This window comes from Bombina bombina, chromosome 3 (genome assembly GCF_027579735.1).
Source record: "Bombina bombina isolate aBomBom1 chromosome 3, aBomBom1.pri, whole genome shotgun sequence".
Lineage (NCBI taxonomy): Eukaryota > Metazoa > Chordata > Amphibia > Anura > Bombinatoridae > Bombina > Bombina bombina.
In genome coordinates, this window is record NC_069501.1 from 980,386,960 (window position 1) to 980,459,048 (window position 72,089).

The window sequence follows — 72,089 nt, forward strand, 5'->3', positions numbered from 1 at the left end:
ACCACTAGAGGGTGTTAGTTCGTGTATTTCATATAGTTAACACTGTGCTCGTGCACGTGAAGTTATCTGGGAGCAGGCACCGATTGGCTAAACTGCAAGTCTGTCAAAAAAACTGAAATAAAGGGGCAGTTTGCAGAGGCTTAGATACAAGATAATCACAGAGGTTAAAAGTATATTAAATATAACTGTGTTGTGTGGTCTTGCTGATGGTAGACTATTTTTCACAGGAGAGCGCGAGGAGCGGGGAGGGACAGGACATCTTGGACCACGCAGTTATTTCAATTGATGCAGAAAAAGCATTTGATTCGGTACATTATGATCACATAGCCGAGACGCTAAATAAATTTGGTTTTAAAGGTAACTTTTGCCAATTTGTAACAAATCTCTATAACAAACCTTATACCAAACTTTTGGTGAATGGTACCCTTTCCCCAGAGATTATTCTGGAGAGGGGAACACGACAGGGATGTCCTCTATCTCCCCTGCTCTTTGATATGTCAATTGAACCCCTTGCAATTATGGTGAGACATCAGTTAGAAGGTATAAAGGTTAGAAAAAAGGAGCTTAAAATCGCATTATATGCAGATGATATCCTTCTCTATTTATCAAATATTAAAGATAATCTGCCAAAGTTGTTATCAATCATCAAACAATTTGGATCCTTTTCAGGCTACAAAGTCAATACTTCAAAATCAGAACTTCTTTGGTTAAAGAAAAATAAAAACTCTCCTTTGGATACACCGTTTAAGTTAGTCTCGGATGCATTTAAATACTTGGGTGTTTTAATACCATCTAAGATAGAGAAGCTATATGAGCTAAATGTTCCCCCAATACTGGCAGAGATTAAACAAAGTTTATCAAATTGGCAAAGTCTTCCACTATCTATATCAGGTAGGACAGCGGTGTTCAAAATGGTCTTACTTCCGAAATTGTTATATATTTTGCAGAATGTTCCCATATTACTAAAAGCGAAAGACACTCGGCTGCTGAATGTGTTATTGAGAAGATTCATATGGCAGAACAGAAAGCCTAGAATTGCTCTCTCTAAATTACAATTACCACAGAGTCAAGGGGGGTTGGCACTTCCGGATGTGCGGATGTATAACTATGCTTTTTTAGCACGTATAGTGGCAGACTGGTTTTTTACCAAAGATTATGTTACAAATAATGAATTAGAGATTAATATGTGTTACCCATTTTTACCGGTAGCTTTAACACATTGTAAACCGAAACTAATACCTCAGGGTCTGAAGTCATTTAAAACTATTTACATCCCTATTCAGAGCTGGTGGAAAATGGGCAAGATTCTTTCTCTGGACTGTAATGTATCAAAGTATGTGCCACTCCTAAGTAACCCTAAATTCCAGGCGGGAATAGAATCAGCAGTATTTCAAAGATGGCATAACGTAGGACTAGAAAGGGTCATTCAGTTCATTGATAGAGAGAACTATGGTGTAAAAACATATGAATCACTTAGGAATGAATTTGACCTCCCAAACAAGGAATTCTTTGCTTACCTGCAAGCCAGACATTATGTAGTAGAACTTATTAGGGATACAAACTGCCCCTGGTCGTGGGGGGGATTGGAGGGGTGGCTGGCAATGGTGGGAAATGGACTGATGTCTATCTCTCCATGTTACCACCTCCTTGTCTCCCTAGGGGGCACACCAAATCTGGAGAAACTCTCAGCAGACTGGAATAATTTAACTTCAGAAAGCAATATTGATGTACAATTGGTACAAGGCTCTTTCACAAGAATAGCTCAGACCACTCTTTCTTCCACTTGGAGGGAAACACAGGTTAAACATCTATACAAAGCGTATTTTACTCCAGAGAAATGTCTTAAATGTGGGAATACAGAATTTAACAAATGCCCAAAATGCTCCAAGCAAGGTGCCGACCTGGTACACATGATATGGAGCTGTCCTAGAATAGGTCAATTCTGGAGGAAAGTGGAATATTGGTTAAAAAATACTGTCAAGATCAACCCTCTGGATCTATCCCTGAGCTATATGATATTTCTAAGGAAGGATAGAGAGAAGCCACATCCGCAACATAAACTGATCAACATGACAATTATAGCAGCTAGATATTTAATTTAAAAAAAATGGAAATTATCAGCAATTCCTTCGGTTAATGAGGTCAGAAACTGTTTAAAAAAACAATGTATATTAGAACAGATGGATACTAATATGAATGATGATGAGGACATAAAAAAGTTCTTTACAAAATGATCTATATTCATTAATATTTTCTCAGTAGCCGAAATAGAATACATGATTTTTCCCTTTAGAAATTCAGAATTAGTTCTGCTGGGGGTGTGGTAGACTCCCCCGCGATTTTTTTTTCTTCAGGGTTCATCTACCTAGGAAAGGAAGGAGAGGAGAAAGGAAGAGGATACATTTTTTTCCCCTTTTTTTTTTTTTTTTTCTTCAGGAGGGGTGGGGGGGGCGGGGTATAGGCCCAAAATTAAAAAGCGGTTCGATAAATGGATATGTGTTCGCAAATTGAGGGTACCAGAAGGGGATAAAAAGAATTCAGCAGGATAAAATTGTAGTTATGATCATTGATTGCATAACTTGGGTGAGTTAATAGGCCGAATAAATTGACCACACCAATATTGGTCTTTACCTATGTATTTTGGTAGTACCACCCTGTTAATAATTGTTAGTTTATTTATGAACATTTTAAGTTGTATTTTTATGTTAATTAAGCTGGAAGAATTTATGCTGATGTTTATTTTTTGGCCTTGCATGGCTCAATCAAATTGTTGGAAATTTATATGCTGAATAATAAAAAACTTTAAAATAAAAAATAAAAAAATATATATATATAACTGTGTTGGTTATGCAAAACTGGGGAATGGGTAATAAAGGGATTATCTATCTTTTAAAACAATAAAAATTCTTGTGTAGACTGTCCCTTTAATAACAAAAGCTGAGCTACAATAAGCAAGGAAGTAATTGTATATATAAAGTATTTAGTATTAACCTCCTTCCAAATTGATAGAAAATATTTACTAATTGTAAGGAGAGCAAAAGTAAAGTATTTATTTACACTCTGTTTGGCCCAAGATATCCTAGACGGTAATATAACTCTGAAATACCAGTGACCAGTTTGGACAAATAAAAATGAAACCTCATTTTTCATATAGATTCTAAAGTTAAGGCAACTACTAAGTCGGCCGCTCATGGACCTATTGAAACTTTAAAGGGGTGTCAAATGGTAGTTACCATGGGGCAACTCTTGGGCCATTGAAATATTTTAGAGTATAAGAGTTTAGCTGACTGATATAGTAGATAAGATAAAATAATCTGAGACAGATATATCTTCACATGTAAGCTTAAAAGAATTATATACAGGTCAATGGAGCTTAGATATATACTGTACTTAATATTGTATAATGTGCCAACTGGTTACCAGGTTAACAGGGAGGGGGCAAACAGTGTCTAAAGGACCCCTGATTTAAGGTGATTAAATACCACACCAATAGTACTCATGTTACCTTTTAACATTTGCTGAATGCAGAGCCATTCTTGTAGTATGATGGGTGTAGGAAACAGCTTAATATAACTATACCAGGTCATAACAGTGCAAAATATGAAACTAATAACAGGTAGAACTACAAAACTGTTCAGTAAAGTAACACAAATATATATCGGCTGAACTCTGCTAATGTGTAGGCATCAGGAAATTATAGAAATCAGGGTGTCATCTCTCCAAAACCCACAGTGTAGACAGCTTCTAAACATTATGGAATAGTCAGGGATTAATAAGGTGAATGTCATTCACATCTGTGGACTGCCCAGGGGTTATTATATATGGGTTACTCCTAATAGTCATAGTCAACCCTAGTTACTTAAAAGTAGTTATACTTTCAATTGTGTTACAATGGGGCTACAGGGCTAGAATATGATGTATGTAACCTAAATATACATCCAAAACACTCAGCTAGATTACGAGTTTTGCGTTATACTGAAAAAGCAGCGTTATCAGGTTATAACGCTGCTTTTTCACTACTGCTGGTATTACGAGTCTTGCAGATTTAGGGGCACCGCACACTTTTTTGACCTTACCGCAAATCAACTTACGCAATTTGCGTATAGTCTATTTTCAATGGGACTTGCATAGTGCCGGTATTACGAGCTTGTCCTGGGAGGCCAAAAAGTGAGGGGTACACCCTATCCTGCCAAGTTTCCTACCGCATTTTAAAGTCTGTAGTTAGGAGTTTTACACTACAAAGCCGTAGCATAAAACTCATAACTAAAGTGCTAATAAGTACACTAAACACCCATAAACTACCTATTAACCCCTAAACCGAGGCCCTCCCGCATCGCAAACACTAATATAAAATGATTAACCCCTAATCTGCTGCTCCGGACATCGCAGCCACTAGACTAAACATATTAACCCCTAAACCGCTGCACTCCTGCCTCGCAAACATTAGTTAAATATTATTAACCCCTAATCTGCTGTCCCTAACATCGCCGCCACCTATCTACATTTATTAACCCCTAATCTGCCAACCTCAACGTCGCCACCACTATATTAAATTTATTAACCACTAAACCTAAGTCTAACCCTAACCCTAACACCCCCTAACTTAAATATAATTAAAATTAATATAAATAAAACCTACTATTAATAAATAAATCATTCCTATTTAAAACTAAATACTTACCTATAAAATAAACCCTAAGATAGCTACAATATAACTAATAGTTACATTGTAGCTAGCTTAGGATTTATTTTTATTTTACAGGCAAGTTTGTATTTATTTTAACTAGGTAGAATAGTTACTAAATAGTTATTAACTATTTAATAACTACCTAGCTAAAATAAAGACAAATTTACCTGTAAAATAAAACCTAACCTAAGTTACACTAACACCTAACCTAACCCTACAATTAAATAAATTACCTAAATGAAATACAATTAAATAAATTAAATAAAATTAGCTAAATTACAAAAAAAACCCCACTAAATTACAGAAAATAAAAAACAAATTCTGGGGGTCCATCCGATAAAAATCGTCGCCCGCAAAAGCCGGCGACGCCAATATTTGCGCGGGTTTGGTATCACATATACGGCGTAACCTAGAAGTTACGCACGTATATTTCTGCCGTCGCCCGTAGTTTTTTGGGCTATAGGCAGGTATACCAAGCCAGCGCAGTTTGGTATCCAATATGCAGCGTAAGGACTTACGTGGCGAAAATGGAGAAAACTTACTCCATTTTCACCTCGCCACAAAAAGCAGCCGTAAGAAGCCTTACGCTGACTATTGGAGCCCCGTAACTCCCTAAACTGGCTGCTAAAATAAACCTAACACCTAACGCATGCGCAATGTCTATCTACCTGTCAACCGCGATCCCCCCCCCCCCCGAAATCCCTAATAAAGTTATTAACCCCTAAACCGCCACTCCCGGACCCCGCCGCCATCTACATAAACTAACCCCCTACTGTGAGCCCCTAAAACCGCCGCCATCTACCTTATCTATCCCCTAATTAGAACCCCTTACACCGCTGTCATCTACCTTATCTATCCCCTAATCTGACCCCTTACACCGCCGCCACCTATATAAAAATTATTAATCCCTAATCTAATCCCCCTATACCGCCGCCAGCTATATTAATATTATTAACCCCTAATGTAAGCCCCTTACACCGCCGCCATCTCTATTAAAATGATTAACCCCTAATTTAATCTACCTACCCCGCCGCCAGCTATATTATCTATATTAACCCTAAGTATATTATAGTTAATATAGGTATTACATTATATATATTAACTATATTAACCCTAATTATATTAGGGTTAATATAGTTAATATAGTTACTATAGTATTTATATTAACTATATTAACTCTATCTAACCCTAACACCCCTAACTAAATTTATATTAAATTAATCTAATTCATTTATAAACTAAAATATTCCTATTTAAATCTAAATACTTACCTATAAAATAAACCCTAAGATAGCTACAATATAATTAATAATTACATTGTAGCTATGTTAGGGTTAATATTTATTTTACAGGTAAATTGTTAATTATTTTAACTAGGTATAATAGCTATTAAATAGTTATTAACTATTTAATATCTACCTAGTTAAAATAATTACCCAATTACCTGTAAAATAAATCCTAACCTAAGTTACAAATACACCTACACTATCAATAAATTAAATAAACTACAAACATCTATCTAAAAATACAATTAAATTAACTAAACTAAATTACAAAAAAAAAAAAACACTAAATTAGAAAAAATAAAAAAAAAGATTACAAGATTTTTAAGCTAATTACACATATTCTAAGCCCCCTAATAAAATAATAAACCCCCAAAATAAAAAAAATTCCCTGCCCTATTCTAAATTAAAAGAATTTCAAAGCTCTTTACCTTACCAGCCCTTAAAAGGGCCTTTTGTGGGGCATGCCCCAAAGAATTCAGCTCTTTTGCATACAAATACAATACCCCCCCCCATTACAACCCACCACCCACATACCCCTATTCTAAAACCACCCAAACCCCCCTTAAAAAAGCCTAACACTACCCCCCTGAAGATCTCCCTACCTTGTCTTCACCACACCGGGCCGAACTCCTGATCCGATCCGGGCGATGTCTTCCTCCAAGCGGCAAAGAAGAATTCTTCCTCCGGCATTGTCTTCCTCCAAGCGGCAAAGAAGAATTCTTCCTCCGGCGACGTCTTCCTCCAAGCGGCAGCAAAGTCTTCATTCTTCCTGCGGCATCTTCAATCTTCTTTCTTCGCTCCGCCGCCGCGGAGCATCCATCCCGGACGACTACTGAACGACGAATGAGGTACCTTTAAATGACGTCATCCAAGATGGCGTCCGCCGAATTCCGATTGGCTGATAGGATTCTATCAGCCAATCGGAATTAAGTTAGAAAAATCAGATTGGCTGATTGAATCATCCAATCAGATTCAAGTTCAATCCGATTGGCTGATCCAATCAGCCAATCAGATTGAGTTCGCATTCTATTGGCTGATCGGAACAGCGCGGGTGATTTAGACTTTAGTCAGGTTTTATAGGCGCCGGCAGTTTCTAACGTGGCGCAAGTCACTGGCGACTTCAAAAATCTGTACTTACGCAGATTTCTGGACATCGCTGGTTTGTGAGACTTGCGCCACTTTAGCAAGTGACGGCGCCGCATATTGGATGGCTCGAGTTGCGAGCTGAAACTGTGGGCGACGTGGGTTCCCTCGCTTGCGCCGCAAACTGCGATCTATATCGGATCGCGCCCAAGATCTTTAAACTAATTAATAATTTAAACTATTAGTTATATTGTAGCTAGCTTAGGGTTTATTTTATAGGTAAGTATTTAGTTTTAAATAGGAATAATTTAGGTAATAATAGTAGGTTTTATTTAGATTTATTTTAATTATATTTAAGTTAGGGGGTGTTAGGGTTAGACTTAGGTTTAGGGGTTAATACATTTAGTATAGTGGCGGAGATGTTAGGGACTGCAGATTAGGGGTTAATAATATTTAACTAATGTTTGCGAGGCGGGAGTGCGGCGGTTTAGGGGTTAATATGTTTATTATACTGGTGGCGATGTCCGGTGCGGCAGATTAGGGGTTAATAAATATAATGTAGGTGTCGGCGATGTCGGGGTGGCAGATTAGGGGTTAATATAATAAGTGTAAGATTATTTGCAGGTGTTAGACTTTTTCTCAGCCGGCTCTCCCCATTGATGTAAATGGGGAAATCGTGCACAAGCACATACAACCAGCTCACTGCTGACTTAAGCAGCACTGGTATTGGAGTGTGGTATGGAGCTCAATTTTGCTCTACGCTCACTTCTTGCCTGTTAACGCCGGGTTTGTAAAAACCCGTAATACCAGCGCTGCAGGTAAGTGAGCGGTGAGAATAAAGTGCAAGTTAGCAACGCACCCCTCTTACCACAAAATTCGTAATCTAGGCAACTGTTAGCATGGGTAATTAATGTATGTTAATAAAGGCAGTAGTATTATCATATTTATAGGCTGTTTTGTATACACATTTGGTGTGTGTTTATGTGTTATACATATATCTTAGGCGATGTTTGGCGTCAATAGCTATTGCTGTATAATCATTAACCCCTGAATTATCCTCTATGTTGTACAGTAAATACTGATGGGTACGCAAAATCCAAACTTTGTAGTGAGGCGTTAGTAATCTAGCTTTCACCTATTAAAAAAGAAGAAGGGAGTATACATTAAGAGAACTTTGATGGGTTTAGCAAGCATCAGACTTTACAGTTGTCATCTAAATAGCAAGTAAAGGGCAATGTCCCGGGAGTGTATCTCTTTGCAGAGATAAAGTGTCTTAGAAAACATTACCCAATGCCAGTCTTAAGGCAACCCGTGCATAGAGTCCGGGTGAGAAAGCAGCATATCGCTACTAGGAAAAGTCTCCCAGCTGCCAATGAGAAACACAACAGCCAGTGCAGCCATAACAGAGACCATCTCCGGAGCACTTCTTCTGGCCAGGAAGGATCGGATCAGTGTGTCAGAAGGCCGGCCACATCCCCCGACTCATGCTTCCAGATGTGTGCATTTTTTCTGATACGGAGGGTTCTTTCACTGTTAGGTGATCCTCTTTCATCATCTGCATAGCTTGTGAATAGTGAGAAGCTCTCCCTCGATTGAGCCCTAGCAGGTATGTTGACTGGAGGCGGCTGTATTATCCTATGATCGTGGGACTTCGGTTTCATACTCGCCTCCGGAGTCAGCTTACCCATTGGCAGATTAGGTGACCCTTTGTCTTCGGGCCGCGACTCGACCTGGGTGGTGTGGTTATTGCACGTGGATCCTTTTGGAGTGGGTATCCATCAATCAACCCCACTTCTGCCTTTATTAAGGTCCTCAGATCCTCCATTTTTGTGCAGAAATCCGTTTCAAAGACCTTCAACAAAGTGTGTATTAGGCGGTATAACTCCCTCATAGTTGTCAATTTAATAGACCCCTTTCTTCATAAGGTTGGCTCTTATCTGTAGTAGCAGTTTTAGTTATAACAGCAGCAGTTTGAAAGCTGGTCTACCCTGATGTACAGGGGGGGTGCCGAGGACTTGTGTAAAGGCCGCCGCCTAGGTCCTCAGCGGTCTAGATCCGGTCCCAGGAGATATATGTATATTGAGTTTGGTATGGTGCTAACCAGCGTGACAAATAGGTGTTAAATCTAGTATTCTCATAAACTGATGGATTAGTTGACGAGAGATAATTGGCAGATTATCATATTTTTCCTAGGAGCTTCAAAAATTGCGACCTAGTATGGCCGCTGCGCAGACACGCCCCCATGTTTATTATTTTTTAATAATTCATATAATTTTTTGAATATTTTATATGTACTATTTCCACAATGTGCCTTAAAGGGGCATTACGCACTTTGAGATTATAATATAAAATGGTAAATTGTGTCTATAAAAAAAAAAAACTCTGCAATATACTTTCATTATATATTTTCCCCTTTTCCTGTAATTCAATTCTGATATAGTGAGCATTTCAGTTCCTGTTAGAAATGGAAGTGCAGAACACACAGTCATTGGCTGCACACTCTAGTGACCTATTAATAACTGTCCCTAATTGGCCACAGCAGAGAAGGTAACCTAAGTTACAACATGTCAGCTCCCATTGTTTTATAGTCACTAAAACTTTACACTTATTTTGTCACTATTTAAATAGCTAATGAAACTTTAAAATAAACATCTACTTGTTATTCTAAGACTAATTGTTTCTTAGTATGCATCATCCTATCTAACATTTATATAATGTTTAATGTCCCTTTAAGTCTCCTAACTTTTCATGTGCGCTAACGCAACCTTGTTAAGATATAAATTCTGGGGGAGGAGTCAACCACCGGGGTGATAGGACAGACATAGCAAGAGCTCCTGCATTTAATGCTCAATTTTGGATCTTTTTCACATGATTTAACGGAAATTTTTTCTCCAGAAACACCTATCACCCTGGCTAAACTATACCTATAGAAAGTCAATATAAAGAATTGAAGAACTTGCTGAAAATATGGCTCTTATTATGTTCTCCTCCATTGCCACGAGGTAACCAGTATCTTTGGCCTGTATATATACTGTGGAGGCTTCCTTACATCTGTCTTTCCCAGGGGCTGGGGCACGGATATCGGAACTTTACCTTCCGACTGGCAAATTTATCTAACGACAGGTCCCTACTAATAACTGGCATCTACCATGGATCCCCATGCCCTCCTGCAGGAAATCGGCTTTCTATTACGGCAGTACCGGGAGGCCTACACAGTTTCCCTTGACCCTGTTTGTGGCGCCCTTAATTTCAACCCCTTAGACAAGGACTTCGCCAGTGCTACTTTCGTTGCGCTTACCCCTGGAGGCACAGCATTGTCCCCTTGCAGCACCTCACCACCTTCACTCCTAGAACCCCAATTACAGGGGCTTACCAGCTCATTACCGGTTGGGGGGAGCTGCCTTGAGAACACTTTATCCCGCGAGTCCATAGCTGACTGGGGGCCCATTGATATGGGAGCTGCGGCTGACAGTTTGGTTGAGGAGGAACCCCACAATCATAAGAGCCAAATTGCAGAAATAGTGGAGCATGCAATGCTTAAGCTCCCCCTAAAGTTACTAAATCATCTGCCTGCCCGACAAAAGTTAGACTTGGACCTGGGGATTCTAACTGGAAGTGAGGAGTCGGATCCTAAAGTTGTAATGCAATCAAAGGGTGATCACTTGCCTGGGACCCTACCATGCTCATGGGAACTTAAGCCCCGGATAATCGACGCTCGCAACAGCTTGAAAGCTGGGGTAGGATAGAGATATTGTCCCTGTCACCTCCCGGTGGTTTAGCCTATCTACACTAGATGTTGTGCTGGCTTGTCGACCTAGGAGAGACACTGTTAAAAATGTATCTGACCAGATAGTCATTGAACTGTTATAACATTATTAACCAATGTATTTCTATTGTCTTGCTTAGCTGTTAGGCTGCTTGTGCTTCCTCCTCTATCTTTGTATAAGCAGTTTATTCATGAGTAGAGCATGATCTATGTTTTTTCTTTAGTTAACTTGGGAAGTACAATTATCCTTATAAATACCTTGCCTAATCAACTGTTTAGCATGCTTTGTTATAGTTAAGCCCTACTCCTCATGCTGAATATACTTTTGCACCACCCATTTAGATAGCTCTCGTTAACCTAATCTACACACAGCTCTATCATGTTAATATTAATACCACCCTTTATCTACTGCATTATCAAGGTCTTAAGTAGAGGCTCTGGAGTACTACCTTCATACAGAATTTCTGCCTTAGTTATTAAGTTACCTATATCGTAGAGTGTATAGACTTAGACTTATATTAGCTTATCCTGTACTTTATTTATCCATGTGCACTCAAGACTCTTAACTATTAACCTATTGTTATAAACACAATTTTAGGAGTTATAGTTTGCTTAGAGAACCGTTGTTTGCCTAAATGTCATGAGTGCTGCCCTTCAAACTAACGCTCTCGTATTGTTTAGAATAGGCTCCTGTTGTGGGGTATAGGGCCCGTACCCTGCCAGCAGGTCCAATAAACACATATAGAGAATAGAAAATAAGTACTGAATGTTGTGGAGATAAACACCATAGTTTTTTCACACTGACGTAACACTACCCTGTTTTAAGGAAACTCCAGCCCTATAGTATATCTCGAGACTCTACCTGTTATAATTTTATCTATCTGCACACAGATAAAGCACAGCATATTTCTTCCCCTCTAAGCATATGTTACACTGATGGGTTCAATCTCAAGTCAGTCTTACGCTACCTTAGCGGCAGGATTGGTTTGGTTTGTGCTCTTTCTTATCCTTGCAATTCCCCACGACCAATCTATACCTTCCTTCTCCTCCCACGTAATGAGTCCCCTAGTAATAGGAGAACTAACCATGCGGTTTCTCTCGCTTATACCGCACCTTTAACCACTCCCCTAGTTCTCATTCTCTTTTACACAAAGCCGCAGCCTGGGATCCTTCCTTTCTACCCGGATCAGCTGGTCTGATCACCAACGCCTACCATCTAAGCTCCCATTACTAAATTACTTGTGAGGGGCCACCCTTCTGACCACAGAAAACAGAACAAAACCTGGAAGTGCCCCCATTCGTTAGTTAGAAGGCCCTATGGATCACATACATTACTAGGGGAGTTCATATCTCATCCTACTATATGGCACAGAATCCATTACATCCCACACTACATATCATATCCTGTACTTGTTCCTTAGCTTTAGGGATGGTTGAACTTATGTGTTAAAGTTAAGAAAAATTGAGGCTGACTTAGCAATATTTAATTTTTTTATGCACTACCATAATTTGAACGTCTTACACCAATGTAACTCTGACCATTTGTATTTGTATTATTTGTTTTATATTGGCTGTTTATGCAGCAACATTGTAGTGCTTTCATTTTCTTTTTCCTCAATAAAAACATTATATAAAAAAAAAAAGATATAAATTCTGTGTATATATATATATCTATATATATATATATATATATATATATAATACTGTTCATGTAAAATACATATCTATACCTATATATCTATAGGAATAGATATGCAGGCATAAGTATATACAGATATACATAGAAATATGTTTTTAAGAATAAAAAGGACATTATCCTGTAAGTGAAGAACATTGGAATGGGAAATATGTACAATAAATATACAGTAATACACAGAAATATATATGTATACACATAAACGTGTGGGTGTGTATATATATATATATATATATATATATATATATATCTGGAACAGAAGAGGGAAGGACGCACAGCAGAAAATCCTCTCTGGTGTAGTACGTGTAGTAAAGATGAATATACAATAAAGAAAAAGCCAAATGGACACTCATGTTTTTCAACCTTAACTCATATGAGGCATGGAAACAGCACGGGAGGGCATAGAGTCTCTGTGGTATTCAGACAGGGTGTCCTCGCCTCCCCAGCAGCCGCTCTCTATCCAGACTAAATCCGCATCTCTCCAACAGAAGGTGAACCGTTTTCGAGAGGGGTGTATGTACACCAGTATAATGAGGGAAATACTGGGCATATGCTGTGCATAAACTGATATATATGAGATATAAGTTTATTGTCAAAAGTTAAGACATATACTTTTAAAAACACTGTGACCAATATAAAATAAACCGAACACATATATAAAAAAAACTCTCAAACAATCACAGAGTGTGTAAAAATCGTGCCGTAGCACTTCAATGTGTATGAGCTAGTGAGGGGGGCGTGGCCTGGTGCGTTTCCTGACACTATTGGTCACTTCATCAGAGGTAGTGAATGCCCCCCCCCACCCAGCCCTCTTATTTATATCCTGTTAGCGTCCTTATCTTCTGCTCAACCGTTTCATTCAGCTCCATTTTTGTTATGGGCATAAAACGATCTACTTGCTGCTAGATGATTGACTTCTAATGGCAAATAGGGAATTTATTCGTTTTGCCTCATATATTGTTTTATCCATCTGCCCTCACTAACCTATAAAATCTCTAGGTTAAAAAGTATGTGTATAAAAGACGTTGTTTAAAAATATATTGAAGTATTTCATAATTCCATTGCTTCTTATAATAAAAGGTAAGACAATATTTTAAAAACAATTCATTATGAATTCTTCCTGCTCCTGTATACACCAAGTTCTTTCTACAAACTTTCATAAAAATAATACAAATAAATATTCCATTCTTATAAAAACCCAACATTAAGTTGATCTATATGTGCAAATATTAAAACATTTGTTTCAATAAAATTGCAACAAAGAATATTAGTTGAAACATCCATTATCGTTACTACATTATTTTTCTCTTGTAGTTCCAAACACCTCTGTGTACCGAAACTAATCCATATATTATACATATTTTACTGTTTTTGCACATAGAGGTGTTGGACACACACTTATATAGAATATACATCTCATCACAAAAAAGCAATTTTAAAGAATACTCATTCTATCACAAAAAAGCAGCCAAATCAATATCCTTGTTGAGACCAGATGGATCCAGTCAATTTAAGGCATGGATCCAAAAGGTCTCCCTTTTCCTAAGTTCCAGGAGTCTACTCCCACCCCTTGGACCTGTATGTATCTGCTCTATTGCTTTAATGTAAAACTTAGAAGGGTCACTATTGTGAACATTTTTAAAGTGCCTTACTAGTGGATTTTTCAGAACTCCTGCCTCTATATTCTTTATATATTCCAAACATCTTACTTTCAAAATACGTTTGGTCCTGCCTATATATCTCAGGGGAGTCTGACACTTGCATCTCAGCATGTATACCACATAGTCAGATCTACAATTTAATCTTCCTTTTATGTTCATTTGACTACCGTTATCATCCCTCCCAATGTTTCTATTATATTCTTTCAAATGGTATGTGTGACTGCAACACACACAGTTTTTTCCTATAGCATTTGAAGAAACCATGGAGTTGGGGTATCCCTGCCTTCTTGTGACTTTTTTTTTTTCCAGGATAATTCAGGATACAAAATTAGGTTAAACTGCCACCATCCACGATGCCACTAAATTAAGTTATTAACACCTAAATCGCCATCCCCCCACATCACTAACACTACCAAAACCTAATAACCCCTAAACCACACCCCCCACATCGCCAACACTAACTAAACCTATTAACCCCTAAACCGCCGTTCTGAAACATCGCCAACACGAACTAAACCTATTAACCCCTAAACCACACCCCCCACATCGCAACAACCTAAATTAAACTATATTAACCCCTAAACCTAACACCCCCTGACCCTAACCCTATACCTAAACCTAACACCCCTAACTTTAACATAATTGACATATAACTAAATTAAAGTTACAATTATTAACCAATAAATCTAAACACAAAGTAACTTACCTGTGAAATAAAACCTAAGCTAGCTACAATATAACTAATAGTAATTTTTATTTCACAGGTAAGTTTCTTTTTAAAGACACAATCGGCGAGATTACGAGTTTGGCATCAGCCTTAAAAAGCAGCGTTGAGTATTACGAGTCTGACAGGTAAAGGTTCACCGCTCACTTTTCTTCCGTGACTCGAGGCTACCGCAAATCCCCTTACGTCAATTGCGTATCCTATCTTTTTAATGGGATTTGCCTAACGCTGGTATTACAAGTCTTGGAAGAAGTGAGTGGTAGACCCTCTCCTGTGAAGACTTCGACCGCATTTAAAAGTCAGTAGTTAAGAGTTTTATGGGCTAACGCCGGAACATAAAACTCTTAACTAAAGTGATAAAAAGTACACTAACACCCATAAACTACCTATTAACCCCTAAACCAAGCCCCCCCCACATCGCAAACACTATAATAAAAAAATGTAACCCCTAATCTGCCACCTACATTATACTTATGAACCCCTAATCTGCTGCCCCTAACATCGCCGACACCTACATTATATTTATTAACCCCTAATCTGCCGTCCCCAACGTCGCCGCCACCTACCTACAATTATTAACCCCTAATCTGCGGCCCGGACATCGCCGCCACTTTAATAAATGTATTAACCCCTAAACCGCCGCACTCCCGCCTCGCAAACACTAGTTAAATTTTATTAACCCCTAATCTGCCGTCCCTAACATCGCCGACACCTACTTACATTTATTAACCCCTAATCTGCCACCCCCAACGTCGCCGCTACTATATTAAAGTTATTAACCCCTAAACCTAAGTCTAAACCTAAGTCTAACCCCCAACTTAAATATAATTTAAATTAAACTAAATTAATTTAACATAATTAAATAAATTATTCCTATTTAAAACTAAATACTTACCTATAAAATAAACCATAAGATAGCTACAATATAACTAATAGTTACATTGTAGCTAGCTTAGGATTTATATTTATTTTTCAGGCAACTTTGTATTTATTTTAACTAGGTACAATAGTTATTAAATAGTTATTAACTATTTAATAACTACGTAGCTAAAATAAGTACAAAATTACCTGTAAAATAAATCCTAACCTAAATTACAATTACACCTAACCCTACACTATCATTAAATAAATTACCTAAACTAACTACAATTAAATACAATTAAATTCAATAAACTAAAATACAAAAAACCCCCCACTAAATTACAGAAAATAAAAAAAGAATTACAATAATTTTAAACTAATTACACCTAATCTAATCCCCCTAATAAAATAAAAAAGGCCCCCAAAATTAAAAAAAATCCCTACCCTATACTAAATTACAAATAGCCCTTAAAAGGGCCTTTTGCGGGGCATTGCCCCAAAGTAATCAACTCTTTTACCTGAAAAAGAAAAATACAATACCCCCCAACATTAAAACCCACCACCCACACACCCCTACTCTAAAACCCACCCAATCCCCCCTTAAAAAAACCTAACTCTAACCCCCTGAAGATCTCCCTACCTTGAGCCGTCTTCACCCAGCCGGGCACAAGTGGTCCTCCATACGGCAGAAGTATTGTATTTTTCTTTTTCAGGTAAAAGAGCTGATTACTTTGGGGCAATGTCCCGCAAAAGGCCCTTTTAAGGGCTATTTGTAATTTAGTATAGGGTAGGTAAATTTTATTATTAGGGGGATTAGATTAGGTGTAATTAGTTTAAAATTCTTGTAATTCTTTTTTTCCCCTGTAATTTAGTGTTTGTTTTTTTCGTAATTTAGTTTATTGAATTTAATTGTAATTAATTGTAGGTAGTTTAAGTAATTTATTTAATGATAGTGTAGTGTTAGGTGTAATTGTAATTTAGATTAGGATTTATTTTATAGGTAATTTTGTACTTATTTTAGCTAGGTAATTATTAAATAGTTAATAACTATTTAATAACTATTGTACCTAGTTAAAATAAATACAAAGTTGCCTGTAAAATAAAAATAAATCCTAAGCTAGCTGCAATGTAACTATTAGTTATATTGTAGCCATCTTAGGGTTTATTTTATCGGTAAGTATTTAGTTTTAAATAGGATTAATTTATTTAATTATGTTAAATTAATTTCGTTTAATTTAAATTATATTTAAGTTAGGGGGGTTAGACTTAGGGTTAGACTTAGGTTTACGGGTTAATAAATTTATTATAGTAGCTGCGACGTTGGGGGTGGTAGATTAGGGGTTAATAAATGTAAGTAGGTTCGGCGATGTTAGGGACGGCAGATTAGGGGTTAATAAAATTTAACTAGTGTTTGAGAGGCGGGAGTGCGGCGGTTTAGGGGTTAATACATTTATTAAAGTGGCGGCGATGTCCGGTCGGCAGATTAGGGGTTAATAATTGTAGGTAGGTTTATAACTATAATATAGGTGGCGGCGATGTTGGGGGCAGTATTTTAGGGGTTCAGGGATAATGTAGGTGGCGGCGGTGTCCGGAGCGGCAGATTAGGGGTTAATAATATAATCTAGGTGTCAGCAATGTCGGGGGCGGTAGATTAGAGGTTAATAAGTGTAAGATTAGGGGTGTTTAGACTCGGGGTTCATGTTAGGGTGTTAGGTGCAGACATATTTTTTATTTTCCCGTAGGAAACAATGGGGCTGCGTTAGAAGCTGGACGCTGCTTTTTTGCAGGTGTTAGGTTTTTTTCCAGCCAGCTCAGCCCCATTGTTTCCTATGGGGAAATCGTGCACAAGCACGTTTAGCCAGCTTACCGCTACCGTAAGCAACACTGGTATTGAGGTGAGATGTGGCTAAATTCTGCTCTACGATCACCTTTTTGTCGCTAACACCGGATTTAAAAAAACCTGTAATACCAGCGTTGGCTTAAGGTAGCATTAGAAAAAAAGCCTTGTTAGCCTCGCACCCCTGTTAACGTCAAACTCGTAATCTCGGCGAATGAGTAAAGTGAGGTGTTAGTTTTAGATTCTTCAATCAAGAGTTTGTTATTTTAAAGTAGTGCAAGAGAGTGCTACTTTGTTCTGGGGTGTAGCCTGGTTCCATTTCAGTCTCTACAGTAGAGCTTTGGTGGCTTTAGAGCAATGGGAACTTGTGGGACATAATTCTCACTGCGCCTCCCATATTTGTGCTGCCCTATCTCCTTCAGTCTGAGGTACTTCTTGACTCAGCATGTATTTATTTCTCGGGCCAAAATTGAGGGAGCGGACCTCTCAAGCTTGGGAACTGCCTTCCTGCCAGGCAGTGTTTAAGGTAAGTGCTGTCTTTTTTTCCTGGGACCTAAGGAGACTGAGTATGTTTAGTGTAAACAGCACTATGGGACATAAGGGGTTAATTAGGCAGTGAGATATATTGCAGGCATTGGGGCTGGAGATTGGTTGCTTTTATTGTTGGGGGAAGGCTCCGGTGGCTTCACTATAAAAAAAAATTCACCGAGAGACATTGATCTTTAGGAACGCCCACGATGGGTGGGACTTCTGTTTTTTGCGCGCCTTTCTGTAATAGTGCACTTTTTTCTGATATTTTAACTTTGTCATTGAGCTGGACAAGTTGCTTATCTGCTCTGGAGCGGCATGCAATATATTTTCATGTGTTTCTAGTGCAGATGAGTTAGAATCGTTTCCGGATTTTACTGGCAGTGTGACTGTTAACGGATCAATAGCAGAGGGATCCGGTGTCATTTATCACAATAGGAGCACCTCAACAGGCTGCTGAGGTGCAGAGGTGTATTTCATTAGTAATTTTTCTTAAATATTGGGCTTAGGAATAGATTCTCAAATCTGACAGAAAAATAGTGAAACCGTTTGTATTTAAAGGGGCAGTAACGTTTTTTTATAATTATCATTGCTTGATATTTATTATTTTTTCTATTTGTTATTTGAAAATTTGTGATGAAAGATGGATCAAGAGGGTGTGCAATATGTTACATGTGCTTTGTGTCTTGATGCAAATGTGGAACCACCAATCCCTTTCTGTCCTACATGTGTTGAAAGGACTGTAAGTTTTAGGGATAAAAAAATTTCTGAGCCAATCTCCTCTCAGGCAGATGTTGTCCAAGAGTCTTCTGATGAGGGTCAATTTATGCCGCAACTTTCTCCCCAAGCATCCCAAAAATTAACGCCCCCACCAGCAGTGCCCTGCACTTCTGCGCTAGTACCTTCTGCAATTACTTTAAAAGACATAGCGGAGGTTATGTCTTTCACAATTTCTGATGCGTTGTCTGCTTTTCCTATACTTCTAGGCAAGCGCAAAAGGAAAGACAAGCATGGTATCAGTGAGGTTTCTGATGCCATGGTGACTGTCTAAGAGGTACCCTCTCAGGGAACTGAGATGGAGGGTATAGAGGTTTTATCAGATGCGAGATTTCAGATTCAGAACCTTTGACTGATTCAGAGGTTGTCTCTTTCCAATTTAAACTAGAACATCTCCGTCTGTTACTGAGGGAGGTGTTGGTTACCTTAGACGACTGTGATTCTACAGTAGTAGTCGCTCCTGTGAAGGCGAGTAAATTGGACAAATATTTTGAAGTTCCAAGTTTCTCAAATGTTTTTCCAGTTCCTAAGCGAGCTTCAGAGATTGTTTCTAAGCAATGGGAGAGACTAGGTATTACCTTCTTTTTTAGAAAGATGTTTCCTATAGCTGACACTATCAAGGAAACTTGGCAAATGGTTCCTAAGGTAGAAGGGGCTATCTCCACCTTAGATAAACAAACTACTTTTCCTATTGAGGATAGTTGTGCTTTTAAAGACCCCATGGACAAGAAGTTGGAGGGTCTACTTAAACAGATTTATGTTCACCAGGGTCTGCTGTTGCAGCCGGCTGCGTGCATTGCTACTGTCACTAGTGCGGCAGCTTATTGGTTTGACACTCTGTCAGAGTCTCTTAAGTCGGAGACTTCTTTGGAGGAGATCCAAGACAGGATTAAAGCACTGAAGTTAGCCAATGCTTTTATTACGGATGCTTCTCTGCAAATTACTAAATTAGCAGCTAAGAGTTCGGGGTTCTCTATCCTAGCTCACAGAGCTTTATGGTTAAAACCTTGGTCTGCGGACATTTCATCTAAGTCTAAACTTCTAGCTATTCCTTACAAGGGAAAGACCTTGTTTGGACCTGGCTTGAAGGAAATTATCTGACATGACTGGCGGTAAGGGTCATCTCCTTCCTCAAGATAAGAGAAATAAATTAAAAGGACGACAAAATAATTTTCGTTCCTTTCGCAATTTCAAGGGAAATTCTTTCTCTTCCTCCTCTAAACAGGAAGGAAACTATTCGCTATCCAAACCCACTTGGAGACCCAACCAGCCTTGGAACAAAGGTAAACAGTCCAAGAAGCCTGCTGCTGACTCCAAAACAGCATGAAGGGCATGCCCCTGATCCGGGACTGGATCTGGTGGGGGCAGACTTTCTTTTTTCATTCAAGCTTGGGTGCGAGACGTTTAGGATACCTGGGCTATAGAAATAGTGTCCCAGGGATACAAACTGGAGTTCAAGAAATTTCCTCCTCGAGGAAGATTTCTTCTTTCAAGATTATCTGCAAACCAGATAAAAAGAGAGGCGTTCTTACTTTGTGTAAGAGACCTCTCCTCCCTGGGAGTGATTATTCCCGTTCCTGTACAGGAACACGGGCAGGGTTTTTATTCAAATCTGTTTGTAGTTCCCAAGAAGGAGGGAACTTTCAGACCTATTTTAGACCTCAAGAGTCTGAACAAGATTCTCAGAGTTCCATCTTTCAAGATGGAAACTATTCGTACCATTCTTCCATTGATCCAGGAGGGTCAATTTATGAAGACAGTGGACTTAAAGGATGCATATCTGCATGTTCCTATCCTCAAAGATTATCACAAGTTCCTAAGATTTGCCTTTCTGGACAAACACTTTCAGTTTGTGGCTCTTCCTTTCGGGCTGGCCACGGCACCCAGAATTTTAACAAAGGTTCTGGGGTCTCTGCTGGCGGTTTTAAGACTGCGGGGCATTGCGGTGGCGCCTTATCTGGATGATATTCTAATCCAGGCGCCATCTTGTCAGCAAGCAAGTTCCCATACTGACATTGTACTATCCTTCCTGAGAATTCACTGGTGGAAGGTAAATCTGGAAAAAAGTTCCTTAATCCCGAAAACAAAGGTGACTTTTTTGGGAACTGTAATCGATTCTATATCTATGAGAATTTTTCTGACAGAGGTCAGGAAATCAAAGATTCTAGATGCCTGTCAAGCTCTTCAGTCCAATCCTTGTCCGTCAGTGGCCCAGTGCATGTAAGTAATCGGACTGATGGTGGCGACAATGGACATCATTCCATTTGCTCGGTTTCACCTCAGACCTCTGCAGTTGAACATGCTCAGGCTATGGAATGGAGATTATACAGACTTGTCTCCTCGAATAACCCTGGAGCAGGAGACAAGGGATTCACATCAATGGTGGTTGTCTCTGGATCATCTATCCCAGGGAAGATGCTTTCGTAGACCATCATGGGTGATTGTGACAACAGATGCCAGCCTTCTAGGGTGGGGAGTTGTCTGGGGTCCTCTAAAGGCTCAGGGAGTGTGGACTCAGGCGGAGTCTGTTCTTCCTATAAACATCCTGGAACTGAGAGCGATTTTCAATGCTCTTCTGGCCTGGCCTCAGTAGGCTTTGGCCCAATTCATCAGATTCCAGATGGACAACATATCGACAGTGGCTTACATCAATCATCAGGGAAGAACTAGGAGTTCCTTAGTGATGACCGAGGTAGCCAAGATAATTCGGTGGGCAGAGGCCCATTCTTGTCATCTGTCAGCGATCCACATCCCAGGGGTGGACAACTGGGAGGCCGACTTTCTGAGCAGGCAGACATTTCATCCGGGAGAGTGGGAACTCCATCCGGAAATATTCTCCAACCTGATTTCAAATGGGGTCGGCCAGAGTTAGATCTCATGGCATCTTGTCAGAATGCCAAGCTCCCGAGATACGGGTCCAGGGATCCCCAGGCGGAACTGATAGATTCTTTGGCAGTTCCTTAGTCCTTCAGCCTAGCATATCTATTTCCCCCGTTTGCTCTTCTTCCTCGTGTCATTGTTTGAATCAAACAGGAGAAGGCATCAGTGATCCTCATTGCTCCTGCGTGGCCTCGCAGGATTTGGTATGCCGATCTGGTGGACATGTCATCCCTGCCACCTTGGAAACTTCCATTGAGGAAGGACCTTCTCATTCAAGGACCCTTCCTTCACCCATATCTAGCTTCTCTGAAGCTGACTGTTTGGAGATTGAACGCTTAATCTTATCCAAGCAGGGTTTTTCTGATTCGGTCATAGAGACCTTAATTCAGGCGCGTAAACCTGTAACTAGAAAGATTTACCATAAGATATGGAGTAAATATCTTTATTGGTGTGAATCCAAGGGTTACTCATGGAGTAGGGTTAGGATTCCCAGAATTTTGTCTTTTCTTCAAGAAGGATTGGAGAAGGGTTTATTGGCAAGTTCCCTAAAGGGTCAGATCTCTGCCTTATCTATTTTGTTACACAAGCATCTGGCTGATGTTCCAGATGTTCAATCCTTTTGTCAGACCTTGGTTAGGATCAGGCCTGTGTTCAAACCAGTTACTCCTCCATGGAGTCTGAATTTAGTTCTTAAGGTTCTTCAAGGGGCTCCGTTTGAGCCTATGCATTCCTTAGATATTAAGTTGTTGTCTTGGAAAGTTTTATTTCTTGTTGCTATTTCTTCAGTTTGAAGAGTATCTGAGCTTTCGGCGTTGCAATACAATTCGCCTTACCTTATTTTTCATTCGGATAAGGTAGATTTATGTACTAAACTACGGTTCCTTCCTAAGGTTGTTTCAGACAGGAACATTAATCAGGAGATTGTTGTTCCTTCCTTGTGTCCTAATCCTTCTTCTCATAAGGATCGTCTTCTGCACAATTTGGACGTAGTCCGTGCTTTAAAGTTTTACTTACAAGCAACTAAAGACTTTCGTCAGTCTTCTTCTCTGTTTGTAATTTTCTCTGGAAAACGTAAGGGTCAAAAAGCTACGGCTACCTCTCTTTCTTTCTGGTTGAGGAGTATCATCCGCTTTGCATATGAGACTGCTGGACAGCAGCCTCCTGAAAGAATTACGGCTCATTCCACTAGGGCGGTTGCTTCCTCATGGGCATTCAAAAATGAAGCTTCTATGGAGCAGATTTGCAAGGCAGCAACTTGGTCTTCTCTTCACACTTTTTCTAAATTTTACAAATTTGATACCTCTGCCTCAGCTGAGGCTGTTTTTGGGAGAAATGTTCTTCAAGCAGTGGTGCCTTCCGTTTAGGTTCCTTGTCTTGTCCCTCCCTTATCATCCGTGTACTCTAGCTTTGGTATTGTATCCCAGAAGTAAGGATGAAATCTGTGGACTCATTGGGGGGTAGTTATCAAGCCGTCTACTTTTCTGGCTTCGCCGGCCCAATACGCCCGCCTAAGCTCGCCTACCTTCACCGCCGCGGACCTTGAATACGTTCGCCTAAGTTATCAAATAAAGCTGTCAAAAAGCCGCGGGGCGATGAGCAGCGGACTGTGAGAGTTATCACTCATCCGATCTCGCTGCTCTTCGGCTTTTTCCCAGCTTTATTGCTAGCCTGTCACTAAGCACTCACACTAAACTACACTGTTCTATCCCTATACCGGTGCCCCCGGAGCCTCCCACAACTAAATAAAGTTACTAACCCCTAAACCGCCGCTCCTAGACCCTGCCGCAACTCTTATAAATGTATTAACCCCTAAACCGCCGCTCCTAGACCCTGCCGCAACTCTGATAAATGTATTAACCCCTAAACCGCTGCTCCCGGACACCGCTGCCACCCACATTATACCTAGTAACCCCTATCCTGCCCCCCCTATACCGTCGCCCTCTATAATAAAATTATTAACCCCTATCCTGCTGATCCCGCACCTCGCCGCAACTAAATAAATAGTTTAACCCCTAAACCGCCGCTCCCTGAACCCGCCGTAACCTATATTAAACCTATTAACCCCTATCCTGCCCCCCCTACACCGTCGTCACCTATAATAAATTTTTTAACCCCTATCCTGCCCCCCACTACACCGCCGCCACTGTAATAAAATTATTAACCCCTAAACCTAAGTCTAACACTAACCCTAACGCCCCCCTAACTTAAATATTAATTAAATAAATCTAAATAATATTTTTATTATTAACTAAATTAATCCTATTTAAAACTAAATACTTACCTTTAAAATAAACCCTAATATAGCTACAATGTAATTAATAATTATATTCTAGCTATCTTAGGATTTATTTTTATTTTACAGGCAACTTTCAATTTATTTTAACTAGGTACAATAGCTATTAAATAGTTATTAACTATTTAATAGCTTGAAGATCAAACGATAACCGCATTCCAAATAGTTAAAATAATTCTTTTATTCAAATTTAGTTAAAATCCACGGCACACATAGTAAAAACATAAAAGTTCAGTGGGAAATCCGTCAGTCTAATAGCTTACCTAGCTAAAATAAACTGAAATTTACCTGTAAAATAAATCCTAACCTAAGTTACAATTAAACCTAATACTACACTATCATTAAATTAATTAAATAAACTACCTACAAATAACTACAATTAAATACAATTACATAAACTAACTAAAGTACAAAAAATAAAAAAAGCTAAGTTACAAAAAATAAAAAAATAAGTTACAAACATTTTAAAAATATTACAACAATTTTAAGCTACTTACACCTAATCTAAGCCCCCTAATAAAATAACAAACCCCCCCAAAATAAAAAAATGCCCTACCCTATTCTAAATTAAATAAAGTTCAAAGCTCTTTTACCTTACCAGCCCTTAAAAGGGCCATTTGTGGGGGCATGCCCCAAAAAGTTCAGCTCTTTTGCCTGTAAAAGAAAAATACAACCCCCCCCCCAACATTAAAACCCACCACCCACATAACCCTAATCTAACCCAAACCCCACTTACAAAAACCTAACACTAATCCCCTGAAGATCATCCTACCTTGTCTTCACTCAGCCGAGCAGCGATGGAACCGAAGTGGACATCCGGAGCGGAAGAAGTTAATCCTCCAAGCGGCGCTGAAGAAATCTTCCATCCGATGAAGTCATCATCCAGGCGGCGTTGAAGAAGTCTTTGATCCGGCCGATGTCATCTTCCAAGAGGCGCTGAAGATGTCTTCTATCCGGGCGATGTCATCTTCCAAGCTGGGTCTTGAATCTTCCTCCCGCCGACACGGAACCTCCTTCTTCACCGACGGACTACGACGAATGAAGGCTCCTTTAAGGGACGTCATCCAAGATGGCGTCCCCTCAATTCCGATTGGCTGATAGGATTCTATCAGCCAATCGGAATTAAGGTAGGAAAAATCTGATTGGCTGATGGAATCAGCCAATCAGATTGAGCTCGCATTCTATTGGCTGTTCCGATCAGCCAATAGAATGCAAGCTCAATCTGATTGGCTGATTCCATCAGCCAATCAGATTTTTCCTACCTTAATTCCGATTGGCTGATAGAATCCTATCAGCCAATCAGAATTGAGGGGACGCCATCTTGGATGACGTCCCTTAAAGGAGCCTTCATTCGTCGTAGTCCGTCGGTGGAAGAAGGAGGTTCCGCGTCGGCGGGAGGAAGATTCAAGACCCGCTTGGAAGATGACATCGCCCAGATAGAAGACATCTTCAGCGCCTCTTGGAAGATGACATCGGCCGGATCAAAGACTTCTTCAATGCCGCCTGGATGATGACTTCATCGGATGGAAGATTTCTTCAGCGCCGCTTGGAGGATTAACTTCTTCCGCTCCGGATGTCCATTTCGGTTCCATCGCTGCTCGGCTGAGTGAAGACAAGGTTAGGATGATCTTCAGGGGATTAGTGTTAGGTTTTTGTAAGGGGGGTTTGGGTTAGATTAGGGGTATGTGGGTGGTGGGTTTTAATGTTGGGGGGGGTTGTATTTTTCTTTTACAGGCAAAAGATCTGAACTTTTTGGGGCATGCTCCCAAAAATGGCCCTTTTAAGGGCTGGTAAGGTAAAAGAGCTTTGAACTTTATTTAATTTAGAATAGGGTAGGGCATTTTTTTATTTTGGGGGGGGTTTGTTATTTTATTAGGGGGCTTAGATTAGGTGTAAGTAGCTTAAAATGGTTGTAATATTTTTAAAATGTTTGTAACTTATTTTTTTATTTTTTGTAACTTAGCTTTTTTTATTTTTTGTACTTTAGTTAGTTTATGTAATTGTATTTAATTGTAGTTATTTGAAGGTAGTTTATTTAATTAATTTAATGATAGTGTAGTATTAGGTTTAATTGTAACTTAGGTTAGGATTTATTTTACAGGTAATTTTGTATTTCTTTTAGCTAGGTAGTTATTAAATAGTTAATAACTATTTAATAACTATTCTAACTATCTAAAATAAATACAAAGTTACCTGTAAAATAAATATAAATCCTAAGATAGCTACAATATAATTATTAGTTATATTGTAGCTATCTTAGGGTTTATTTTACAGGTAAGTATTTAGTTTTAAATAGGAATAATTTATTAAAGTATAGTGTAGTGTTAGGTGTAATTGTAACTTAGGTTAGGATTTATTTTACAGGTAAATTTCAGTTTATTTTAGCTAGGTAAGCTATTAAACTATTGTACCTAGTTAAAATAAATTGAAAGTTGCCTGTAAAATAAAAATAAATCCTAAAATAGCTAGAATATAATTATTATTTATATTGTAGCTATATTAGGGTTTATTTTAAAGGTAAGTATTTAGTTTTAAATAGGTTTAATTTAGTTAATAATAAAAATATTATTTAGATTTATTTAATTAATATTTAAGTTAGGGGGGCGTTAGGGTTAGTGTTAGACTTAGGTTTAGGGGTTAATAATTTTATTACAGTGGCGGCGGCGTAGTGGAGGGCAGGATAGGGGTTAATAAATTTATTATAGGTGGCGACGGTGTAGGGGGGGCAGATTAGGGGTTAATAAATTTATTATAGGTGGCGACGGGTTCAGGGAGCGGCGGTTTAGGGGTTAATACATTTATTATAGTTGCGGTGGGCTCCGGGAGCGGCGGTTTAGGGGTTAATATGTATAGAGTAGCTTGCGGTGGGCTCCGGGAGCGGCGGTTTAGGGGTTAATATGTATAGAGTAGCTTGCGGTGGGCTCCGGGAGCGGCGGTTTAGGGGGTAATAACTTTATTTAGTTGCGGCGGTGTAGGGGGGGCAGATTAGTGGTGTTTAGACTCGGGGTACATGTTAGGGTGTTAGGTGCAGACAGCTCCCATAGGAATCAATGGGATGTCTGGCAGCAGCGAACTTGTACTTTCGCTATGGTCAGACTCCCATTGATTCCTATGGGATCCGCCGCCTCCAGGGGTGGTGGTTTGAAAACCAGGTACGCTGGGCCCTAAAAGTGCCGAGCGTACCTGCTAGTCATTTGATAACTAGCAAAAGTAGTGAGATTGTGCCGCACTTGTGTGCGGAACATCTGGAGTGACGTAAGAATCGATCTGTGTCGGACTGAGTCCGGCGGATCGAAGCTTACGTCACTAAATTCTACTTTAGCCGGTCTCGAGCCTTTGATAACTAAGGCGAATCAGCCTCGCCACAAATACGCTGCGGAATTCCAGCATATTTGAGGTTGACGGCTTGATAACTAGGCCCCATTGTGTCTTTAAAAAGAAAAGAAAATTTATGCTTACCTGATAAATTTGTTTTTAAGACAGGGAGTTATTTTTTGTTAACTTCAGACACCTCTGCACCTTGGCTTTCCTTTCTCTTCCTAACTTCGGTCGAATGACTGGAGTGGGAGGGAAGGGAGGAACTATATATAGCAGTTCCGCTGTGGTGCTCTTTGCCTCCTCCTGCTGACCAGGAGGTGTAATCCCACAAGTAAGGATGAAATCCGTGGACTCATCATGTCTAAAAAGAAACAAAATTATCAGGTAAGCATACATTTTCTTTTGTATTTATTTTAACCCTTTAAGGACACAGCTTTCAGTTTGCTCAATTGCTTTATGACGGAAAAATTCCGTCATATGTCCTTAAGAGGTTAACTAGGTAGACTAGTTAGTAAATAGTTATTAACTATTTACTAACTACCTAGTTAAAATAAATACAAATTTACCTCCTGTGAAATAAAAATAAAACCTAAGCTGCCTTACACTAAAACATACCATTACAAAAAATAAAAAACACTAAAATTACAAAAAATAAAAAAACCTACCATTACAAAAAATAACAAACAAAATTATCCAAAACAATAAAAATTATTCCTATTCCACTACACTTTAAAAAAAAGAAAAACACCCCAAAATATAATAAGCCCTAATCTATAATAAACTACCAAGGGCCCTTAAAAGGGCCTTTTGTAGGGCATTGCCCTAAAGTTAACAGCTCTTTTGCTACAAAACAAAACAAACACCCACTAACAGTATGCCATCTAAAAAACAATATAACATCTAAAAAACCTAATCTAACCATTGCCCTGAAAAGGGCATTTGGATGGGCATTGCCCTGAAAAGGGCATTTAGCTCTTTTGCTGCCCAAACCCTAATCTAAAAAAACACACACACACAAAAAACCCTTAAAAAAACCTAACACTAACCCTTCTATAGGTACTCACAGTTTTTAGATAGTATTTAGATTTAAATAGGCATTATTAGTTAATAATTGTAACTTTCATTTAGTTATAGTTTAATTATGTTACAGTTAGGGGGTGGTAGGGTTAGGGGGTGTTAGGTTTAGGGGTTAATATAGGTAATTTACTTTGTATTTAGAATTCAATTAGTATTATTAGTTAATAATTGTAGTTAGTTATATTTCATGTTGTTAAAGTTAGGGGGTGTTAGGGTTAGGTTTAAAGTTAGGGGGGTGTTAGGGTTAGGTTTAAAGTTGGGGGTGTTAGGGTTAGGTTTAAAGTTGGGGGTGTTAGGGTTAGGGGTTACTATATGTAAGTTACTTTGTATTTAGATTTAAATAGGTATTATTAATTAATAATTGTAACTTTAATTTAGTTATATTTTAATTATGTTAAAGTTAGGGGGTGTTAGGTTTAGGGTTAGTGGGTGTTAGGTTTAGGGGGTTAATATAGGTAAGTTACTTTGTATTTAGATTTAAATAGGTATTATTAGTTAATAATTGTAACTTTAATTTACTTATATTTTAATTATTTTAAAGTTACGGGGTGTTAGGTTTAGGGTTAGGTTTAAAGTTAGGGGGTGTTAGGTTTAGGGGTTAATATAAGTACGTTACTTTGTATTTAGATTTAAATAGGTATTATTAGTTAATAATTGTAACCTTAATTTAGTTATATTTTAATTATGTTAAAGTTAAGGGGTGCTAGGTTTAGGGTTAGGTTTAAAGTTAGGGGGTGTTAGGTTTAGGGGTTAATATAGGTAAGTTAGATTTAAATAGGTATTATTTTTTGTTAATTGAAACTTTAATTTAGTTATATTTTAATTATGTTAAAGTTAGGGGGCGTTAGGTTTAGGGTTAGGTTTAAGGTTAGGGGGTGTTAGGTTTAAGTGTTAATATAGTTTAATTTAGGTTGTTGCAATGTGAGGGGCTGGCAGTTTAGGGGTTAATAGGTTTAGTTAATATTGGCGATGTTTATGAACGGCGGTTTAGGGGTTAATCGGTTTAGTTAGTGTTGGGGATGTGGGGGGGTGATTTAAGGGTTAATAGGTTTAGTTTGTGTCGACGATGTGGGGGGTGCGGTTTAGTTCATGTCGGCGATGTTTCGGAATGGCGGTTTAGGGGTTAATTGGTTTAGTTTGTGTCAGCGATGTGCGGGTGCAGTTTAGGGGTTAATAGGTTTAGTTTGTGTCGGCAATGTTTCAGAACGGCGGTTTAGGGGTAAATAAGTTTAGTTAGTGTCGGCCATGTGGGGGGGTGTGGTTTAGGGGTTATTAGGTTTAGTTTGTTTCGGCAATGTGGGGCGGTGCGGTTTAGGGGTTAATAGGTTTAGTTCGTGTCGGCGATGTTTTGGGACGTCGGTTTAGGGGTTAATAGGTTTAGTTAGTTTCAGCGATGTCGGGGAACAGTGGTTATACCTTTAATATAGACTTAGAGTTAGTGTTGGGGAACTGTGGTTTAGGAAGGAACAATGAAAAATTACGAATATGAATAATGGATCTGAAAATTCGGAAACATATTTATTCATTTTCAGAATTTTTCGGGATGTGCCAATTCGACGAATTGGCCAAAATTCTTCCAAATTCATCTGAAACGAAACGCACATGTCTAAATAATATATGGATTAGTTTTGGTACACAGAGGTGTTTGCAACTACAATAGAAAAATAATGTTGTAAAGATAATGGATGTTTCAACTAATATTCTTTTGCTGCAATTTTATTGAAACAAATGTTTTAATAATTGCACATATAGATCAACTTAATGTTGGGTTTTTATAAGAATGGAATATTTATTTTTATGAAAGTTTGTAGAAAGAACTTGGTGTATACAGGAGCAGTAAGAATTCATAAGGAATTGGTTTTAAAATATTGTATTATAAGAAGCAATGGAATTATGAAACATTTCAATTTATTTTTAAACAATGTCTTTTATACACATACTTTTTAACCTAGAGATTTCATAGGTTAGTGAGGGCAGATGGATAAAACAATATATGAGGCAAAACGAATAAATTCCCTATTTGCCATTAGAAGTCAATCATCTAGCAGCAAGTAGATCGTTTATGCCCATAACAAAAATGGAGCTGAGTGAAACGACTGAGCAGAAGATAAGGACGCCAACAGGATATAATTAAGAGGGTTAGGGGGGACGTTCCCTACCTCTGATTAAGAGACCAATAGCATCACAAAATGCGTCAGGCCACACACCCTCACTAGCTCATACACGCTGAAGTGCTACAGCACGGTTTTTAAACAATCTCTGTGATTTAGAGTTTTTTTTATAAGTGTGTTCGGTTTATTTTATATTGGTCACAGTCGGCTAGATTTAGAGTTCGGCGGTAGCCGTCAAAACCAGCGTTAGAGGCTCCTAACGCTGGTTTTAGGCTACCGCCGGTATTTGGAGTCAGTGATTAAAGGGTCTAACGCTCACTTTACAGCCGCGACTTTTCCATACCGCAGATCCCCCTACGCCATTTGCGTAGCCTATCTTTTCAATGGGATCTTCCTAACGCCGGTATTTAGAGTCGTTTCTGCAGTGAGCGTTAGAGCTCTAACGACAAGATTCCAGCCGCCTGAAAATAGCAGGAGTTAAGAGCTTTCTGGCTAACGCCGGTTTATAAAGCTCTTAACTACTGTACCCTAAAGTACACTAACACCCATAAACTACCTATGTACCCCTAAACCGAGGTCCCCCCCACATCGCCGCCACTCGATTAAAAATTTTAACCCCTAATCTGCCGACCGCCACCTACGTTATACTTATGTACCCCTAATCTGCTGCCCCTAACACCGCCGACCCCTGTATTATATCTATTAACCCCTAACTTGCCACCCACAACGTCGCCGCAAGCTACTTAAAATAATTAACCCCTAATCTTCCGACCGCAAATCGCCGCCACCCTACGTTATCCCTATGTACCCCTAATCTGCTACCCCTAACATCGCCGACCCCTATGTTATATTTATTAACCCCTAATCTGCCCCCCACAACGTCGCCGACACCTACCTACACTTATTAACCCCTAATCTGCCGAGCGGACCTGAGCGCTACTATAATAAAGTTATTAACCCCTAATCCGCCTCACTAACCCTATCATAAATAGTATTAACCCCTAATCTGCCCTCCCTAACATCGCCGACACCTACCTTCAATTATTAACCCCTAATCTGACGACCGGAGCTCACCGCTATTCTAATAAATGTATTAACCCCTAAAGCTAAGTCTAACCCTAACACTAACACCCCCCTAAGTTAAATATAATTTTTATCTAACGAAATAAATTAACTCTTATTAAATAAATAATTCCTATTTAAAGCTAAATACTTACCTGTAAAATAAATCCTAATATAGCTACAATATAATTTATAATTATATTATAGCTATTTTAGGATTAATATTTATTTTACAGGCAACTTTGTATTATTTTAACCAGGTACAATAGCTATTAAATAGTTAAGAACTATTTAATAGTTACCTAGTTAAAATAATAACAAATTTACCTGTAAAATAAATCCTAACCTAAGATATAATTAAACCTAACACTACCCTATCAATAAAATAATTAAATAAACTACCTACAATTACCTACAATTAACCTAACACTACACTATCAATAAATTAATTAAACACAATTGCTACAAATAAATACAATTAAATAAACTATCTAAAGTACAAAAAATAAAAAAGAACTAAGTTACAGAAAATAATAAAATATTTACAAACATAAGAAAAATATTACAACAATTTTAAACTAATTACACCTACTCTAAGCCCCCTAATAAAATAACAAAGACCCCCAAAATAAAAAATTCCCTACCCTATTCTAAATTTAAAAGTTACAAGCTCTTTTACCTTACCAGCCCTGAACAGGGCCCTTTGCGGGGCATGCCCCAAGAATTTCAGCTCTTTTGCCTGTAAAAAAAAACATACAATACCCCCCCCCCAACATTACAACCCACCACCCACATACCCCTAATCTAACCCAAACCCCCCTTAAATAAACCTAACACTAAGCCCCTGATGATCTTCCTACCTTGTCTTCACCATGCCAGGTTCACCGATCCGTCCTGGCTCCAAGATCTTCATCCAACCCAAGCAGGGGCTAGACATCCACTGAAGAAGTCCAGAAGAGGGTCCAAAGTCTTCCTCCTATCCGGCAAGAAGAGGACATCCGGACCGGCAAACATCTTCTCCAAGCGGCATCTTCTATGTTCTTCCATCCGATGACGACCGGCTCCATCTTGAAGACCTCCAGCGCGGATCCATCCTCTTCTTCCGACGACTAGACGACGAATGACGGTTCCTTTAAGGGACGTCATCCAAGATGGCGTCCCTCGAATTCCGATTGGCTGATAGGATTCTATCAGCCAATCGGAATTAAGGTAGGAATTTTCTGATTGGCTGATGGAATCAGCCAATCAGAATCAAGTTCAATCCGATTGGCTGATCCAATCAGCCAATCAGATTGAGCTCGCATTCTATTGGCTGTTCCGATCAGCCAATAGAATGCGAGCTCAATCTGATTGGCTGATTGGATCAGCCAATCAGATTGATCTTGATTCTGATTGGCTGATTCCATCAGCCAATCAGAAAATTCCTACCTTAATTCCGATTGGCTGATAGAATCCTATCAGCCAATCGGAATTCGAGGGACGCCATCTTGGATGACGTCCCTTAAAGGAACCGTCATTCGTCGTCTAGTCGTCGGAAGAAGAGGATGGATCCGCGCTGGAGGTCTTCAAGATGGAGCCGGTCGTCATCGGATGGAAGAACATAGAAGATGCCGCTTGGAGAAGATGTTTGCCGGTCCGGATGTCCTCTTCTTGCCGGATAGGAGGAAGACTTTGGACCCTCTTCTGGACTTCTTCAGTGGATGTCTAGCCCCTGCTTGGGTTGGATGAAGATCTTGGAGCCAGGACGGATCGGTGAACCTGGCATGGTGAAGACAAGGTAGGAAGATCATCAGGGGCTTAGTGTTAGGTTTATTTAAGGGGGGTTTGGGTTAGATTAGGGGTATGTGGGTGGTGGGTTGTAATGTTGGGGGGGGGGTATTGTATGTTTTTTTTTACAGGCAAAAGAGCTGAAATTCTTGGGGCATGCCCCGCAAAGGGCCCTGTTCAGGGCTGGTAAGGTAAAAGAGCTTGTAACTTTTTAAATTTAGAATAGGGTAGGGAATTTTTTATTTTGGGGGTCTTTGTTATTTTATTAGGGGGCTTAGAGTAGGTGTAATTAGTTTAAAATTGTTGTAATATTTTTCTTATGTTTGTAAATATTTTTTTATTTTCTGTAACTTAGTTCTTTTTTATTTTTTGTACTTTAGATAGTTTATTTAATTGTATTTATTTGTAGCAATTGTGTTTAATTAATTTATTGATAGTGTAGTGTTAGGTTAATTGTAGGTAATTGTAGGTAGTTTATTTAATTATTTTATTGATAGGGTAGTGTTAGGTTTAATTATATCTTAGGTTAGGATTTATTTTACAGGTAAATTTGTAATTATTTTAACTAGGTAACTATTAAATAGTTCTTAACTATTTAATAGCTATTGTACCTGGTTAAAATAAATACAAAGTTACCTGTAAAATAAATATTAATCCTAAAATAGCTATAATATAAATGTAATTTATATTGTAGCTATATTAGGATTTATTTTACAGGTAAGTATTTAGCTTTAAATAGGAATCATTTATTTAATAAGAGTTAATTTATTTCGTTAGATAAAAATTATATTTAACTTAGGGGGGTGTTAGTGTTAGGGTTAGACTTAGCTTTAGGGGTTAATACATTTATTAGAATAGCGGTGAGCTCCGCTCGGCAGATTAGGGGTTAATAATTGAAGGTAGGTGTCGGCGATGTTAGGGAGGGCAGATTAGGGGTTAATACTATTTATGATAGGGTTAGTGAGGCGGATTAGGGGTTAATAACTTTATTATAGTAGCGCTCAGGTCCGGTCGGCAGATTAGGGGTTAATAAGTGTAGGCAGGTGTCGGCGACGTTGTGGGGGGCAGATTAGGGGTTAATAAATATAACATAGGGGTCGGCGATGTTAGGGGTAGCAGATTAGGGGTACATAAGGATAACGTAGGTGGCGGCGGTTTACGGAGCGGCAGATTAGGGGTTAAAAGTGTAATGCAGGGGTCAGCGATAGCGGGGGCGGCAGAATAGGGGTTAATAAGTGTAATGCTAGGGGTGTTTAGACTCGGGGTACATGTTAGGGTGTTAGGTGCAGACGTAGGAAGTGTTTCCCCATAGGAAACAATGGGGCTGCGTTAGGAGCTGAACGCTGCTTTTTTGCAGGTGTTAGGTTTTTTTTCAGCTCAAACAGCCCCATTGTTTCCTATGGGAGAATCGTGCACGAGCACGTTTTTGAGGCCGGCCGCGTCCGTAAGCAACTCTGGTATCGAGAGTTGCATTTGCGGTAAAAATGCTCTACGCTCCTTTTTTGGAGCCTAACGCAGCATTTGTTTGAACTCTCGATACCAGAGTTAAATTTATGGTGCGGCCAGAAAAAAACCCGCGGAGCGTTAACAGCCCTTTTACCGCCGAACTCTAAATCTAGGCCAGTGTTTTTAAAAGTATATGGCCTAGATTTAGAGTTCGGCGGTAAAAGGGCTGTTAACGCTCCGCGGGTTTTTTTCTGGCCGCACCATAAATTTAACTCTGGTATCGAGAGTTCAAACAAATGCTGCGTTAGGCTCCAAAAAAGGAGCGTAGAGCATTTTTACCGCAAATGCAACTCTCGATACCAGAGTTGCTTACGGACGCGGCCGGCCTCAAAAACGTGCTCGTGCACGATTCTCCCATAGGAAACAATGGGGCTGTTTGAGCTGAAAAAAAACCTAACACCTGGAAAAAAGCAGCGTTCAGCTCCTAACGCAGCCCCATTGTTTCCTATGGGGAAACACTTCCTACGTCTGCACCTAACACCCTAACATGTACCCCGAGTCTAAACACCCCTAACCTTACACTTATTAACTCCTAATCTGCCGCCCCCGCTATCGCTGACCCCTGCATTACACTTTTAACCCCTAATCTGCCGCTCCGTAAACCGCCGCCACCTACGTTATCCCTATGTACCCCTAATCTGCTGCCCTAACATCGCCGACCCCTATGTTATATTTATTAACCCCTAATCTGCCCCCCACAACGTCGCCGACACCTGCCTACACTTATTAACCCCTAATCTGCCGAGCGGACCTGAGCGCTACTATAATAAAGTTATTAACCCCTAATCCGCCTCACTAACCCTATCATAAATAGTATTAACCCCTAATCTGCCCTCCCTAACATCGCCGACACCTACCTTCAATTATTAACCCCTAATCTGCCGACCGGAGCTCACCGCTATTCTAATAAATGTATTAACCCCTAAAGCTAAGTCTAACCCTAACACTAACACCCCCCTAAGTTAAATATAATTTTTATCTAACGAAATAAATTAACTCTTATTAAATAAATGATTCCTATTTAAAGCTAAATACTTACCTGTAAAATAAATCCTAATATAGCTACAATATAAATTATAATTATATTATAGCTATTTTAGGATTAATATTTATTTTACAGGCAACTTTGTAATTATTTTAACCAGGTACAATAGCTATTAAATAGTTAAGAACTATTTAATAGTTACCTAGTTAAAATAATAACAAATTTACCTGTAAAATAAATCCTAACCTAAGATATAATTAAACCTAACACTACCCTATCAATAAAATAATTAAATAAACTACCTACAATTACCTACAATTAACCTAACACTACACTATCAATAAATTAATTAAACACAATTGCTACAAATAAATAAAATTAAATAAACTATCTAAAGTACAAAAAATAAAAAAGAACTAAGTTACAGAAAATAATAAAATATTTACAAACATAAGAAAAATATTACAACAATTTTAAACTAATTACACCTACTCTAAGCCCCCTAATAAAATAACAAAGCCCCCCAAAATAAAAAATTCCCTACCCTATTCTAAAATACAAATATTACAAGCTCTTTTACCTTACCAGCCCGGAACAGGGCCCTTTGCGGGGCATGCCCCAAGAATTTCAGCTCTTTTGCCTGTAAAAAAAAACATACAATACCCCCCCCCCAACATTACAACCCACCACCCACATACCCCTAATCTAACCCAAACCCCCCTTAAATAAACCTAACACTACCCCCCCTGATGATCTTCCTACCTGGTCTTCACCATGCCAGGTTCACCGATCCGTCCTGGCTCCAAGATCTTCATCCAACCCAAGCGGGGGCTAGACATCCACTGAAGAAGTCCAGAAGAGGGTCCAAAGTCTTCCTCCTATCCGGCAAGAAGAGGACATCCGGACCGGCAAACATCTTCTCCAAGCGGCATCTTCTATCTTCTTCCATCCGATGACGACCGGCTCCATCTTGAAGACCTCCAGCGCGGATCCATCCTCTTCTTCCGACGACTAGACGACGAATGACGGTTCCTTTAAGGGACGTCATCCAAGATGGCGTCCCTCGAATTCCGATTGGCTGATAGGATTCTATCAGCCAATCGGAATTAAGGTAGGAATTTTCTGATTGGCTGATGGAATCAGCCAATCAGAATATAGTTCAATCCGATTGGCTGATCCAATCAGCCAATCAGATTGAGCTCGCATTCTATTGGCTGATCGGAACAGCCAATAGAATGCGAGCTCAATCTGATTGGCTGATTGGATCAGCCAATCGGATTGAACTATATTCTGATTGGCTGATTCCATCAGCCAATCAGAAAATTCCTACCTTAATTCCGATTGGCTGATAGAATCCTATCAGCCAATCGGAATTCGAGGGACGCCATCTTGGATGACGTCCCTTAAAGGAACCGTCATTCGTCGTCTAGTCGTCGGAAGAAGAGGATGGATCCGCGCTGGAGGTCTTCAAGATGGAGCCGGTCGTCATCGGATGGAAGAAGATAGAAGATGCCGCTTGGAGAAGATGTTTGCCGGTCCGGATGTCCTCTTCTTGCCGGATAGGAGGAAGACTTTGGACCCTCTTCTGGACTTCTTCAGTGGATGTCTAGCCCCCGCTTGGGTTGGATGAAGATCTTGGAGCCAGGACGGATCAGTGAACCTGGCATGGTGAAGACAAGGTAGGAAGATCATCAGGGGGGTAGTGTTAGGTTTATTTAAGGGGGGTTTGGGTTAGATTAGGGGTATGTGGGTGGTGGGTTGTAATGTTGGGGGGGGGGGTATTGTATGTTTTTTTTTACAGGCAAAAGAGCTGAAATTCTTGGGGCATGCCCCGCAAAGGGCCCTGTTCAGGGCTGGTAAGGTAAAAGAGCTTGTAATATTTGTATTTTAGAATAGGGTAGGGAATTTTTTATTTTGGGGGGCTTTGTTATTTTATTAGGGGGCTTAGAGTAGGTGTAATTAGTTTAAAATTGTTGTAATATTTTTCTTATGTTTGTAAATATTTTATTATTTTCTGTAACTTAGTTCTTTTTTATTTTTTGTACTTTAGATAGTTTATTTAATTTTATTTATTTGTAGCAATTGTGTTTAATTAATTTATTGATAGTGTAGTGTTAGGTTAATTGTAGGTAATTGTAGGTAGTTTATTTAATTATTTTATTGATAGGGTAGTGTTAGGTTTAATTATATCTTAGGTTAGGATTTATTTTACAGGTAAATTTGTTATTATTTTAACTAGGTAACTATTAAATAGTTCTTAACTATTTAATAGCTATTGTACCTGGTTAAAATAATTACAAAGTTGCCTGTAAAATAAATATTAATCCTAAAATAGCTATAATATAATTATAATTTATATTGTAGCTATATTAGGATTTATTTTACAGGTAAGTATTTAGCTTTAAATAGGAATCATTTATTTAATAAGAGTTAATTTATTTCGTTAGATAAAAATTATATTTAACTTAGGGGGGTGTTAGTGTTAGGGTTAGACTTAGCTTTAGGGGTTAATACATTTATTAGAATAGCGGTGAGCTCCGGTCGGCAGATTAGGGGTTAATAATTGAAGGTAGGTGTCGGCGATGTTAGGGAGGGCAGATTAGGGGTTAATACTATTTATGATAGGGTTAGTGAGGCGGATTAGGGGTTAATAACTTTATTATAGTAGCGCTCAGGTCCGCTCGGCAGATTAGGGGTTAATAAGTGTAGGCAGGTGTCGGCGACGTTGTGGGGGGGCAGATTAGGGGTTAATAAATATAACATAGGGGTCGGCGATGTTAGGGGTAGCAGATTAGGGGTACATAGGAATAACGTAGGTGGCGGCGATTTGCGGTCGGAAGATTAGGGGTTAATTATTTTAAGTAGCTTGCGGCGACGTTGTGGGGGGCAAGTTAGGGGTTAATAGATATAATACAGGGGTCGGCGGTGTTAGGGGCAGCAGATTAGGGGTACATAAGTATAACGTAGGTGGCGGTCGGCAGATTAGGGGTTAAAATTTTTAATCGAGTGGCGGCGATGTGGGGGGACCTCGGTTTAGGGGTACATAGGTAGTTTATGGGTGTTAGTGTACTTTAGGGTACAGTAGTTAAGAGCTTTATAAACCGGCGTTAGCCAGAAAGCTCTTAACTCCTGCTATTTTCAGGCGGCTGGAATCTTGTCGTTAGAGCTCTAACGCTCACTGCAGAAACGACTCTAAATACCGGCGTTAGGAAGATCCCATTGAAAAGATAGGATACGCAAATGGCGTAGGGGGATCTGCGGTATGGAAAAGTCGCGGCTGTAAAGTGAGCGTTAGACCCTTTAATCACTGACTCTAAATACCAGCGGTAGCCCAAAACCAGCGTTAGGAGCCTCTAACGCTGGTTTTGACGGCTACCGCCGAACTCTAAATCTAGCCGTATGTCTGTTAACTTTTGACAATAAACTTTCATCTCATTTATATCAGTTTATGCCCAGTATTTCCCTCCCTTTACCGGTATACATACACCCCTCTTGAAGCGTTTCACCTTCTGTTCTCTGTTGGAGAGGTGCGGATTTGGTCTGGATAGAGAGCGGCTGCTGGGGAAGTAAGGACACCCTGTCTGAATACCACAGAGGCTCTATGCCTTCCCGTGCTGTTTCCATGCCTCATATGAGTTGAGGTTGAAAAACGTGAGTGTCCATTTGGCTTTTACTTTAGTGTATATTCAGCTTTACTACACGTACTACACCAGAGAGGATTTTCTGCTGTGCGCCCTTCACTCTTCTGTTCCAGGTTTTCCTTGGGATCTCTCCTGGTTTTTGGCGATATTCCTTTTTCCTTTGAGATTAGGCTGCGAGCGAATTTGGACACCTCTTCTCCTATCCCCACTAGATTTGAACTGTGTCTTTTTGGGGTTTGTGATATAAGGAGACATGTCAATTTCAGGTTTACAACTGGTAATCTAGGTTTAGGACTTCATAAGATGTAGCGCTATATTTCTCTGTGTGTATTTATATATACAGTATATATATATATATATATATATATATATATATATATATATATATATATATATATATATATATATATATACAGGGAGTGCAGAATTATTAGGCAAGTTGTATTTTTGAGGATTAATTTTATTATTGAACAACAACCATGTTCTCAATGAACCCAAAAAACTCATTAATATCAAAGCTGAATATTTTTGGAAGTAGTTTTTAGTTTGTTTTTAGTTTTAGCTATTTTAGGGGGATATCTGTGTGTGCAGGTGACTATTACTGTGCATAATTATTAGGCAACTTAACAAAAAACAAATATATACCCATTTCAATTATTTATTTTTACCAGTGAAACCAATATAACATCTCAACATTCACAAATATACATTTCTGACATTCAAAAACAAAACAAAAACAAATCAGTGACCAATATAGCCACCTTTCTTTGCAAGGACACTCAAAAGCCTGCCATCCATGGATTCTGTCAGTGTTTTGATCAATTCACCATCAACATTGCGTGCAGCAGCAACCACAGCCTCCCAGACACTGCTCAGAGAGGTGTACTGTTTTCCCTCCTTGCAAATCTCACATTTGATGATGGACCACAGGTTCTCAATGGGGTTCAGATCAGGTGAACAAGGAGGCCATGTCATTAGATTTTCTTCTTTTATACCCTTTCTTGCCAGCCACGCTGTGGAGTACTTGGACGCGTGTGATGGAGCATTGTCCTGCATGAAAATCATGTTTTTCTTGAAGGATGCAGACTTCTTCCTGTACCACTGCTTGAAGAAGGTGTCTTCCAGAAACTGGCAGTAGGACTGGGAGTTGAGCGTGACTCCAGCCTCAACCCGAAAAGGCCCCACAAGCTCATCTTTGATGATACCAGCCCAAACCAGTACTCCACCTCCACCTTGCTGGCGTCTGAGTCGGACTGGAGCTCTCTGCCCTTTACCAATCCAGCCACGGGCCCATCCATCTGGCCCATCAAGACTCACTCTCATTTCATCAGTCCATAAAACCTTAGAAAAATCAGTCTTGAGATATTTCTTGGCCCAGTCTTGACGTTTCAGCTTGTGTGTCTTGTTCAGTGGTGGTCGTCTTTCAGCCTTTCTTACCTTGGCCATGTCTCTGAGTATTGCACACCTTGTGCTTTTGGGCACTCCAGTGATGTTGCAGCTCTGAAATATGGCCAAACTGGTGGCAAGTGGCATCTTGGCAGCTGCACGCTTGACTTTTCTCAGTTCATGGGCAGTTATTTTGCGCCTTGGTTTTTCCACACGCTTCTTGCGACCCTGTTGACTATTTTGAATGAAACGCTTGATTGTTCGATGATCACGCTTCAGAAGCTTTGCAATTTTAAGAGTGCTGCATCCCTCTGCAAGATATCTCACTATTTTTTACTTTTCTGAGCCTGTCAAGTCGTTCTTTTGACCCATTTTGCCAAAGGAAAGGAAGTTGCCTAATAATTATGCACACCTGATATAGGGTGTTGATGTCATTAGACCACACCCCTTCTCATTACAGAGATGCACATCACCTAATATGCTTAATTGGTAGTAGGCTTTCGAGCCTATACAGCTTGGAGTAAGACAACATGCATAAAGAGGATGATGTGGTCAAAATACTCATTTGCCTAATAATTCTGCACTCCCTGTATATATATATATATATATATGCCTTTTGTGTTTGATCTCTGAATTGGGCACAGCCTAATAAACCTTATCCGTTCCAGCTTTTTTTTTTGTTGCTGTTTACACATATATATATATATATATATTTACACACACACATGCATATTTAGGCATGTATATGTGTGTATCTCTATGTTAAAGCCCTATGACTGTCTTTGAGCCCTTTTAACTTTTTATTGCAATATTTTTTAATGTTATTTTGAGTGTAACTTTACTGTAAAATTTATTTTTGATGTTTTTTGTGACACTTTTTAATCAAGGATAGCACTTAATCAGTGCTCTGAGGTTGCAATAACCCGACAAGCCTTAAATTCAATTGCACTAGAGCAAACTAGTTTACTTTCAACTTGTACAAACACCCGCGATAAACCCCTTATCGCTTGCGAGCAACTCTCCACTCATAATCTGGCCCAAAATGTATTACGTACACTATTAAAAGGACATCCTAGTCTAAAAATAACATGCTCTAATTTGTAATATGTAATTTTTTCCCTACTCATTATAGAATGCTATGGGCCAGATTACGAGTGGAGCACAAAATATCGCTTACGTGAGTGCTATATTTGTGCTCCACTTATTAATACAAGTGCACCCAAATGTGAGATGGTATTACAAGTTTAGCACAATGTGAACACGACCTTGTGTTTCCATTGCATGGAAGCTTTGCGCTCATGAGAGTGTGCTTCCATGGGCTCCATGGGAGCCTCGTTCTCATGAAGTCAGACACGGCAGAGAAAGGGGTAAGTTGCACAGTGATAGGCAGCAAAGTGTTAATATATATGTATATGAATATAAACATATATATTTATATGTTAATATGGGTATATACACATATTAACACACACACACATATATATATATATATATATATATATATATATATATATATATATATATATATATATAAAAGCATATACATATATATTTGCAGTTTTCTTCTTAAACGGGAAGAGTCCACATCTGCATTCATTACTTTTGGGAATTCCGAACCTGGCCACCAGGAGGAGGCAAAGACACCGCAGCCAAAGGCTTCAAATATCTCCCCCACTTCCCTCATCCCCCAGTCATTCTTTGCCTTTCGTCACAAGAGGTTGGTAGAGAAGTGTCAGAAGTTCGAGAGAGTCTCTTATGGAGGGTAGTACTCTTTGAAATGAGACTGGAGTTTTAAGTAATCCTGCCATCCTCAGTTTAACAGCTCCTTGGCAATCAGCGTTGACGAGTTTCACTACCTGCCCTTATTTCCTCAAGTCCATGTCAGAAGCAATGCTACTATCTGTCACACTTGAAGGGCCGTGTTCCTGTTCCACGGCGTTGATTCCGGTAAGATTGTTTCATTTTATTTCATTATGTAAATGTGATGTTAACAAATGAAGGTAGGGTCCCAGTGGGACTCCTTTTAGCTTAAAATAGCAATCATGGGTTAATATCTCCTTAGGCTGTTATTGAACAGGGGGGACTTTAATCATGTTTGTTATATGGTTGTATCTGCTGAGTGTAGTAATACTTAGGCTCATTGCTTTCGGAACATAACAGCCTTATCATCAGTTGGCGCAATCTCTTGAGATTACGTGCCTTTTTGTGACTGGCACGGTGCCCCTCGTGACGGGTGCGGTTAAGTTGTTTTCCACTTTTGTATGCTGACTGTGTGGCGACAGAGAGAGTCTGCTCATGGGTTGTCTGGTTCACAGGAGGTGATGAGTGCCCCAGCCATTAGGGGTGTAAAAAGGGTGCCAGTTAGTGTTTGTCATTTTTGTAATCCCAAGATTATGGATGATTCTGATTTCTTAGACACGGATGTCTCCGATATGGAGAATGCGTCTTGTGATGAATATGAAATGGCCTGGGTTATCCATGCCCATCAGTTATGTTCCGATTGCTGTTATACTCTCTTCTCCCGAATCAGGGATCTTAGAGTGCGTTGAGCCATCCGCCTCTGAGGTTTCCATGTCCCGTGAGGCACGTGTCCCAGAACCTTCTCTTGCTACGCAAGCAGGTGTCCCGATGGCCTTTACTACTTCTCCGGAAGGTGGCATTTTTCCTCCAGAGGTTATGGCACAATTCCATATGACCATTTCTATGGTGCTGGCTCATTTATATCTCCCAAGTGAAATATTTTTAAGATACTGTCCGTGTTCTGTTAACCAGGGCCCATCGGGCATGGGACCACCTTATTCAGTTAGGCCTCCTGGGGAAGCGTTCGACGAGGGATGATTTTGCCTTCTGTTATAGGCTGGCACGTCCTCGTGTCCATTTAAGGCATGTTTTGGGGGTACTAGAGGATTCCAGTCCTAGTGGGCCGAGGGATCAGAGGCCTTAGATGCTGGATGGCAAGCTGGTTAGACGTGTGGGGATGAAGCTAATCTCCTTGACGTCTCAATTTTTCTTTATTTTATGTTTCGGTTCCAGTTCTGAGCTTGGGTAAATGGGGCCTCTGATCTGCTGGTTCCGTTGGCGTATTCCTTCACCTTGGGCATTCACCCGCGGGTGCTGCCTTACTTTTATTTTGATCCGGATTGGATGTGTTTGATTTGTTTTATTAAACTCATATCTGATATAATTCCGTTTTGGGAACGTTCTTTCTCTGGAACCTTGCGATTTTTGGTCGCATGTTTTTCTAGTTCTTTTTATCGAAACTTTGGGACAATTTTTCTTGGACCTTAGACAGTTCTGGAGTGTCCTTATACCAGGCAGGTACTGATCAGGCGCTTTCTGCTGTTACTTGGGTTCATGTCACCCTCATGGTGCTGATTGAATCATAATTCTAAATGTCACTTTGGCCTATTGATATGGACTCCGGGCTCGGATCCTACTTCGAAGTATGGGGCCTAGTGTGTAGATACAATGCTTCTGGAGAGGGTTGTAAGTTCCGATCTCAGTTGGCCTTTTGCTGGCTATAAGCTTGGGATACGGGTCTGACATTTTCAGACGTCATCATGGTTCTTAAAGGTCCCTGGGGACCCAGAACCATAGTGTGAACGATTGGCGTCCTCACTTGCGGTTCTTCTGGATTTTGACTCCTTAGCCTAATAGCATTACTTTTGTGGGGGTGGAGTCTCTTTCCTTCCCGTCTTGGGTTGGTTCATCTGTTTGGAAGTGCAGGCATGTCCTTCTTCCTTTGCTCAGCATTGCATTTGCACTAGTATGTGGAGTACAGGGGTTATCCTACCTTCTGCAAGGAGCAGCGAGGCTCTCAGCTTTTGCCCTGTTAAAGGGTTTTCGGGAGACCGATCCTACAAGGATCTCTGTAGACTATCATCTTCCCCAAATAGGATCTACCCTTGATCATACCTTGGTCTTTCGCCCCTAGGGTGTTGTCCTTCAACCTCGTTGCAGATCTAGCCTTTGGGCTTGAGAGTGGAGATCTGAAGTCGGTTACAGTCTTTCATCCTTCTGGGGTCAGGAAGATGTACATTTATCCTCACCAGCATGTGGATCAGGTAGTTAAGCCTGTCTACAAGGGTTACCTTGCAATCCAGGGGTACTGGGTGTCCATTTCTTAAACTGGTAAGGAGTTTTTTTAGACTCTGGGGATTGAGGCTGTTGCTAGATTATTTAAGTCTACTGACTTTAGATGGTGCGCTCCTACTCATAGGAGGCAGCTTAGGGTTACTCAGGAGGTTAGATCTTTTGATCGATTGCATTTTTCGAGGACTCTAGCTTAGGACCATGCTTCTTGCCTGGATCAGGCATGGACAGGTTCTGGCAGAATGACTGGGGGGTGAGGGAAGTGGGAGAGATATTTGAAGCCTTTGGCTGGGGTGTCTTTCCTCCTCCTGGTGGCCAGGTTCTGAATTCCCAAAAGTAATGAATGCATCTGTGGACTCTTCCCGTCAGAAGAAAAGAAAATTATCAGGTAAGCATAATTTATGTTTTTACAGAGTCCCCATAGACTGCAATGTAAAGGCACTTTTCAGTGCCGTTTTTTTCTAACACCCCACACCCGCGCACTTTTACCTCTAAAAACTACTTCTTGCAGTTTTTTAAACAAAAAAAAAAAGATGCTACAGTTTACTTTTTCCAAAAAGGCACTACAGACTTTATTTTGGGTGCAATTGGGGACATCTGGTTAATTTTTTGAGCGCTAATTGCTACTGCAAGCTTGCGGTAGCATTAAACAGCCACTGGTTGCCCATTTATGGGCGCACAATAAATTAGCTCTCCACTTGTAATCTAGCCCTATATGTTTAACCCCCACAACAGGTATAAACACATAGTAAAAGTCCTGCTCAGAAGCCACAGAGAACTGCTGGTCACAAGCAGGACTTTACTGAGGGTTAAACATATAGCATTTCAAAAAATTGGGTTTCATGTCCCATTATGTCTGTTTTTTGCCCCCTAAATTATAATCAGTGCAGATAGATAAATATATACAATACCTGCCGCTTAGATGAGTCTTTACTACTGAAGCAGAGCAGCGGGAGTGCATTCTGTTTGTTGTCTATGGCATGGGCAGTAAAGCAGCTAATGGCTGTTGCCCACCCAAAATAGAAAAAAATGTCTTTTTGCAAGTGGTGGCTGGATAAAGGGTTAAACAAGTATAAAAGGGGTACAGAAATGTGCTTTATTGTCATATTTTACACAAAGGTAAGCAACCTATATATTGCACGTATTTCAGTGTTTTAAATACCTAACATTGTAAAAATGTCTGCTATATTGTCACTTTTAAACTGTGACTTTAAAAAAAAAAAGTTGTTTTATGTTTGAAAAAATACAAGAAGCCGTTTTTTAGTTTTCTCTTTTTTTGAAGCTCAATTGATTGTCTATAAACTTTGTCTGGTTTTAATTGTTTTAAACAGTGGTAATTGCATAAGGAAAAGCCATTAGCGAGATTTTGATGGTTTTAGTCAAATCAGATAGAAAAAGAGATTGGCAAGAAGAGAAACGGAGATAGTTATTCAAAATGTTTTTATGCTTAAATAATTATAGTTTGAAGTAGGGAAAAAACTCAAAATATTAGTTTTTTCTTTACCTAATATTTTTTTTAAAGTAAATTCAGTTGTGTCAGTTTAGTGAGTATACATTTTTGCCACTCTGTTTTTTGTTTCTGTCAAGTATCGAGTATATTGGAACTGCAAGCTGCCTTGCACAGCTGCAATGTTTCCTTTGTTTTTAGCAAGAACAGGTGGCTCGATGTCTACCTATAAACACAAGGTAATCTGTTTCTTTCTGGAGGTGAACGTGTGGCACATCTGCTTTAAGCATAACTGATCACGTGTGGATAGCCTAAGCTATATAAATGTCCACTTATGATTATGAATGGGCCCATGCATACAAATGTAGGCGTTTAACAGAGTATGATACAAAAACAACACAGCAAGGTCACAGGCCCCTAACTCCAAGCAGCCAGTTAATAAAACTACAATTTCAGGAAAACAATTGTAGCAGAACGACAGCTCAATAATAGTGACATATGAGCAGCAGTGGGGAGGGGAGGGGAGGGAAGAGGTTTGTTCTGGGAACAAGCTTTACAGCTCTCTGTCTCACTTCCCTTGCACCCCCCCCCCATTTAAAAAGACCCTTGTACAGTCTCCTTTAACATTTCCAATAACATTAAAAACTGCGGACACAATTGTACCAACCAAAGCATAAGTCTGTTAATTAAATAGGAACTTTGTGCTTTTAGGGCCAGATTTAGGGGCTGAATTATCAAGCTCCGAATGGTGAACTGCTTGTGCAATGATAAATACGTGGTAGCAATAACCAGCCACTTGTAAATGCGTATTCCGCATTTATCGATGTGCAGTGGACATGATACGCTACAGCGTATCATGTCTACTCGCACTTTGATAAATATACCCCTAATAGTGGATCGCTTTCATGAAAGCAATATTTGTGCTCCACTGTGTAATACCAGCGCACGCTTATGTGCGCTGGTATTAAAAGTTGACAGCAATGCAAACGCAACCTCCCATTCGCATTGCTCAGAAGCACCGCACTCACGAGAGCGCGCTTCCATAGGCTCCAATGGGAGCCTTGTTCTGATGCCGTCAGAGACGTCATCAGAACCACGCATAGCAAACGGGGTAAGTAGAGCAGCGATGGCATAAAATTTAAATATATATATAAAAGCATATACATATATATTTACTGGGAACACACAGTTCCCATAGACTGCATTGTAAAGGCACTTTTCAGTGCTGTTTTTTTTCTAACACCCCACACCCGACAACTTTTGCCCCAAAATACTGCCTAGTGCAGTTATTTTATTACAAAAATAAAGATGCTGCTGTCTTTATTTTTTAATGAAATAAACTAGACTGTATTTTGGGGGCATTTGGGGCACATTTATAAAAATAATCAGAGATTTGATCTCTGGTTAATTTTATAAGCCTAATTGCTACCGCAATCTCGTGGTAGCAATAACCAGCCACTTGTAATGGCCGACTAATTATTGTGCGTCTGCAAACTCGATGCAGGCATGCGATAATTTAGCGCTCCACTTATAATCTAGCCCATAGAATGTAAAATAATTAATCACATCCCCATGGATTTTATTCACAATAAGATAAGAGATTTTACTTCATTTAAAGAAACTGATACTTTGTTATTTCCATTGGGCTTCATTAAAGGGATAGTCTAGTCAAAATGAAACTTTCATAATAGGGCATGCAATTTTAACCCCTTAAGGACCAGTGATGTGCATGTCTAAAGGTGGATATGTATATATATATATATATATATATATATATATATATATATATATATATATATATATATATATATATATATATATATATATATATATATATATATGTGTGTGTGTGTGTGTGTTTGCTTATATGTGTGTACATACTGTATGTATTTGTATATTTATGTATTTACAGACACATATACATATATATATATATATATATATAAACAAATAAATACATACTGTACATAAGTATAAGTATAAGAAAATGCAATTGGGTTTGTACAAGAGTGGGGTGTTAGGTTCTTTTTTCACTTTTTTTCCTCCATTGAATGCTATGGGGGAATACGTGAATGCACACACAATAGTCTAACTTCAGATTTGTGCGCTTGACGGGTTACCGCTAGAGCGAAGACAGTTTACTTTCAACTCATAATACTAGCACAACTCGACGAGCGCAAAAATCTTAATTCTAGCGCAATTAATGCTCAAGCGGAAGCGTTAATTATCGCTCCACTTGTAATTAAGCCCTTAAGGGGATGGGGCAGGCTTAGCTGAAAACAAAGTGCGAACAAAAACAATAAGACTACAGGTACCTGAGAGACTTACTGACGAGGAATTTGGTGTCACACAGCAAGGAAAGAAGATCACACACTGCCACTTCAGAAGGACTTCCAGGTAAGAGGAAACAGCAAAAAGAGATTAGCAAAAACGTGTATAATAATTAATTTAAAATAAAGTAGAGATACAGCACAGAGTACTACAGCTTGACCAATAACCAAGAAACTAAGCTTAGCTTGGAAATCCTTTTATTAAGAATTCAATTAAGTTTACTTGATTGCAGGTGTGCTACCCTCATAAGTGAGGTATTATTAAAGGGCCAGTGTCAAAGTATGACACATATAGTGATTTAACTTCACACTCCATCTTATCCAAAACACCCAGCTATCCTACAAACACCCACTGCTCTCCCTTACCTATAAATATCCTGGCTTCCCAAAGTAGACCTGTGGATCACCTAAAATCTACCAAGACCCATGCCGTGGACAGCCCAACTCTTCTTTGTACCACATTTACTCTCCTCATATCATGTTGAATCCTCTCTCTGCCCACTATCACTCCACCCTTAGAATGATGAGAGTCTACCCTAGGTAACTATAACTCCATCTTTTTTAGCCTCTGATACTGCCTGGGGAAGTGTCTCATCTGGACAGGTTTTACAGGGGGCTATACTGGTTGATCACTATCTGTGTAAAAAAAAATAAGCATTTCTAATTAAAAAATGTTTTAGCTTGGTTTAGCTAGTATGTAACATGAAATCCCTCTACATATCCCACAACACATTATCTTAGCATTATTACGCCCCGAAGTAAACTGCTATACATTCTTTTTTTGGTGATTACTTAAAAATCTGTAAACCTTGAAGAGGAGATGTTTATCTCTCCGCCCTGTGTTATTTGTTTTGTTTTGTGTTATTTGTTTTGCTGTGTTTTATTTTTCCCCTTTGTTATTTGTTTTGTTTTGTTTTGTTTTCTCTTGTTTTAGTTTTATTTGGTTGTTATTTAAAAAGCTAAAATCAGAGAGTGGAAGGAAACAACAAGAGGCTATGAATGTCTCTGAGAAGATTCTTTTTATTTATCCATTTGCAATAAGCAAAAAGCAAAATATATTACACCTGTTGATTATGTATGAACATATGGGTTTTTATGCATTGTATGAGTGATTCATATGTACAACTAATGTGTTTCTACACTGTGTATTGCTACAACATTGTTGATTCATTTGACTGATTGACATTTGTATGCTTTCATGAGCTCTTAATAAAAATTAATTAATTGTTTTATTTCAACAAGTCTGATCGATATTTCAGCTATGATCTTCTGAAATAACATCAAGATATCCTTAATTAATGAGAACAGGGAGTATTCTGTGAAATGCACATGCCACAGAACGTAAGAACATATTGGTTATCGCAACAGACACTAATAAACTTCAAATATTTGCAAGACCACTTATAAAAATCTATATAGGCCATATTCCAAAGTCATCTTAAACCACTGTGCAAAGCACATGATGTTCACAAACCAATGTGTTTAATCAACTTTTAATACAGTTCTAGTCTACACTTTAATTATAACTTCATTCTTTCAAAAACAAGTTTTTACTTGTTTAAAAGCAAAACTTATGGGATGATAGACAAGCTGAAGAAGGTTGTAGAAAGAAGAAAGACAGGATGGAATGTAAAAGGAAACAGGTATAGATACATTTAAGCTCCTTAAAGCTGGACTAAAGAGCAACATCATTTCCATAGCTAAGTAATACATTTGTTTTACCATTTAGAAGAGATATCCTCATGTAAAGCTAATACAAAAATATGGAATTAATTGCTAGAATAGCTAGAAAATTGTAAAACTGGAATTCTGAAAAAATAAAACATTGTGACATTGAATAGATTTAATAAAAACCTGTTTGTGAAGCTAATCTCCCTGGAACATCACAATTCAAAAACTGGATAAATAAAAAAGATCACATTATAATAAATGGGGCAGCATCAGTCTTGTGACTGTTTACTTCTGGCTGCATAGAATTAGGCTGAAGAATACTGGCTTCACAAAAACACTTTAAAGGGAGATAATCCATTTGCTAAATCACTTGAAAGCGATGCAGAAAAACTGTAGAAAGTTGACAAAGGGGTATCACATGAACGATCTTTATGTAAAAAAAAAAGAAAGATATTTTACCTAAAAAATTCTGTGGCTCACCAAAGTAAATGCTGCTACATACATGTTAAAAAAAAAAAAATCAGCAGCCACATCAGCTTTATCAGTGACAAGTTTAAACTTTTCTTTACAGTGATCTTGTGGGATTTCAGTTAAATCTTAAGATTTCATATTAAACTTCCTTGAACTGAGGGGAGAAATAACAATACTGTACAAGATGCACGCTCCCTTGCAAGCCCTGTGGCTAGCATCCTAATTGGATGCTAAAAATGCATTTACAGTGGCATGAAGGTACTGAGGAAATTTTGTGGTAAAGTATTTTTCTTTTTCTACATAGAGATGTTTAGGTGATTTTTTTTCTAGTCAGCTTTTTATAAAGGGTGGGCAAATTGTAGGTGTACAGTACTGATTGGGTCATAGTATTTTAATTGAATTTTTCATTATTATTTTTTTCCAAGTTCACCTGACAACACCTGTGGACTTCTTTACATCTTAAAATGAGGAGTGTCTATGGCTTCATTCCTTACTTGTGGGAATACAGAACCTGGCCACCAGGAGGAGGCAAAGACACCCCAGTCAAAGGCTTAAATACCTCCCCCAATCCCCTCATCCCCCAGTTATTCTTTGCCTTTCGTCACAGGAGGATGGCAGAGAAGTGTCGGAAGATTCGGAGTAGTCTATTATGGAGGGTAATACTCTTCGCTATGGTACTGGAGTTTTAAGTAGTCTTGTCAGCCTCTCAGTGAGAGCATTGACGAATGATAGGGTCTGGAGATGCAGGGATAGTCTTTCTGCGAAACCATCAAGACTCGTATTAACAACTCCTAAGCAATCAGTGTTGACGAGTTTCACTGCCTGCTTCTATCACTCAAGTCCATGTCAGGTGTGATGCTACAGGACTGTCAAACTTGAGAGGCTGTGTGTCTGTTCCACAGTGATGATTCCGGTAAGATTGTTTCATTTTATATCTTATGATAACGTAAGAAGACAGGGTCAAAGTGTGACTCCTTTATCTGTATGGAATCAAGGGTTAATATCTCCGAAAGGGGATTATTGAACAGGGGGAATTTATACATGATTTGGTTATTATGTTTTATGCTGTGACATGTGTGAGATGAGGCTTTGGCAGATGTGGAAACATTCAGGTTTTACTTTCGTTTTGGTTAATTGTGCAGCCTGTCAGTTTGGCACGCTTTTCTTCCTGCAGCAGGGGCGGTCCTGCATGGCACTCCATGTGACCAGGTGTGGCCTCATTAACTTCCACTTTCCTGACCCTGTGGTTTACAGGAGAAGCGGCGGTTTCTCTGTGGGGCCTGGGTCATAGGAGGTGGTGAGTGCCCCGGCCATTGGTGTATAAAGGGGCCATTTACTTTTTCTATAGTCCATTTTAAAAGCGCAAGCTATGGAAGACTCTGATGCGTTAGAGGGTACTCCCTCTTTACCAAGAACTAATACCTGTTTATATTCTGAAGAGGCTACGGTATACCCGCCTGCTCAACTATGTTCCACATGCCTTCCTAAAGTAGTTATATTTAAAAAGACTAAGATCTTTAGTACAACTGAGCCGTCAACCTCTGAGGGGTCTCCGTCCCGCGAGGTGCGTTCCCTGCAATCATCTCCGATTACACATGCAGCTCCCCATTGCACGACTAATTCTCCTTCGGGAGGGGCCCTCTTACTGCCAGACTTTTCTGAACAGTTGCAAATGGCAGTGTCTGTGGCCTTTAGTGCTTTACCTCGCCCTGCTAAGCGCAAGCGAAATGTTAAATACTGTTATCCTTCCCAGGGGTCATCTACCAACTTGCTGGATTTATCTGACAATAGATTATCTGCTGATGAGGACGCCTCTGATACTTCAGAGAAGGTTCTTTCTGGGTTGGAAGTGGCTGCCTCTAAGCCTCCGGCTGCAGAGGAACCTGACTTTAGATTTAGGATAGAGCACTTATGCTTTCTGTTAAAGGAAGTGTTGGCTACGTTAGAGGTTCCGGAACCAAAATTGCCTGAGGAACCTTCTTTTCCTAAGCTTGATCAAGTTTATGAGGACAGGGTAGTGCCACAAAATTTCCCGGTTCCCATTAAGATGGCAAATATTATTAAGAATGAATGGGATAGACTTGGATCCTCGTTTTCCCCTTCTTCTTTTAGAAAATTGTTCCCGGTTCCTGAATCCCAATTAGAGTTGTGGGGATCTGTCCCTAAGGTGGATGGAGCTATTTCCATGCTTGCTAATCCGCTTGAGGATAGTTCGTCGTTTAAGCAGCCCATGGATAAGAAATTAGAAACTCTGTTGAGGGGACTTCCGGTGGGCGGGATTACTGGATGGAAGCAAGTGCTGGCAGCTCTGCCTGCCTGAGCTACAATTAACGCTTTTTTACTGTTCTACACCACCATCCAGCCCCCCACATTATATGTCTTGCTGGGAGACCTTGAACCGGTCATCGCTAGCCGACTTTTTTGAAAAGTGAAGGGCATTACATCAGCCCTAGACCCCGGGAGCAATTCACGAAACCCTTGTGGTCCGCCATGTTGGCGCATTAGTTCAGCTAACTCAGACACTGTTGGAGCTGATTAACGGTTGATACTGGAACCCTGGTTTATATAACCACAGTGGCTGCACTCCCTTCCAACATTACTACATCTACTTAGTGGACGGGGGACAGCTGTTTGCTTGCAGCGGTATCATGCCTGTGCCGGCTTCCATCGCCCACGTGGCAATGACTCCAGGAGGGGATCTTGCTGAGACGCTACTAGCAATTTTCGCACCTAAACTTGATCATCTACTTAGCAGCTGTGAGAAATTAATAAAGATAGCCCATATCGCCGGGCGACAGTGTTTTTCAGCGCCGGATCGAAGCAATCACCAAATACCATGCCCTGCATTGATATCACAAGCTCTGGAAAATGATGGCTCATGGATACACAACCACCCCCGGGACACTGTCCACGCTTTTCCTTCGATGCCGGATGAGGAACTGTCAATCTGCCCTGTGAAACATCGACCCTGGACTGTACATAAGCCTGACATGGGGGGCACGACACCGCATTGGGAGCTGCAGGTAGACCTAGCTAACATGCCTGCAAATACAACAGGGGAGAACACATCTGAACACCCGCCCCCAGCACTTGCAGCCTTTTCTGTCAGGGGAACTGCTCTCTACGCGCTGCCTTGTAATCAATCCTGGCCGGTTGCCCGACTTATGTGGTGTCGGCTAGAGTGAAGGGATCACGCATGACTTGACTCTTATGTGTCTGGACTAACAGACTTTCTGGCTGCATCGTACTGGACAATACACAGTATCAGGTTTTGTAAACGCTGATCCTCACATGGATCAATTTACTTTGTAATTAGGTTAGACAGTTTCTATTGTTGATGTCCTCTTCTTAATTTTTAATTTTTATTAGATCTTTAGTCAAACTCAAGGACACTAGTCATTTGCAGCCACATCTTTATTTGTTTGATACACTGGGATATATAAGATATGTTCAATTTTGGCCGCCTCCAATGCAAAATATATGTTTGTTTATTCACTTTATGTAAATCCAGTAACAGACACAGTTCAAATGTAATGATGCCGTTTTGATTATATCTGTTCACTGACATGCTTGGGAACAGACTAAGTTTGGAAACTTATTGCTTTCAGAACTCAAAGTATAATTACATCTAATTATATTAATTCCCACAGGGGTTTCCCAGACCTGACACACTGCACCTATAAATGATTGCATTGCGTCTGCCTCCTTAGGGATCCAACTGAGCTTACTGCACTCAGGCTTGCCATAAATATTCTTATACAAGTATATCCACACACTCAAAGTCATACAGATAAAGAGTTTTCACTGTCAATTAGCTCAGTGTAGTGGGTTCAGAGACAATTCTGCTTATCCCTATAGCTATCATGTTTTTATATCCTATTACCCTTTTGGGTTAAACCTTTAATGAATATATTTTAGCAGATGGCGTTGTGATCATTGTGCTCTTATGGGGAATATCCTTTAAACTATGGCTGCCGACTCTTAGAAGGTCTCGGCAAACTGTTGCCTCTATGCTTGCCTGTATATGTCACATCATTCTGTAAGATCTGGACACTCACATACACCATTCAAACTTTCTGGCAGCGACCAGGTAACTGCACACATTTTCCTATCAGGGGAGCCATGTTTGAATTATTGAGCTATATAACTTAGCAGTTACTGAGGTGCCCTCCCCGCTTTTTATTGCCTTATTAGATAGACCCTAATAGGTTATACAGGCTTACTTAGCTTAGATTGTTGGGGTAACTCATATTTAGACCTACCTCATTCAGACTTTCCTTGGATTTGGACTTTTTAGTGCAAAGTATGAGTATTAAACTCTGGAAATTAACATTGGGACCCCCCTCAAGATTGCTTTTACCAGCGAGTTTTTGGCAGCCAGACATGAGACTACCCAGATTACTTATGGGTAATTTATTATGTAACATGCTTCTGACGGCATATAAAGACCAACCCTATACTTGTTTAACTAGCCATTATCTTAAAGCAAAGGGTCAGTGGATCCCTCTGTAACCAACCTTTTGGTAACTGCCAGCACCCTTCCATATTGCTTGCTCCTACTGAGAGCGCAGAGATTCAGACGCTATCCACCCCTTACCACTGTCTTGTTGTTATCTGAGGAGGAGTCCAAATGTTATGCTTGTGACGGGCTAGTCTAGACCAAACTATAAAATATACTGCAGTCTTACTGCGCTGAGCAATATATTCTCTTGACCATACCATTTATACCTGACTGGGAACTGCGCAGCTATGATCTTATTCCGCCACAGTACAAGTGCACTCACTCTTAGATCTATGAGGACAATGGTGTGTTAAGTTTATTTTTATGTTTAGTTTAGTTTAGTTTAACTAGTTAAAAAAAGGAAGGAGTCCAGGTAACAGATTTGAGTCATAATGACATGCCATACTTATGCTAAGTATAGAACCATACATACTTGTTTGTAACCTGACTCAATTTTGCACAGACTGCACAAATCTTGAAATTAACATCTCTTGTTCTTATTCGCTGTATTTCATGCATCTGTCAACCAGCCTTTATTGTACTAGCACAAAGTGTTAGAGCATGTGTATGTAATTGCTTACTTTTTATATGCCTGGTCTCTCTTCAATAAAACAGAATTAAAAAAAAAAAAAAAAAAAGAAACTCTGTTGATAAAGATGTTTCAGCACAGGGTTTTTATTGCATTGTTTGTCGTCTATTCTGGGAAGCGCAGAGGGCAGAAGGCTTCTGCCACTTCCCTCTGTTTTTGGTTGAGGAGCATTATTCGCTTAGCATAAGAAACAGCTGGACATAAGCCTCCTCAGAGGATTACGGCTTATTCAAAGGCTTATTCAACTAGAGCTGTGGCCTCTTCTTGGGCCTTAAAAAATGAGGCCTCTATGGAGCAGATTTGTAGGGCGGCTTCCTGGTCCTCCTTACATACTTTTTCAAATTTTTACAAATTTTACGTGTTTGCTTCGGCTGAAGCAGCTTTTGGGAGAAAGGTTTTGCAGGCTTTGTTTCCCACAAGTAAGGAATGAAGCCGTGGGCTCTCCTCATATTAAGATGGAAAACATAAATTATGCTTACCTGATAATTTCATTTCCATCTGTATGAGGAGAGTCCACGCCCCCCCCCCACCCCCCGTTTTCTTCGTTGGGCGGACCAACATTTTTGTTTGTTCTTCTGGCACCATTTATACCCTGATATTTCTCCTACTGTTCCTTGTTCCCTCGGCAGAATGACTGGGGGATGAGGGGAGTGGGGTAGGTATTTAAGCCTTTGGCTGGGGTGTCTTTGCCTCCTCCTGGTGGCCAGGTTCTGTATTCCCACAAGTAAGGAATGAAGCCGTGGACTCTCCTCATACAGATGGAAATTAAATTATCAGGTAAGCATAATTTATGTTTTTTCGGGACATAGTAAAGGAGAAGATTTTTGAGCGTAGCCTCACACAGTGGATGAATTGAAGGAGTTCATCTTGCAAGAATTTATCAACATTGGTGACAACCGTAATTTGTGTGTTACAGTGTCACAGTGTCTGGGACAGGTTCCAGGAATGTTGCAACATTGATAAAAGCCATTTTGAGCACCTACAGGGAGTGCAGAATTATTAGGCAAGTTGTATTTTTGAGGATTAATTTTATTATTGAACAACAACCATGTTCTCAATGAACCCAAAAAAACTCATTAATATCAAAGCTGAATAGTTTTGGAAGTAGTTTTTAGTTTGTTTTTAGTTATAGCTATTTTAGGGGGATATCTGTGTGTGCAGGTGACTATTACTGTGCATAATTATTAGGCAACTTAACAAAAACAAATATATACCCATTTCAATTATTTATTTTTACCAGTGAAACCAATATAACATCTCAACATTCACAAATATACATTTCTGACATTCAAAAACAAAACAAAAACAAATCAGTGACCAATATAGCCACCTTTCTTTGCAAGGACACTCAAAAGCCTGCCATCCATGGATTCTGTCAGTGTTTTGATCTGTTCACCATCAACATTGCGTGCAGCAGCAACCACAGCCTCCCAGACACTGTTCAGAGAGGTGTACTGTTTTCCCTCCTTGTAAATCTCACATTTGATGATGGACCACAGGTTCTCAATGGGGTTCAGATCAGGTGAACAAGGAGGCCATGTCATTAGATTTTCTTCTTTTATACCCTTTCTTGCCAGTCACGCTGTGGAGTGCTTGGACGCGTGTGATGGAGCATTGTCCTGCATGAAAATCATGTTTTTCTTGAAGGATGCAGACTTCTTCCTGTACCTTGAAGAAGGTGTCTTCCAGAAACTGGCAGTAGGACTGGGAGTTGAGCTTGACTCCATCCTCAACCCGAAAAGGCCCCACAAGCTCATCTTTGATGATACCAGCCCAAACCAGTACTCCACCTCCACCTTGCTGGCGTCTGAGTCGGACTGGAGCTCTCTGCCCTTTACCAATCCAGCCACGGGCCCATCCATCTGGCCCATCAAGACTCACTCTCATTTCATCAGTCCATAAAACCTTAGAAAAATCAGTCTTGAGATATTTCTTGGCCCAGTCTTGACGTTTCAGCTTGTGTGTCTTGTTCAGTGGTGGTCGTCTTTCAGCCTTTCTTACCTTGGCCATGTCTCTGAGTATTGCACACCTTGTGCTTTTGGGCACTCCAGTGATGTTGCAGCTCTGAAATATGGCCAAACTGGTGGCAAGTGGCATCTTGGCAGCTGCACGCTTGACTTTTCTCAGTTCATGGGCAGTTATTTTGTGCCTTGGTTTTTCCACACGCTTCTTGCGACCCTGTTGACTTGATTGTTCGATGATCACGCTTCAGAAGCTTTGCAATTTTAAGAGTGCTGCATCCCTCTGCAAGATATCTCACTATTTTTTACTTTTCTGAGCCTGTCAAGTCGTTCTTTTGACCCATTTTGCCAAAGGAAAGGAAGTTGCCTAATAATTATGCACACCTGATATAGGGTGTTGATGTCATTAGACCACACCCCTTCTCATTACAGAGATGCACATCACCTAATATGCTTAATTGGTAGTAGGCTTTCGAGCCTATACAGCTTGGAGTAAGACAACATGCATAAAGAGGATGATGTGGTCAAAATACTCATTTGCCTAATAATTCTGCACTCCCTGTAAGAGACTAAACATGACATGAACAGTACTGTATACCTACTTTTGCCAACCCTGAAGATATTCTGCATAACTTTCAAGTGATTCAACATTTGGGTATCATATCCCTTTAAAGAGGTATATATACTGCTACAAAAATACCCAAAGGTAATGTTTTGAAATGTTCCTTTGTTGTTATTAACCATTTTCATCGCCATGCCCAGAGAGAGGGAAGTAGTGCACTCATGCAGCAGAGAAGGCCTTCGATTGGGTGAGAGAGATTCAATTTTTAGGGCCTCTTTTTTGCTCTAATCAAAAACATCAATTACTCCTCTACTGCTAGTATACTAGAGAACAACTTATTTTGCCCCAGCTTCAAGTTTACAGTGTGGTATGAGACAGGGATGCCCACTCTCACCCTTGTTGTTTAATTTGGCATTGGAGCCTCTGTCAGTAAAACTTCAAAGTGTATACCCGGGAGCCACTATTGTATGGGTGCAGCAGAACATGGTGCTCTACATGAACAATATACCGTTGTTTGTTCAAGACCCCAGAAAATATATATCACTCATATTGACCATTATTTAAGTGTTTAGTAGTTTCTTGTGATATAAAGTAAATATGTAAAAATAAGAAATCTTATGGTTAAAAAGGAACAGGTGTGGGGACGATACTGTTAATTTTAAGGAAGTTACAGGGTCTTTAACTTATCTTAGCATATATTTACAGTGCAGACACTCACCAGTTGTACAGCCTAAATATTTCCAAGCTTTGCAATCAGCTTGAATTGCAGCTATGGTTTTGGAGATCTATGCCTCCCTCGCTTTTGGGAAGAATTATCCTGGTTAAAATGAGAGTCCTCCCCAGTATTCTGTACTCTCTTCTTATGCTGCCCATCTTACTGACCAAAGCTGATCTATGCACGTTGACTCAGGCAGTGAGGATGTTCCTTTATAGAACAGGGAAGCCTTGTACTGCAACTACAAAGCGGAGTATGCCATTCTTAGACGGCGGACTAGGGCTTCTGGTCTTTCAATTGTATGCTTGGGTAGCGTTATTACAACTAATTGACTTGCAACTAGGTACCCACCATTTTTGTGACATTGATCCAGAAAAAGTGGATCTAATTCCCAATGCATTATCTTACTTACCATGTGCTTTAGTCAAAGATATTCCTAAAGGGCTATACTCAAATATTCAAAACAAAAGTAAAAGAAGTGGCTACACTCAAGAAAAGTGGCAAATTTAAAAACATACTTTTACTTAAGCTCCATAAAAATAAAAATAAATGTAGACATTGAAATAATTAGAACAGCCTTATGCATTTCAAACATCCTAGTGAAGCTTAATCATAGACTTCAGAATATACTACACACATTCACTTTAAAAAGTATACAAAATTAGCATACTTAACCCTTTAAGTGCTAAAGCCAAATACCATGATATGGTTTTCAAACTTGTCCTCAGGCCCCCCTAACAGGTCACATTTTGAAGATATCCGAACTGGAGCACAGGTGAAATAATCAGGTGATTAGTAAAGATGGTTATTTTACCTACTCTCACCCAAGGTAATCCTGAAAACCTGGCCTGTTGGGGAGGCTTGAGGACAGGTTTGAAAACCAGTGCCCTATATCTATTGTCACCTCTAGGTTCAGCAATATCAATGATTTTGACTAAAAAGTTAGCTTTATTAGTGAAGTGAAAGTCATTGTACAGGTACAAATCCAGAATTCTAAAATCCAAACTTATTTTAAAATACAAACATTTTAATTAATCATTTTTAGGAAAAAAATTATAAAAAATGTATATTTTTTTTTAAATCTTGTCTTCCTGTTTTTGGTTCAGGTTTTGTGTTCTAAAATGCAAATAATGGTCTATATTTATTTAAAACAAGTTTTGTAGATTTAGAAGGGCGCTAAACGCTATCCCCTGAAAAGTAGTTATATTAATATTTCAATACAAACATACGGCGAGATTACGAGTTTTTCGTTTTGAGCTGTGCGGTGCTAACGAGCAGTTTTTTCTCACCGCTCACTTACCTGCAGCGCTGGTATTACAGGTTTTTACAAACCCAACGTTAAAAGGCAAGAAGTGAGCGTTGAACAAAATTTTGCTCCTTACCGCACTCCAATACCAGTGCTGCTTAAGTCAGCGGTGAGCTGGTCGTACGTGCTCGTGCACGATTTCCCCATAGGAATCAACGGGGAGAGCCGGCTGAGAAAAAGTCTAACACCTGCAAAAAAGCAGCGTAAAACTCAGTAACGCAGCCCCATTGATTCCTATGGGGAATGAAAATTTATGTGTACACCTAACACCCTAACATGAACCCCGAGTCTAAACACCCCTAATCTTACACTTATTAACCCCTAATCTGCCGCCCCCGACATCGCTGACACCTGCATTATATTTTTTAACCCCTAATCTGCCGCACCAGACACCGCCACCACCTACATTATAGTTATGAACCCCTAATCTGCTGCCCCCAACATTGCCGACACCTACTTTATATTTATTAGACCCTAATCTGCCACCCCCAATGTCGCCGCAACCTACCTACACTTATTAACCCCTACTCTGCTGCCCCCAACATCGCCTCCACTATACTAAATGTATTAACCCCTAAACCTAAGTCTAACCCTAACCCTAACACCCCCTAACTTAAATATAATTTAAATACATCTAAATAAAATTACTTTAATGAACTAAATTATTCCTATTTAAAACTAAATACTTACCTATAAAATAAACCCTAAGTTAGCTACAATATAACTAATAGTTACATTGTATCTAGCTTAGGGTTTATTTTTATTTTACAGGCAAGTTTGTATTTATTTTAACTAGGTAGAATAGTTACTAAATAGTTATTAACTATTTAATAACTACCTAGCTAAACTAAATACAAAAGTACCTGTAAAATAAAACCTAACCTAAGTTACAATAACACCTAACACCACACTATAATTAAATAAATTAACTAAATTAAATACAATTACCTAAATTAAATTAGCTAAAGTACAAAAAAACCACTAAATTACAGAAAATAATAAACAAATTACAGATATTTAAACTAATTACACCTAATCTAATAGCCCTATCAAAATTAAAAAAAAGCCCCCCCAAAAGAAAAAAAACCCTAGCCTAAACTACCAATAGCCCTTAAAAGGGTCTTTTGCGGGGCATTGCCCCAAAGTAATCAGCTCTTTTACCTGTTGTTTGTATTTTTTTTTTACAGGTAAAAGAGCTGATTACTTTGGGGCAATGCCCCACAAAAGGCCCTTTTAAGGGCTATTGCTAGTTTAGTTTAGACTAGGGTTTTTTTTTATTTTGGGGTGGCTTTTTTATTTTGATTAGGTGTAATTAGTTTAAATATCTGTAATTAGTTTATTATTTTCTGTAATTTAGTGGGGGGGGTTGGTACTTTAGTTAATATAATTTAGGTAATTGTATTTAATTTAGTTAATTTATTTAATTATAGTGTAGTGTTAGGTGTTAGTTTAACTTAGGTTTTATTTTACCGGTACTTTTGTATTTATTTTATCTAGGTAGTTATTAAATAGTTAATAACTATTTAATAACTATTGTACCTAGTTAAAATAAATACAAACTTGCCTGTAAAATAAAAATAAACCCTAAGCTAGATACAATGTAACTATTAGTTATATTGTAGCTAGCTTAGGGTTTATTTTATAGGTATTTAGTTTTAAATAGGAATAATTTAGTTAATTATAGTAATTTTTATTTAGATGTATTTAAATTATATTTAAGTTAGGGGGTGTTAGGGTTAGACTAAGGTTTAGGGGTTAATAAATTTAATATAATGGCAGCGATGTTGGGGGCGGCAGATTAGGGGTTAATAATATTGAACTAATGTTTGCGAGGCGGGAGTGCGGCGGTTTAGGGGTTAATATGTTTATTATAGTTGCGGTGGTGTCCGGAGCGGCAGAATAGGGGTTAAAGAATTTATTAGAGTGTTTGCGAAGCGGGAGGGCCTCGGTTTAGGGGTTAATAGGTAGTTTATGGGTGTTAGTGTACTTTTTAGCACTTTAGTTATGAGTTTTATGTTACCGCGTTGTACCATAAAACTCTTAAGTACTTACTCTTAAATGCGTTAGGACTCTTGACGGGGTAGGATGTACTGCTCACTTTTTGGCCTCCCAGGACAGACTCGTAATACCGGCGCTATGGAAATCCCATTGAAAATAGACTTTACGTAAGTCGGTTTGCGGTAAGGCCAAAAAAGTGTGTGGTGACCCTAAACCTTCAAGACTTGTAATAGCAGCGGGCGTAAAAAAGTAGCATTAGGACCTCTTAACGCTGCTTTTTTACCCTAACACACAACTCATAATCTAGCCGATAGTTTATAAAATAATAATTTATTTAGGTTATAAAAACATATAAGGGACGTCTCCCAAATTCGACTGCAGTCCGTTACTGTTAAAAATATAGCTGATCACAACAACAAGACAAAAAACAATTATATTGGACTCTAGAATCTATAATGGAGCGTACAAACTTGAAAACATGCATAAACTATAAAAGGATATACTCTGTTCTTTCAGATTATCCACCTTTTGATATTAAGTGACAGATCACATATGCTGATGAGAAAAGTCTCCTGTTATATGGCCACAACTTAAGTGTCATTTATATGCAAATAGCAAGATCCAATATCCAAAAAACGATCACAAGATTGTCAGTAAAACTCACAGGCTCCTCATGCTTCAGGGTTAGCTGTTGATGGAATCTACTGAACGTAGCAAACTGTTCTCACAGCTAGCTCGTTCACTTCCGATTTACCTCAGCGTGATGTATTTTCTTGTGATCTCATTGGTTCCCACCTGGCTAAAGGAAAATTTGAAAAGTAAAAAACAAAATCTTCAGGTTATTTGTAATCCTTATAGCGGTACACAGCTCACATCAGATCAACATGTTTCGCCATATAGGCTTTATCAAGATCTAAATGCTGTGTCAGTAATGCTGTGTTTTATAAGGAAAATTCCAATTTTTATTGGTTGATTGTTTTGTGATGTCACATTTTAATTAGTATCTGTCTTTTAAGGTGGTATTATGTTTTAAGGTGGATTCCTCTGTAGTTTAAACCTTCCATAGCAGAGTCTATAACCATATATAAGACATATTTTTGGCAAAAGAGGAAATAAATAGAGGTGCTTACAGTAAAGAGTAGTCAATGGGGCCTATCTATCAAGCTCCGAATGGAATACGATCGGGTTGATTGACACCTCCCTGCTGGCGGCCAATTGGCCACGAGTCAGCAGGGGGCGGCGTTGCACCAGCAGCTCTTGTAAGCTGCTGGTGCAATGCTGAATATGGAGAGCGTATTTGTCTCCGCATTCAGTGAGGTCTTGCGGACCTGATCCGCACTGTCAGATCAGGTCCGCAAGACCTGTGATAAATAGAGGCCAATATATCTATTATGAATATGACTATTAAAAACATAAACATAAAATTAAATTGCATTATATCGGGACACGTTAGGGGATACTCTGAGGAAATGACAAAGCCTACATTTTATATAAAAAATAATAATATAAGATTATATATTATAAACTTCTCTGTATATACAAAAACTATGCATACACAAAAAAATTAAAAATACGCTACAAATGTATTAGAAGATTATAAAAAGATTATTAACAGATTATATGAAATATAATAATAAGTTAAAATATAATAATAAGTTAAAATATAATAAGGGATAAAAAATAATAAAAATATAAGAGTACAATGACTAAAAGTATTGGGCAAAAGAAGATTAGTGTTCTGTAATGTATTTGTCTCCTTCAGGCTTAATTAGAGCCATAGGAAGAGAGAGAGGATGATAAATGAGTCATTGCCATATTTTACATTTTTGGGTACTGATTTGGTCCCACTTTGTTTCTCATGTTAATTTCATTATTTGTGAATTGTATCTTATTATATACCAACATTTAAGTTGGATCTTTATGACTGAGTGTGGAAATAATTTGAACTAAGACTATAAGTATCTTTTTTTTAATAAAAATAGACTAACATCAATCTCTGAATTCAGCCCCCCTGGTCGAATAGTTTTACATCTGTATATTAATTCAGTTTCTTTATGTAGTAATTTTTCTTTTAAATTACCTCCTCTCAAATCTTTTTGTATCTTACAAACTGCCCAAAATATGAAATCTTTAGTGTTATTTTTATGTACCTCACAAAAATGCTTATAGATATAAGTTTCGAAGCTTCCTTTCCTGATACAGTACTGATGTTCCCTTATCCTCTCTCTGAGAGTCCTTGTTGTCTCACCCAAATATTGCTTTTTACATGAACACTGTATCATATAGATCAGCCCTTTATCCTTGCATCTAATTGTGTTCTTAATTTCTACTTTTTCACCTGTTTGTGTTACTTTAAACTCCTTCAATCTGGTTCCATTTTGACAGGCCTTAAAAGAGTTGCATGGGGAAAAAAACACAAAGTTTATTACCATGCAAGTCTTGGTCATTTTTTTTAATCATTTTTATTTTTGTTTTTATATTCACTCAGGGTCAATACGTTTTTCAGATTGAGTGCTTTCCTATAAACCACTCTAGGGTATGGATTGATTTTATCACCTATTATAGGGTCTCCCTTAATTAGATGCCAGTGTTTCCTTAATATTTTGTTAACAATCTTATAATCTTTATAGTAAATGGTTACAAATGGGGTATTTATGACTTCTCCTTGATTTTATATGTCTCTTCTTTTGGGTTTAATAAGGTCCTCTCTATTGGTCTCTCTTGTTTACTGCTTGTTCTGGCATTTTCATATCCTCTTTCAGAGAATCTCTGCTCTATTATTTTAACCTGATCATAATCTTTGATCCTAGTACAGTTTCTTCTTATTCTTAAAGTTTGACCTGTTGGTATATTATTCTTCCATCTTTTAAGATGGCAGATGTCTTCATGAATATAGTTGTTAGCATCTATATCTTTGAAGTGTTTTACTGTAAATTGCTTTATTTTCCAATAATATCTCTAAATCTAAAAAAAAACATATTTTTCATCATATTGATATGTGAAACTCAGACCAATCTAATTATTGTTCATATTCTCTATAAATCCTTCTAAACAGTCCTTTCCCCCTTTCCATATTATTAGTAGATCATCTATATACTGTTTATATAGGACTAGATTCGCCCCAAGTTACGCAAATCTATTTATGGGATGGTAAGGAGTCTTCATTGCGAACTATGGGGCAAATCTAGTCTTATATAAATGGGATATAGATTATATACTAATAATATGGAAAGGGGGAAAGGACTGTTTAGAAGGATTTATAATAATTTATTATTTGTATCACTTAGAAGATTATAAAAAGATTATATGAAATATAATAATAAGTTAAAATATAATAATACATTCATAGCATATTTTTAATATTTTTGTGTATGCATATTTTTTGTATATACAGAGAATTGTATAATATGGGTATCTTATATTAATATTTTATATATAAAATGTAGGCTTTGTCATTTCCTTAGAGTATCCCCTAATGTGTCCCGATATAATGCAATTTAATTTTAAGTTTATGTTTTTAATAGTCATATTCATAATAGATATTGACTACTCTTTACTGTAAACACCTTTATTTATTTCCTATTTTGCCAAATTATGTCTTATATATGGTTATAGACTCTGCTATGGATGATATAAACTACAGAGGAATCCACCTTAAAAAATAATACCACCTTAAAAAACAGATACTAATCAAAATGTGACATCACAAAACAATCAACCAATAAAAATTGGAATTTCCCTTATAAAACACAGCATGACTGATACAGCATTTAGATCTTGATAAAGCCTATATGGCAAAATGCGTTGATCTGATGTGAGCTGGGAGAATGCTGAGGTAAATCGGAAGTGAACGAGCTAGCTGTGAGAGCGACTTGCTACATTCAGTAGATTCCATCAACAGCTAACCCTGAAGCATGAAGAGCCTGTGAGTTTTACAATCTTGTGATCGCTTTTTGAATATTGGATCTTGCTATTTACATATAAATTACCCTTAGGTTGTGGATATATAACAGGAGACTTTTCTTGAAACAGGAGACTTTTCTCATCAGCAAACGTGATCTGTCACTTAATATCAAAAGGTGGATAATCTGAAAGAACCAAGAATATGCTTTTTTAGTTTATGCATGTTTTCAAGTTTGTACGCTCCATTAAAGATTCTAGAGTCCAATTTAATTGTTTTTTATCTTATTGTGGTCAGATATATTTGACTGCAGCCAAATTTGGGAGATATCTCATAAATGTTTTTATTACCTAAATAACTTATTGTTTTATACACTACATCTGTATTGAAATATTAATATACAGTAATTACTTTTTAGGTGATAGCTTTTAGTGCCTTCCTAAATCTACAAACTTTTTAAAATATTTTTAAAAATTTTAACGAGGCTCCAATTAGGAGAGGCTTGCCCCGCATCTTTTTTTTTCTTCTTGTGCACCTCTTTATCATTTCACAACTATATTTATTTAAAACAACAAATATTACCTTTCTGATTAGAGTCCTGTCTTTCTAAAGTCTGTCTTACTATGTATACAAAAGTGTTAAAACTACCTTTAGGTTGCATGTATAAGCTTTATAATAACATGTAAATATTGCCTAAATGAACTAAGATATTTTTGTCTATTCTTAGTTCCATCCCCTCTCCAAACTGTCCCATTTTACAGATGCAAATATTACAAAATCCAAACTATTCCGACATCCAGACCTTTTCCGGTCCCAAGCAGTTTGGATAAAGGGTTTTCTACTTGCAATGTCTAGCTACTGTTAAGTCTTTCTTAAAATTCTTTACATCATGAACATGTTCACGAATATGTGTATTAACTTCTCTTGATGTTTTCCCAACATATTGAACGTGGTAAATCGCACACTATAATAAATAAACAGCAATCTCTATTTTACAATTAGCAGAAAGAGATATCATATGCTCTGTTGTCAACAGTATTAAAAAAAAAAAAACTTTAACTGGTCTATCATGTCACAAGTCAAATATGATCTCATACGACATTTAAGATTGCCCTTTATACTGAGCGAAAAGCCCTTTCCACATTCTTCTTGTCTAACTAAACTTGGTGACTATCTATTGACCAAAGCACCAAGAATCCTCAAATATTCTCTAAAGAGATTCGCTTCAGGCATGATCTCTTGCTCACAAATATAGGATTAGATTACGGGTAGAACGCAAATTAGCGCTCATGCATTAAATTCGCTAGACGGAATCTTTTTGTGCGCATCAGGTTGCACTCATATTACAAGTTGAAAGTAAAAGGTTTGCGCACAAGCGCTAACCCCAATGCGCGCCAAAAGCTGAACTTAGAATATTGCAAACGCGTTAACTAATTCCCCCATAGACTTCAAAGGAGTGCAAAAAAGGGGGGAAAAAACTAACACCCTTACTCAATCGCTTACCCGATCACGTTTACTCAACCTAACAAGAAATATGAATATTCACATTCCAATGTTGTTCACATAGAAGAATATGTTCTATTTATTCTAGAAATATATATTTTAATTATATATATATATATATATATATATATATATATACAGTGCCCTCCACTAATATTGGCACCCTTGTTAAATATGAGCAAAGAACGCTGTATAAAATTGTCTTTATTGCCTAACCTTTTGATCTTTTGTTAAAAAATACACAAAAATACCATGCTCTCATGGATTTCAAACAATTGCAAATACAACACAGGTTTATTAAAAAATAAATATATGTGGCACAATTATTGGCACCCTTTTAGTCAATACTTTGTGCTACCTCCCTTTTCCAAGATAACAGCTCTGAGTCTTTTCCTAAGATGCCTGTGCAAAGCTTGTGGTTGTGACCATGATGAAATCATTAGTTTTTTTGGAAATTATCCAAAAGTGTCACCAGACCAGTTGCTTTTATTTTGCACTCAGAAGCAGTGTGAATGGGGTCCTAAGAACTTGTCTACATATGTGCCAGGTATATAACATTTGTTTGTTTTAAACTGGTGGAGTCGACACAAACCATGCACACTTTGTGTATGAGGTCCTGCTTGAGAAAAAATATTATTATTTGTCACACATTACTATGGTTGTGTTTTTAACAATCCTAAATTTCAGTAATTTTGACTTTTTAAAAGATTTTACCATTTTTAGTGTGTTATTATGCAGTCTCTGTTATTTCTTTAAGTATCAATTGTTAAAGGGACATTAAATACCAAGGGGGGTAGTTATCAAGCCGTCAACCTCAAATACGCTGGAATTCCGCAGCGAATTTGTGGCAAGGCTGATTCGCCTTAGTTATCAAAGGCTAGAGACCGGCAAAAGTAGAATTTTGTGACGTAAGCTTCGATCCGCCGGACTCAGTCTGACACAGATCGATTCTTACTTCACTACAGATTTTCCGCACACAAGTGCGGCACAATCTGACTACTTTTGCTAGTTATCAAAAAACTAGCAGGTACGCTCGGCACTTTTCCGGCCCAGCGTACCTGGTTTTCAATCCGCCGCCCTGGAGGCGGCGGATCCCATAGGAATCAATGGGAGTCTGACCATACCGAAAGTACAAGTTCACTGCTGCCAGACATCCCATTGATTCCTATGGGAGCTGTCTACACTTAACACCCTAACATGTACCCTGAGTCTAAACACCCCTAAGCTGTCCCCCCCTACACCGCCGTAACTAAATAAAGTTATTACCCCCTAAACCGCCGCTCCCGGAGCCCACCGCAAGCTACTCTATACATATTAACCCCTAAACCGCCGCTCCCTGACCCGCCGCAACTATAATATATGTATTAAAAAAATAATTACATTGTAGCTATTTTAGGATTTATTTTTATTTTACAGGTAACTTTGTATTTATTTTAGCTAGTTAGAATAGTTATTAAATAGTTATTAGTTATTTAATAACTACCTAGCTAAAAGAAATACAAAATTACCTGTAAAATAAATCCTAACCTAAGTTACAATTAAACCTAAAACTACACTATTATTAAATAAATTAAATAAATTAAATACAAATAACTACAATTAAATACAATTACATAAACTAACTAAAGAAAAAAAATAAAAAAAAGCTAAGTTACAAAAAATAAAAAAATAGGTTACAAACATTTAAAAAATATTACAACAATTTTAAGCTAATTACACCTAATCTAAGCCCCCTAATAAAATAACAAAGCCCCCCAAAATAAAAAAATTCCCTGCCCCAAAGAAAACTGCTCTTTTGCCTGTAAAAGAAAAATACAACCCCCCCCCAACATTAAAACCCACCACCCACATACCCCTAATCTAACCCAAACCCTCCTTAAAATAACCTAACACTACCCCCCTGAAGTTCATCCTACCTTGAGTCGTCTTCACTCAGCCGAGCCACCGATGGAACTGAAGAGGAGATCCGGAGCGGCAGAAGTGATCCTCCAAGGGGCGCTGAAGAAATCTTCCATCCGATGAAGTGATCCTCCAGGCGGCGCTGAAGAAGTCTTCCATCCGGGCGATGTCATCTTCCAAGCGGCGCTGAAGAAGACTTCTATCCGGGCGATGTCATCTTCCAAGCGGGGTCTTCAATCTTCATCCCGCCGACGCGGAACATCCTTCTTTCCCGACGGACTACCGACAAATGAAGGCTCCTTTAAAGGACGTCATCCAAGATGGCGTCCCTTCAATTCCGATTGGCTGATAGGATTCTATCAGCCAATTGGAATTAAGGTAGGAAAAATCTGATTGGCTGATTGAATCAGCCAATCAGATTGAGCTTGCATTCTATTCGCTGATCGGATCAACTAATAGAATGCGAGCTCAATCTGATGGGCTGATTGGATCAGCCAATCGGATTGAACTTCAATCTGATTGGCTGATTCAATCAGCCAATCAGATTTTTCCTACCTTAATTCCGATTGGCTGATAGAATCCTATCAGCCAATCGGAATTGAAGGGACGCCATCTTGGATGACGTCCCTTAAAGGAGCCTTCATTCGTCGGTAGTCCGTCGGGAAAGAAGGATGTTCCACGTCGGCGGGATGAAGATTGAAGATCCCGCTTGATGACATCGCCCGGATGGAAGACTTCTTCAGTGCCGCCTGGAGGATCCCTTCATCGGATGGAAGATTTCTTCAGTGCCCCTTGGAGGATCACTTCTGCCGCTCCGGATCTCCCCTTCAGTTCCATCGGTGGCTCGGCTGAGTGAAGACGACTCAAGGTAGGATGATCTTCAGGGGATTAGTGTTAGGTTATTTTAAGGGGGGTTTGGGTTAGATTAGGGGTATGTGGGTGGTGGGTTTTAATGTTGGGGGGGTTGTATTTTTCTTTTACAGGCAAAAGAGCTGAATTCTTTGGGGCATGCCCCACAAAAGGCCCTTTTAAGGGCTGGTAAGGTAAAAGAGCTTTGAACTTTTTTAATGTAGAATAGGGTAGGGAAATTTTTTTATTTTGGGGGGCTTTGTTATTTTATTAGGGGGCTTAGATTAGGTGTAATTATCTTAAAATTGTTGTAATATTTTTTAAATGTTTGTAACCTCTTTTTTTTTGTAACTTAGCTTTTTTTATTTTTTGTACTTTAGTTAGTTTATGTAATTGTATTTAATTGTAGTTATTTGTATTTAATTGAATTATTTTATTTAATGATAGTGTAGTGTTAGGTTTAATTGTAACTTAGGTTAGGATTTATTTTACAGGTAATTTTGTATTTCTTTTAGCTAGGTAGTTATTAAATAGTTAATAACTATTTAATAACTATTCTAACTAGCTAAAATAAATACAAAGTTACCTGTAAAATAAAAATAAATCCTAAAATAGCTACAATGTAATTATTAATTACATTGTAGCTATCTTAGGGTTTATTTTACAGGTAAGTATTTAGTTTTAAATAGGAATAATTTATTTAAGTATAGTGTAGTGTTAGGTGTAATTGTAACTTAGGTTAGTTTTTATTTTACAGGTAAATTTCTCTTTATTTTAGCTAGGTAAGCTATTAAATAGTTAATAACTATTTAATAGCTATTATACCTAGTTAAAATAAATTGAAAGTTACCTATAAAATAAAAATAAATCCTAAGATAGCTACAATATAATTATTATTTATATTGTAGCTATATTAGGGTTTATTTTAAAGATAAGTATTTAGTTTTAAATAGGATTAATTTAGTTAATAATAGAAATATTATTTAGATTTATTTAATTAATTTTTAAGTTAGGGGGGTGTTAGGGTTAGTGTTAGACTTAGGTTTAGGGGTTAATAAATTTATTACAGTGGCGGCGGTGTAGTGGGGGGCAGGATAGGGGTTAATAAATGTATTATCGGTGGCGACGGTGTAGGGGGCAGATTAGAGGTTAATAAATTTAATATAGGTTGCGGCAGGGTCCGGGAGCGGCGGTTTAGGGGTTAAACTATTCATTTAGTTGCAGCGAGGTGCGGGATCAGCAGGATAGGGGTTAATAACTTTATTATAGAGGGCGGCGGTATAGGGGGGGCAGGATAGGGGTTACTAGGTATAATGTAGGTTGCGGCGGTGTCCGGGAGTGACGGTTTAGGGGTTACTAACT